The sequence below is a fragment of the Etheostoma spectabile genome, chromosome 12 (assembly GCF_008692095.1).
Source record: "Etheostoma spectabile isolate EspeVRDwgs_2016 chromosome 12, UIUC_Espe_1.0, whole genome shotgun sequence".
NCBI lineage: Eukaryota > Metazoa > Chordata > Actinopteri > Perciformes > Percidae > Etheostoma > Etheostoma spectabile.
In genome coordinates, this window is record NC_045744.1 from 24,446,360 (window position 1) to 24,518,448 (window position 72,089).

At 44.3% G+C, this 72,089-nt stretch overlaps 2 protein-coding genes across 2 annotated transcripts in view; both read right to left on the reverse strand.

The window, feature by feature from the left end:
- Positions 1-25,740: 25,740 nt before the first annotated feature.
- Positions 25,741-39,302, reverse strand: hhla1 (HHLA1 neighbor of OC90). Its single transcript, XM_032531885.1, has 6 exons — positions 39,258-39,302; positions 36,287-36,395; positions 32,533-32,580; positions 28,407-28,487; positions 26,632-26,715; positions 25,741-25,856 (listed from the first exon to the last, which is right to left on the reverse strand). The coding sequence occupies exons 1-6, from the start codon at positions 39,300-39,302 to the stop codon at positions 25,741-25,743; spliced, it is 483 nt and encodes a 160-aa protein (XP_032387776.1).
- Positions 39,303-48,105: 8,803 nt separating this feature from the next.
- The window catches only part of kcnq3 (potassium voltage-gated channel, KQT-like subfamily, member 3), a 104,771-nt gene continuing 80,787 nt past the window's right edge, over positions 48,106-72,089 (reverse strand). The window contains 9 exon segments of the mRNA XM_032532271.1: positions 48,106-52,631; positions 52,633-52,700; positions 52,703-53,027; positions 55,031-55,134; positions 57,284-57,372; positions 57,489-57,581; positions 59,848-59,953; positions 60,746-60,945; positions 71,056-71,082. Coding sequence (XP_032388162.1) covers positions 52,329-52,631; positions 52,633-52,700; positions 52,703-53,027; positions 55,031-55,134; positions 57,284-57,372; positions 57,489-57,581; positions 59,848-59,953; positions 60,746-60,945; positions 71,056-71,082 — 1,315 coding nt within the window. The 3' untranslated portion in view covers positions 48,106-52,328.

The window sequence follows — 72,089 nt, forward strand, 5'->3', positions numbered from 1 at the left end:
GTCAGCCGGTCAGCTTGAAGCAACATTCATGTTTAGGGGTGTGGGGCGAAACAGACCAAAAGCAGAAAATTCATGTTATGTTCTCTTACAAATGAAATAAATGTCAGACTGACTGACATTGGGGGGGGGGGGGGGGGAATCAACAGACGCCCCCCCGAGGAGGGGGGCTGGTCTCCTCAGGAGGGGGGCTGGCGTCTCCCTTAGAGATCGGGTGAGAAGCTCAGTCCTCCGAGAGGAGCTCGGAGTAGAGCCGCTGCTACTTCACGTCGAAGGAGCCAGTTGAGGCGGTTCGGGATCTGGTAAGGATGCCTCCTGGGGGGGGGGGTCCTAGGGAGGTGGTCCAGGCACGTCCAGCTGGCAGGAGGCCTCGGGGAAGACCCAGGACTAGTTGGAGGGACGTCCAGCTGGGAGGAGGCCTCGGGGAAGACCCAGGACTAGGTGGGGAGATTATATCTCCAACCTGGCCTGGGAACGCCTCAGGACCCCCCAGTCAGAGCTGGTTAATGTGGCTCGGGAAAGGGAAGTTTGGGGTCCCCTGCTGGAGCTGCTGCCCCCGAGACCTGATACTGGATAAGCGGATGAAGATGGATGAAGATGGATGGATGGATGGATGAAGATGGATGAAAATGGATGAAGATGGATGGATGAAGATGGATGGATAGATGGATAGATAGATGGATGAAGATGGACGGATGGATGGAGGGATGGATGGATGGATATTATCTCAGATGACTGAGCTTCTCACCCTATCTCTAAGGGAAACGCCAGTCCCCCCCCCCCCCCCCCCCCCTTGTGAGGAAACCCATTTCGGCCGCCTGTACCCTGGATCTCAATCTTTCGGTCATGACACAATGAAAAATATAGACAGTAAAATCGGAAAAGGTTGCATAAAAACAGGAGGAAGAAAGGGAAAATGTCCCAGCACAACTACGTAGTAAAAAGCCGTTTTGAGTTTGGATTTCCAAAAAGACCTTTTGCTATAACAGGGTAAATGTCAGGGGGTCACATGACTTAAAGTCTTCCATCCGAGATCCTCCTTCATGACTTTGCCTGCTCTGCCAAAACAAATCCAAAAAATGAAGACGTTAATTAGAAAGATAAAAGATGATCACACAGCAAAGAGTGTGCACATAAAATGATAAGTAAAGCATTATAATTCACCTCTGAGGTGATTTAGAGATTTGATGTGCGGAATGAATCATCCTCAGTCACACCCATCCTTCAAATTATCTCATTGTATTAATTTTGCATAATGTCGCTTTAAATTCCCATTACAGGAATGACTGATGCCGAAGCATTTTAATCCTAATTAATGCATTGCAGGTACACAGGCTCCTAATCACCATGCAAATAGACATTCAAATGTGAATTATAAGGATATTCTCCCCCACATTCTGCAGCTATTTACAATCTGTACCGTGGTGATATCCCGAGCAGGGACATTTTATATGCATCACGCTCATACAAAAAGATAATTAATGCTGGAAATGTACAAAGTCGGAATTTATCCTCAACGCCTGCGGGTTTTTTTTTTTTGTCTTTCCGGAAGTTATTAGTGTCGGTTCAACTTGCGTTGTGAGTCATTGATGCGTGTAAAGTTGTAAATGTTTTTACAAATTCAAATGTCTGGAAATGTAATTAAATGTCCATGTTTCATTTGTCCCTGACATGAGAGCACGAGTGAAAACTCTCAGGTGTTGGAGTTAAATGTTAAGCCAATAGGAAGACTTGGAATTGATGGTGATGGTCAATATTCATGAAAAAAGGACAAATTTGTAAACAGGCAACATTGATTTTGATAAAAACAACAACACACGTCACACGCTGGGCCTTTAAACTTGGCTAATTCATGGCTCTAAACACTAAAATCCAAAGGGAATAACATGTTAAAGTGAGAACTCTACACTGTTTCCAAAAAGATGATCCAGACGAAGACAAACCCACTACGACATTACATCAATAAAATCCTTCTACAGGGCAAATTAACCCAAAAATATAAATGTCCAGATTGTATTTTTGAAATTGTAAGGTTTTCTTCCATTTTTATTGAACACCTCTCAAACACCTCATATTGTGTTTCATTAGGTGCGATAGGGTGAGGTGTGTGTGGTGTGTGTGTGTGTGTGTGTGTGTGTGTGTGTGTGTGTGTCGGGGGTTGGGGGGGGGGGGGGTGGATCTATACAACATAGTACTGCAGTATTTCCTGTGGCAGTACTGTGTAAATACACAGACACCGAGTATGTGTCGGTCAGTTTGTCCCATTTTGCTACAATCCAATTAAAGTGAGATGAAGAAATGTTTCATTTTAGATGAAACAGGTGGTGATAAGTTTCCTTTTGACGACGTCATTTGAAATTGGGAAAAATTAGAAGCTCTAAAAAAGGTAATATACTGCACAATATCACAATACTACCTCATGAAGCTCACTGAAAGAACACCAAGGGTTTTCAGTGCAATCAAAAAAAGCAAAGGAATCTAAAATATTAGACCTATTTAAGAGTTATTTCACACTTTTTTTGTTAAGTACATAATTCCACGTGTGTTCATTCATAGTTTTGATGCCTTCAGTGAGAATCTACATTGTAAATCGTCCTGAAAACAAAGAAAAACTCATTGAATGAGAAGCTGGTTCCAAACCTTTGGCCTGTACTGTGTGTGTGTGATGTTTGGGAGTTGCATCCATGGGCGTGTAATAAAACCCGGATCCAGCGTTGATAGAGAATTCATTTTGATAAAGTCTTTTAGTCCTTATTTCTTAAAGTGGTTTCTTAAGTAGTGTGACTTTCATGCATATTATGTGTACATTTTAACAACTGTCTTGTCCAGTTTCTGCTGGACACCCAAAGTACACGTTGCACAAACTGTCTCCATCCTGAAAGCTGACACTCATAATATAGATAACCACAGCCCAATCTCGGTATTCCTATCCTTGTGTGTGTGTGTGTGTGTGTGTGTGTGTGTGTGTGTGTGTGTGTGTGTGTGTGTGTGTGTTAATAAAAAGTCTGAGCTGCAAAGAGGATTTCGAAGTTCGTTAGGAGCAGCGCTGGTGGAAGGTTGCTCTCAAGTTTCTTCCCTTTTGCGGCAAAAAGTCATAAAAAAGCCCCTACGTTGAGACGGTTTGTTTGCTTTGACCTTTAAAAAAAAAAATTTAATTAATTATTATTTTAAGGGGCCGAACCCGAAGCTGTGGAGGAAAAAAGCTTTTGGGATTTTTGACCTTGACAACAGCTAAGGGGGCGCTTGTATAATTGTTGATTTCCTGTTTATAACATTTTTAGTTTTGGTTTTTATTTTTCTTGTTTACTTTGCAAACCTTTCATAACCTGTTTTGATCCAAACATACTCAGCTTGATCCGCTTTTTCGAGCTCATGTTTTGAGAGAAAGGGCTCCGTTTGGAAAGTGGTTCGAGGCAGGTGGCCGGACCCCCACCAAGGACGGGCTGGGAGCGAGGGTTGCCCCCCCCCCAACATCCTTGGTTTGGTAAGAGAATAAAAAGAGGAGAAAAAACCTCGGTCAACAGAGCCTGCTGCGAGTCGCGTACGGAGTCCAGCTACGTTGACGCGGGGGGCCCCGCCGGACTGGGCCTCCAGTCCCCGGCGAGGGAAGAGCTTGAAGTAGGTTTTTCTATGAAAAAGTTGGAGGGGTGTCTGGCATGCTGTTTGTTTGCGTGTTTTGGGGGATAAAAAAAATTATTCCGCGGTCGGCCTCTGAGTGTTTGTCGTAAAGGGGGTCTTCGCGTTTTTGATTAGCAGTTGGGGGGTTGTTTTCACATCACGGGATCCCGGGTTGATAAAAGGAAATATCTTAGCGGAAAACAGGTTTTTTAGTGTTTTTGTGCAGCCCGGGCCCCTCGCATTTGTCTAAAAAATTTACAAAAAACAAGGTGAGGTTGAGCCCCCTTAATTTTGTTTAAGCCCGTTTGATGTCCGATTGCCAGCCCGGCCGATGTTTTGAAAAGTCTTTGTCCTTTCTGTGTATTGGTTTTTTCAGTTTTCGAAATTTATTTTATTTTAGTGTATTTAAAGCCGTCCTGACGAGTGGGGGCCCAGGTTTTTTTGTTTCTGCAGAAAGGAAGGTGAAAACCAGTTTTAAATCGAGTCAGGCCCCTTTAACATGTAAGGAATGTTACTTTTTTTTTTTTTTTTTTTTCTTCCCGGATAAAAAATTTTGAAATGTATGATTCATGGGTCGCTAGGGGGAAGAAGGGAAAAAAAAGTTTAAAAAGGCCGCAGGTTCGGCACACCGGGACACTTCCCCTTTTCTTTTTTTATTTAAATGGAGTTTTTAGCCCAAAAGTGATCTCCGTGCACCGGAAGGTTTTTTTTCTCCAGTGAAAAATATCCCCGTTTTAACCCAAAGGCCCCAAACCAAAAATTCCCCATCATTTGGTGTAGGGCATCAATGGAGGGAGGGGTGGCGCCCCTGTGCGGAGCTGCCACGGTAAGTAGTAGCTAGCCAGAGAAAGAGACGTCGTGAACATAAGACAATAGGAGGAGACACGTCGGCGTCGGTTGAGACCGAAAAAAAACCTCGCAAAAAAACCGAAAGGGTCAGAAAATGTTTTTTAAGGCGGGGGAAGAGAGGGGAAACGCAGAGCAGAGGGGGGGAAGGGGGGAACGTCAGAGCGGGGGGAACGGGAGGGGGGAACACCAGAGAGGAGGGGGGAGGGGGGGAAACACCAGAGAAAAAGGGGAATGAAGGGGGAAAAAACCCAGAGCAGGAAGAATGAGAGGGGAAACACCAAAAGCAGGAAAAATGAGAGGGGGAAAAAACCAGGCAGGGGGAAAAGAAAGAGGGTAACACCGAAAGGGGGGGGAAAAAGAGGGGGGTAAAACCCGAGCAAGGGGGAATGAGGGGGGGGAAAAACCAGAGCAAGGGGAATGAAAGGGGTAACACCAGAACAGGGGGAATGAGGGGGGAAATGCCAGAGCAGAGGGAATGAGATGGGTAACGTCAGAGCAGGGGGAACGAGAGGGGAAACACCAGAGCAGGGGGGAATGAGAGGGGGTAACCCAGAGCAGGGGGGGATAAGGGGGGGTAACACCAGAGCAGGGGGAATGAGAGGGGGAAACGCCAGAGCAGGGGGAATGACAGGGGGAAATGCCAGAGCAGGGGAGAATGAGATGGGTAACGTCAGAGCAGGGGGAACGAGAGGGGGAAACACCAGAGCAGGGGGGAATGAGATGGGGAAATGCCAGAGCAGGGGGAACTGAGAGTGGAACACCAGGCAGGAGGAGGGAGAGGGGGAAACACCAGAGCAGGGGGAATGAAGGGGGAAACACCAGAGCAGGGGGAAGGGAGAGGGGTAACACCAGAACAGGGGGAAGAGAGGGCGTAACCCCAGAGAGAGGAGGAGAGGGGGAAACACCAGAGCAGGGGGAATGAGAGGGGGAAACACCAGAGCAGGGGGAATGAGGGGGGGAAACACCAGAGCAAGGGGGATGAGGAGGGGGGAAACACCAGAGCAGGAGGGGGGAGAGGGGGTAAACACCAGAGCAAGGGGAATGAGAGGGGGAAACACCAGAGCGGGGGAATGAGAGGGGGTAACACCAGAGCAAGGGGGAATGAATGAATTTGGTAATGTAAATGTTGCCTGAATGATTAAATTGTGAGAATCTTCTAGACTTTCCAGATGTTATTAGACTGAATTCTGATTTTGTGATTTTGCAGAGAGCAAAGGGTACTTTTAGGCCAGAGGGAATCACACGGCAGACACAGAATTGGTTATTCCCCTTTTTGGCCGAAATTGGGGATCAAGAGATCCCCAACGTACGGAGGATACTTCCTCTGAGGATTTCATGTCAATCGATCCAGTAGAAGTGGAGATATTTGAGTCTGGAAGGGAGAAATAAACCAAGTGACTGACAGACTTTTTCACTGAACTTGCCATATATTGTCAAGAAGTCACCTTGAAAACCTGCTGTGTGTGTGCGTGTGTGTGTGTGTGTGGTGTGTGTGTGGTGTGTGTGTGTGTGTGTGTGTGTGTGTAGTGCAGCTAGGTCAAAATATTTTACTGCACACTAATAACACGGTGACTAACTGCACAGGATGGTCCGGCCTTCTGTCTGTTGCTATGCAGAACTCAGCGGGGTGTGTGTGTGTGTGTGTGTGTGTGTGTGTGTGTGTGTGTGTGTGTGCGTGTGCGTGGGGAGCAGCTGCCGTCTCTGCAGCGATATGCTACTGCCATCTAGTGGCTCTGCTGGGAAATGCTGGCTCATATGTAACTTACTTACTGGTGACTGGTTCAATGTGAGTTCCTCTATTATTTAAATTTAAATGCATTACTTGTGTCTTAAAGGGAATAAAATACAAACTGTATTAAAATTGGTTGTGATTTAGCTAATTTCACATAAGTTATCAACAAAAGGGCTCTCTGTTGTGCAAGGTGACGGATTATTAAAGATTGTTTGCTTGTTGTTGTTGTGCTAGTATCATTTAATGAGACTAGATATATACCGTATGTGACGTGACGACAACCTAACGACACATATTCAAGGAAAACATCAGCTCCACCGCCCACCTGGCTCCTGAATTAAAATGCAATACAGTGTATTATTTTATGAATAAAAGGTTAAACAGAAGTGATGTATCCAAAAACAGGACCACTAAAGCAATCAATGAAAATGGAAACAAAAACTTAGGTCCAATTACGTCAAAAACACAATCTGGACATTTATATTTTTGGGTTAATTTGCCCTGTAGAAGGATTTTATTGATGTAATGTCGTAGTGGGTTTGTCTTCGTCTGGATCATCTTTTTGGAAACAGTGTAGAGTTCTCACTTTAGCATGTTATTCCCTTTGGATTTTAGTGTTTAGAGCCATGAATTAGCCAAGTTTAAAGGCCCAGCGTGTGACGTGTGTTGTTGTTTTTATCAAAATCAACGATGCCTGTTTACAAATTTGTCCTTTTTTCATGAATATTGACCATCACCATCAATTCCAAGTCTTCCTATTGGCTTAAAATTTAACTCCAACACCTGAGAGTTTTCACTCGTGCTCTCATGTCAGGGACAAATGAAACATGGACATTTAATTACATTCCAGACATTTGAATTTGTAAAAACTTTTACAACTTTACACGCATCAATGACTCACAACGCAAGTTGAACCGACACTAATAACTTCCGGAAAGACAAAAAAAAAAACCCTGGAGGCGTTGAGGATAAATTCCGACTTTTTACATTTCCATTCATATGAACTGGGGTAGACGCTCCATATTCAGGCGCCATCTTGAAATACGTTAGCCGGGTGAGGGACATACCGGACAACACGTATTCAAAATCCTAATTTCAGGAACAGGAGTCTTCTTCTTCTTTGCCCAGAAGAAGAAGAAGAAGAAGGAGATTGAAAAGAGAGAGTGATTGTGATATATGATCAAGGCTAGACGGGAGAAATCCCTACACACTGGCCCTTTAAATCAGAAGGTATTTAACCATGATATAAGGATAAGGTCTTGAATACAAGGGGGCTCTGTGTGTGTATTACTACTGTGTGTGTGTTGACTTTGACGGGAAGCAACATAAATTCACCCAAAATTGTATACATCATTTTGTGTCCTTGAAGAAAAAAACAATGTAAATTAATTAATAAAATGTGACCTTTTAACTCAATTGGACTTCATTTTTTTATTCATCATTACTAAATATCCCATTGATGTTTCTAATTTCATTTGGCGTATACTACTGTTACATAACTTAAATAATTCTTTTTTTTGATGGTGTATTGTGTTTTTTTTTTTTTTATGCCTTAGTTCCTTTTCACTGATGAATATTCAGCCTTAATTTGCTTTTAACCTTTGCATCTTTAAACCATTGAAGCTTTCACATAAAGGGGGCTGTGCAGAAGAGGTTGTTAAGCTTTTTTAAAAAAGGACCTCTGTTTATGTTTTCCTGATGTAGCAAAAAGGCACTAAGAAAAACACAATTTTGTCATTAAGGTCACATTGCAGTCTTTTACCGCCCCATGCAGGACTCCAATCAGGGTCTCCAAGAAGGCAGAATACCTTCAGCTGATATTCGGTGTCATGGGACATAAAAACCTCTCCACCTCGACAAGGTGATGGTGCCTAGCTGCGGTATGATCCTGAGGGTAAGGGTTAAAGGACAGAGAACTATTTACCTGGTTTTTCTGTTTCCACGGACTTGCTAGGTGTGGTGGTTCTCCTGCTCAGAGACCCTGTAGTCCTTCTAACCTCCGTAGGTCCTGCTGTGGGACTCCCAGAACTCATGCGCTGGGTCTTTGTCGTTGGCTGGTGTGTAGCTTTGGTTAGCCGGGTCAGACTAGTAACTGGTGAGGACGTGGTGGGGTTTGTTGACGCTGATTTTAGTGGGGTTGTACTCAACGGAGTATTTAACGGCGCAGTTACTGTGATTGACGGAGTTCTTTTAGTGGTCAGTGGAACTGTTTCTGTGGTTGAAGGAGATGTTTTTACGGTTGAAGGAACTCTTTTTGTGGTTAAAGGAGCTCTTTCTGTGGTTGGTGGAGCTGTTTCTGTGGTTGGTGGAGCTGTTTCTGTGGTACGTGGAGCTGTTTCTGTGGTTGGTGGAGCTGTTTCTGTGGTACGTGGGGCTGTTTCTGTGGTTGGTGGAGCTGTTTCTGTGGTACGTGGAGTTGTTTCTGTGGTTGGTGGAGCTGTTTCTGTGGTGGTGGAGTTGTTTCTGTGGTTGGTGGAGCTGTTTCTGTTGGTTGGTGGAGTGTTTTGTGTACTGAGTTGTTTCTGTGGTTGGTGGAGCTGTTTCTGTGGTTGGTGGAGTTTTTTCTAGTTTGGGGGAGTGTTCTGTGGTTTTGGAGCTGTTTTTGTGGTTTGGGGGAAGTTTTGTGTTGGTGGAGCGTCTTGGTTGGTGGATTTGTTCTGTGGGTGTGTTTCTGTGGACGTGGAGCTGTTTCTGTGGCGGGAGCGTTTCTGTAGTTGGTGGAGTTGTTTCTGTAGTTGGTGGAGTTGTTTCTGTGGTTGATCGAACAGTCTTTGTGATTGATGGAGCAGTTTCTGTGGTTGATGGAGCCGTTTCTGTAGTTGGTGGAGCTGTTTCTGTAGTAGGTTGAGTTGTTTCTGTGGTAGGTGGAGCTGTTTCTGTAGTAGGTTGAGTTGTTTCTGTGGTAGGTGGAGCTGTTTCTGTAGTAGGTTGAGTTGTTTCTGTGGTAGGTGGAGTTGTTTCTGTGGTAGTTTGAGTTGTTACTGTAGTAGGTGGAGTTGTTTCTGTGGTTGATCGAACAGTCTTTGTGGTTGATGGAGCTGTTTCTGTGGTTGATGGAGCTGTTTCTGTAGTTGGTGGAGCTGTTTCTGTGGTTGATGGAGTTGTTTCTGTAGTTGGTGGAGCTGTTTCTGTGGTTGGTGGAGCTGTTTCTGTGGTTGATGGAGCTGTTTCTGTAGTTGGTGGAGCTGTTTCTGTGGTTGATGGAGCTGTTTCTGCTGTAGGTGGAGCTGTTTCTGTGGTTGGTGGAGCTGTTTCTGTGGTTGGTGGAGCCGTTTCTGTGGTTGATGGAGCCGCTTCTGTGGTTGATGGAGTTGTTTCTGTGGTTGGTGGAGCTGTTTCTGTGGTTGGTGGAGCCGTTTCTGTGGTTGTTGAAGCTGTTTCTGTGGTTGGTGGAGCCGTTTCTGTGGTTGTTGAAGCTGTTTCTGTGGTTGGTGGAGCCGTTTCTGTGGTTGTTGAAGCTGTTTCTGTGGTTGGTGGAGCCGTTTCTGTGGTTGGTGGAGCCGTTTCTGTGGTTGGTGGAGCTGTTTCTGTAGTTGATGTAGCCGTTTCTGTAGTTGATGGAGCCGTTTCTGTAGTTGGTGGAGCTGTTTCTGTGGTTGGTGGAGTTGTTTCTGTGGTTGGTGGAGCCGTTTCTGTGGTTGGTGGAGCTGTTTCTGTAGTTGATGGAGCTGTTTCTGTAGTTGGTGGAGCCGTTTCTGTAGTTGGTGGAGCTGTTTCTGTAGTTGATGGAGCTGTTTCTGTAGTTGGTGGAGCCGTTTCTGTAGTTGGTGGAGCAGTTTCTGTGGTTGATGGAGCCGTTTCTGTAGTTGATGGAGCCGTTTCTGTAGTTGATGGAGCCGTTTCTGTAGTTGATGGAGCCGTGGTGGTTGGAGCTGCAGCTGTTGTGACAGATGCATCGGGGACTTGCAGGATGCTGGTTGGTTGCGTTGAGGTAATCGGTTGTGCAACAGTTGTTTTTTCCGTAGCTGTTTTCTGTGCTGCCGTCACTCTTTGTGTTGTCACTCTTTGTGCCGTCACTCTTTGTGTTGTCACTCTTTGTGCTGTCACTCTTTGTGTTGTCACTCTTTGTGTTGTCACTCTCTGTGCTGTCGTCTCCAGTCTGTCCGCTGTACTTTGCCTTTGTGGCATCGTAGCTGCAGGTTGCTGAGATGTTGCCTGCAGCTGGGCAGAGGTGACCTCTGTTGTGGTTGCAGCAGTTTCATCCATAGCTGTTGGTGAAACTTACGAAAAACAAAGACAAGGAGAAACATCTGCTTTATCATCTGCAATAATGTAGAAGACAAATCTGCAACACTGACTGATTTAATCTGAACTTGTTTTAACCAGCTGTATAAGTCAATTATTTTGATTAACCCTCATGTTGTCCTCATGTTGTCCTATATCAGTGTTGTTTTTAATTCCCCAAAATAACATGATTGATTCCAACGCTCTTTGCCAAGTACAAATCTCTACTTTCATTAATTTTGGGTCTTATTCAATTTTATAGCATTTGACAAACAAAGTGAAGTGTTGTTGAAATAGTGTTGAGTAAAAGTTGACATATTCCAGTCTGTGATTATCATCAACATCCATTCCTTTAATTTTAGTCTCAATAATTCCTAATTTCTGCTTTTCTAACTCAAACATTAGGTATAATTTCCTATAAATGAGGTTTACTGACCATAAATTCCAAAAACCACTGTAAAAAGTTAATAAGTCAGTGTTATATAGTGTTAAATGTCAAAAAAGTGACAAACCTTTAAAAAAAAGCGTCAAAAGTGTTTAAAAATTGGGAAAAGTTCAAACAAAAAAATCAATAGAAAGCATCAACAAAAGTGTTGAATTTCAATTTTGATGGGAAGACAACACAAGGGTTAATCAATCTTTGATTGGACATTTGAAGACTTTTGACTTTTTTGTAACATTTTATGCATTAAAAAGTCTAAGTTAGGGACGTCTTTGACCCTTAGCTGTGATATAACCACAACATACCACGACCTGTCATGAGCAATTGCTTAAATAGCCTGTACTAAAAAACCTGGAGTTATTTTCTGTTATCCTGGATAATATTAGACGCCAATTCCCAGTCTGCGGGCTTCAGAGTGAACCAAATGAATCAAAGTGTACATGAATTGTGTCCTCCTGCAGAGACTCACCATGTGCGGTGGATTGGACTCTGCTGGTTAACACCGAGCTCACTCCAGATGGAGACATGTGACTCAGGTTGTTGGGCAGCTGGTGCCACTCTGGGGCATAACATAGAAGATTGGAAACAACAATTACACGGCTCTTGGAGGGTCCTCTTGAGGACAAGAGAGGGTTGAATTAGGGTGACCACCCGTCCCGCGTAGCGCGTGCGCGCACAGCGTTTGACGCCCGATTCAAGAAATCAAGCAGTTCAAGAAGCTGCGGTAAAGTCCGACGGTTTCCAGCTGATTTCAGGCGAAACAGGACGTGACAAAAACACCGTGGTGCGTTTACGATTTAATAAAATGTTATCAGACCCACGTATCAGCTGGTACACCGTCTCCAGTATTTTTCTCAACTACTACAATTATTATTATTATTATTTTCCTTTTCACCATTCCAAATCCTTAATTATGTTAATTATGTAAACGATGTATAGTAACATTTCTTTATGTAAATACCGTACGTATCCAATTCCTTGTATTTCTTTATTTCTTTGTATTTTCTACTCTATTTATAATATTTGTGCAACTGCAACACGGAGTTTCCCTTCGGGGATCAATAAAGTATTTCTGATTCTGATTCTGATTCTGAGTCTGAGTCTGATTCTGAGTCTGATTTTGAGTCTGAGTCTGATTTTGAGTCTGAGTCTGAGTCTGATTTTGAGTCTGAGTCTGAGTCTGATTTTGAGTCTGAGTCTGATTCTGAGTCTGATTCTGAGTCTGATTTTGAGTCTGAGTCTGATTTTGAGTCTGAGTCTGATTCTGAGTCTGAGTCTGAGTCTGAGTCTGATTCTGAGTCTGATTCTGAGTCTGAGTCTGAGTCTGATTTTGAGTCTGAGTCTGAGTCTGATTCTGAGTCTGATTCTGAGTCTGAGTCTGAGTCTGATTCTGAGTCTGAGTCTGATTTTGAGTCTGAGTCTGAGTCTGATTTTGAGTCTGAGTCTGATTCTGAGTCTGAGTCTGAGTCTGATTTTGAGTCTGAGTCTGAGTCTGATTTTGAGTCTGAGTCTGATTCTGATTCTTGAGTCTGAGTCTGAGTCTGAGTCTGATTCTGAGTCTGAGTCTGAGTCTGATTCTGAGTCTGATTCTGAGTCTGATTCTGATTCTGAGTCTGATTCTGAGTCTGAGTCTGAGTCTGATTCTGAGTCTGAGTCTGAGTCTGATTCTGATTCTGATTCTGAGTCTGATTCTGATTCTGAGTCTGATTCTGAGTCTGATTCTGAGTCTGATTCTGAGTCTGAGTCTGAGTCTGATTCTGAGTCTGAGTCTGATTCTGATCTGAGTCTGATTCTGATTCTGAGTCTGAGTCTGAGTCTGATTCTGAGTCTGAGTCGATTCTGAGTCTGATTCTGAGTCTGAGTCTGAGTCTGATTCTGATTCTGAGTCTGACTCTGATTCTGATTCTGAGAGTAGCTCTCAAAATGTTCTGCATGCGATCTGTTGCTGATTTTTATTTAACAGACTGGAGATGATCAGTGATCTGAACGGATTCAGTCTCTCTGACTTCTTAACGTCACTGCCACCAGAATGTCCAGAATACGACTTTAAATCAGACAAATAGTTAAAATCCCTCCGATTCGTTGTCATGACAGCGCACGCACGTGCATACCAGACACTGGGAAGGAATTTTTAGAAAACGCGCTTTCCAATTCGAAAACTGGAGAAAGAGCCCGAGTCTGAGCAGTCTGAGGCCCCCCCCCCCACCATCAGTAAGAAGACAAGGTGTGGGTACAAGGAAGACTGGCAAGACTCTTTAGTTTAAACTGTTCCTGTGTGGTTTAAACTTCAATTTCCGGGTTTGTTTAAAGTTTATATTATAATAAAAGTGAAATTAAAATTTTAAAGAAAAATAAAATTAAGGCTAAAGTAAATCGTAAGGGGGGAGGTGAATCTGTCAATTCGGGTGTTCAAATTGATGAATCTTTTTTAGGGAAAAAAAAAACACATTTCGTGGGGGCCGGGTTTATGATCTTCCCCAGCAGTTTTAAAATGTTTAGGGGGGGTAGGCGGAAAAATTACCAGTAAGGGGGGGTAGTGCTAGAAAGGGGAAACCCCGGATTTGTTTAGTCGGCCTGTGGGGGAGGGGGGGGGGGGGACAACCCCTGCGCCAGGCAGTGTTTCCCCCTTGGCCCCGAAAAAAACCCCTTTTTCCCCCTTGGGGGTTATTGGCAGGGGGTCACCCAAATTTAAAGCCCTTTTTTTAAGGGGGCTGAGTTTCTCCGACAGGAAGTCTGGGTGGGGGAGATGTTACCCAAATGGAAAAGGAAGAGGAAATGGTCAGTAAAAGGAGGAAGGGAGGGGAAGCGAAAAACCCGGGGGTAAAGATAAATTGTAGAACAAGGGGGGGGGTATGCCCAAAGGGGGGAAAAAATTTCCCCGGAATTTTTTCCATTAAAGTCTTTAAAAAACCCAGAAAAAATCCGGATATTTTTACTAAAATTTTAACCTTTAAAACAGTCGTTTAAAGGGAAACCCAAAACTTTCCCCCCCATTTTCCCCCTGGGAAAGACCCCCTCCGGTGCAGCCTTTCCGGGCAGTTTGGGGTTTTGAAACTCACAAAGTCCCAGGGTTTTAAACCCCGAGCCGAGAAATCCGCAAGGGCCCGCCTTTACCGCTTTGGGGTTAACCGCGGAACCCCGGGGGCATGGGAAAGGCCGCTGTTTTTATGGGAAGAAATCTCCAAGCGCAATACCAAAGGCATCAGCCCCCCCCAAAACAGGCCCAATTTTGGGGCAGGCCCCGGACTTTGTTCCCCTGAAGTAGCATCGCGGATTGAAACACGAAAAGGGAGGTCGTGTTGGGAGCCCGGGTTTTCTCCGAATGGCGGGCCCCTGGGGTTGAGCTGCTGTTTCCAGTGAAACGACAATAGGAAGACCAACCCCCTGTGTGGTCCTAAATATGGCGAATTTAAGAGCGGCGTGAGGGGGCCGACCTCCCCCAGCCGGGGAACCCCTTGCTGGAAAACCCAAAACCCACCAACCCCCCACACACACAGACACACCCCACACAACACCCCACACCACCCCCACACACACAAGACACACCCCAAAAAAGACACACACGACACACCCAAAAACACACACACAAAGAAAAGAAAAAACAAACACACACCCAACACACACACAGGGCACACCAAAAAAACAAAACACCCAGGAAAACCCCACAACAACCCACACAGCACCCACACACAAACAACAGACACCACAAAACCCCAACCCCCACCCACAAAACACAAAAACCCCGCCCCCCCACACACACACCCCCAAAAACACACACACACACACAACCCCCACCACAACACCACCCCCCAAAAAACACACACACAAACCCACACACACAAAAAAACCAAACCCCCCACACCCCCCCCCACAGACACACACCAACCCCCAAAACACCCCCAAAACACCCAACAAAAAACCCCCACCCCACAACACACAAAAACACACAAACCCAACACACAGGAAAAAAACACACACAGCACCAAAACACACACACACACACCCACACAAAAACCCCCCAAAAACAACACAAACCCCCAAAAAACCCCACACCCCAAAACACAAAACACACAGGGCACACAACACAACACAAAAACACACACAAAACAACACCGAACCCAAAAACCCCCACACAAACACAAAAAACAACACAACAAAACACAGACCAAAAAACACACAACCCCCACACCCAAGCACACAAACAACAAAAGACCACCAACCCCAAACACACCCCACAAAAAAAACAACCCAAACACACACAAACCACCACACACACACCCCACACCCCCCCAAAACACACCACAAAACAGACACACCACACACACAAAAACCCCACCCAAAACCCCAACACACACACCCCAAAACCCACCAAAACCCCACAGACACAAAAACACCAAACCCCCCCCAAAACCCCCACCACACACACCAAAAACCCCCACAACCACCCGCAAACCCACCACACCCAGACCACACACCCCCAAAAAAACCCCCCAACCCCCCCCCCCCACACAACCCCACCCCCCCACACACACACCCAAGGGCCCCCCACCCCCCACACACCCCAAAACCCCAACCCCCACACACAACACCAAAACACACACCCACCCAAAACACAAACAAACACACGCAAAAAACCCCCCCCCACACACACAAGAAAAAAACCCCCCAAACCCACACACAGACACACCCCCACAACACACACACACACAAACCCCCACAAAGACACAAACACACAAAACCCAAACCCAACCCCACGAAGGGGCCCCACAACACACCCCAAAAAAAAAAAACACAAAACAACACGACACAACACACAAAACCAAAAAACACACCAACACCCCAAAAACACACACCCCCACCACCCCAAACACACCAAACCACAACCAAAAAACCCCACCCACACCCACACAACACACCCGAAACAACACACACACACACACAAAAACAACCCAAACACACACCACACCCACAAAAAACACACACACACAACAACCACCCCCCACACACACCACAGGGCAAAACCCAAACACCCAAAAGGGCACACACACACCCCAAAACACAAAAAACAACCACAACCAAAACACACACACACAACACACACACCCACACAAAGGAAAACCCCACAACACCAAAAAACCACACACACCCCAAAAACCCCAAAACAAACACCAAAAACCCCACCAAAACCCAAAAAACAAAAAAACCAAAAAACAAAAAGACAACCCACACGCACACACACAAAAGCAAACAAAACACACAAAGAACCACACACACAAACACCACCCCCCCCCCACACCAACACACACCACAAACCCACCACACACACAACCAAAAAAAACCCCCCACCCACCACACACACCCACACACACACACCCACAGGACCCCACACCACACAAACCCAAAACCCACACACCCCACAAAAACACAACCCCCACACAAAAAAACACACACACACAACACCAAAACACAACAACACAACACAAAACAAAAACAACCACCCACACCCACACCCCACCCAAAACAACCCCAAAACCCCAGACAACACACACACAAAACCAAACCTTTGGGAAAAAACCAAAACCCCAAAAGGGGGCCCCAAAAAACAACAAACACCAACAACCCCCCAAAAACAAAAAAAACAGGGAAGGGAAAAAACCCCAAAGACCCAAACAACAGAACCCCAAACCCCAAAACCAACCCCCCAAAACCCCACCCAGGACAACACCCAGGACCCCCAAAAAAAAACCCCAAACCGGGCAACCCAGGAAAAACCCACCACGGGGCACACACCCAACACGAACCCCACCCCACACCCCAAAAAGACCACCCCCACAGAAACCAACAACAAAAAAACCAACCCTTTGGGAAAAAAGGACTTTTTAAAGGGGGGGGCTTTTGGGGTGTTTTTTTCCCAAGGAATTTTTAGTTTTTAAAAATTAAATTTTTCGTTTTTTAAAAAAATTTTTTGGGGATTTTAAAAAAAAACAAAAACGGGCAAAGACCCAACCAACAAAGGGACAAACCCAACAAACCCAACAAAAAAGCCCCCAGGGGCCCACAGACAAACACCAGGGGGCCAAAAAAAAAAACGAAGGGAAACCCAGGGAAAAACACACGGGAAAACCCACAGCGGGCGGAAAATTTAAAAGGGGGCTCAAAAACCCCACCCCCAACCACAGAGGAACCCCAACCCCCCAAAACACCTTTAACCCCTTTTGTTTTAAAAAAACTTTTTTTCCTTTTTCAAATTGGGGTGCTTTTTTGTTTTTTTTAAATTATTTTTAGATTTTAACGTGAAATTTCACGCTTATTTCAAAGGCCCCTTTTTTTTGATAAAAAAAAAAAAAGAAAACCCGGCAAATTGACCCAAAGGCAACAGAGGTACAACCTTTCAAATCGGGAACACAAATGCTCCCCCAGTGCCACATTGGGAAAATTGCTTTCTCATTTTGATGCAAAAAATTAAATCCGTTGAAATGGTTGGGTCTAGTGAAAAAAGGGTGTTTGGGGACGGTGAAACCCCCAGCGGTTCTGTTTGGAAAGGGCCTTTACCGTTACCTGCCATCCACAGATGAAAGCCGGAGTGTCCCGGCTATGAGAACCAAGCAGACAGGAAGACACACGCGACATTTGGAAAGGAAAGGGTTTTTAAGGGGGGGGGGGGTCTGGGCACCCACGATTCGATTGACCCGAGGCCAACGGTTGAGCAAAACGATCAATGCAAAATTTTTTTTGAATTTTAGCGTGATTTAAAAAAAATAACATAAAATCGAGCGGCACCAACACCCACCCACGCACAAACACAACAACACACCAACAAACAGAGACACAACAGCAAACGACAAAACACACAACACACAAAAAAACAGACAGAGAGGGAAAACACACACGACACACCCAAAACAGGGAACCCCACAAGACAGACAGACACACTTTTAAAAGAGAAAAAACACCCACACACACACACAAGAGACAACACACCCCACACACCACACAACCACACACACACAGGACACAAACCGAAACAACACAGACAAACACAAGACAAACCAAAAAAAAAAGAAGACAGAAACATACACAGAGATCAAACACACACAAAAACACACAAGAAGAGGAGAGACACCACACCCCACACACAAACCAAAAAACACAAAAAGAGGGCACCACCAAAGAGAGACAGAACCCCACCAAAACAAAAACCCGAGAGAGAGAGAGAGACCACACACACACACCACTTAAAAATGCTGATCCCTTCACTCACATATGCGTTTTTCCACACAGGCTAACCAGGTTCTGTTCTGGTTCTGGTTCTGGTGCCAGTTTGTGCTGGTTCTACTCCATTCTCTAGACCTTGTCTTCCCCAGCCTGAGAGCCAGCAGACCGTTGTCTCCTCCCAGACCACGGTGGTTCTGGTTTCCTCCCCAGACCACGGTGGTTCTGGTTTCCCCCCAGACCACGGTGTTCTGGGTTCCCCATCCATTGTCCAAAGCTGACATCAACAGCTCTCTATGGTTAACACCAGCCACCCGTGTTTCAAAATTGCCCGCCAGAAGTTTTTGTTTCGAACGTCATGATAACCCCCCCCCCCCCCCCCCCCCCCCCCCCCCCCAGGTTTATTTGTGTGGAAAAGCAAGAACCGTTCGATATCTGGCCCTGACTCCGAACCAGCACCAGAAACCGCCTCGGTGGAAAAGACACACCAGCGATCCTCCATGTCAGAGGCTGAGTCATGTGTAAAGGAGGAGAACTGGCTTCTTACAACATGAAACATGAAGGGGTCAGATGATAAAGCTCAACAGCCTCTATGTGTTCTGCCTATTTATTTTATGCATGTCTCATTAGACCAGGGGTCTTCAACGTTTTCCTGGCCAAGGACCCCCAAACTGATGGCGAGATGGAGCGGGGACCCCCTAATTATATATATTGTATAACATTGTGTTATATCAAACTGGTCCTATAGTGCCATGTGTGCATTGATGACTGAAAGACATCTTCTGCCTCCATTTATCTGTTTACTACAGTGTGTTGAATTCATGTTAATGTGGATTTAAAGACATTTCAATTAGTGGGAAAAATATATATATATATATAAAAAAAGTCTAATCAACCAAAACTTTCGCGACCCCCATGCAGTACCTCCGCGGACCCCCTAGGGGTCGCGGACCCCCTGTTGAAGACCCCTGCATTAGATCATGCGTGTATTTAGAAAACCTTTTTTCTTTTTGGCCCTTTTTGTGGTGTTTTTTCGCACTCTTGCCTACTCTGTTTTCTGATTTGTCTGGCGACCGTTAAAAAATCAAGACACTGATTTCATCATCAACAACAACAAATTCCCACCCGTATTTTCTGTTTCTGTTGCTTAGTCTTAATTCTGAATCTGCAGTAGACTAGTCTTATATATGCTTGCCCTGTTGACCCGGCTCACACCTCCAGCTGGTTTCCTCCTCGAGGACCACAGAGCTGGTTCAAACCGGTCTCCCTCTAACCTTTCTGTGGCGTCTCGCTTCTGTCGCAACCAGGCCTTTTCTGCCCGGCAACAGTAGTACATACAGTGGTGCTCGTACGTTTACATACCCGTGCTTAAATTGACTAAAAAGGAATTTAAAAAAAATCCTCTTTTGTAAATAGATCTCAATGCCTTAATTTAAAAAAAAAAAGGAAAATACACCAATTAATTTAAGGACAGCACTTTTCTTTGTGAATGAATAATGTATTGTAAATAAATAAATGTTCTTCTGATAAAGCTCACTAGGCCTTTGGAATTAAAATACAACCCCCCCCCCCATCATCACATACCCTTCACCACACATAGAGATCGGCATGGGGAACTTTTACATAAAATCATCTCTCAATGCAAATCAAACCAGCTGTGAGTCTAAATTACACCATGCCAATCTCTATGTATGGTGAAGGGTATGTGATTATATGGGGGGGGGGATGATATTTCACTTCCAAGTATTTTAAGTATTTTTTTAAGTGCTTATGCCCCCTGCATTGTGACGAAGAACATCTATTTATTTACATTATTGATTCACAAAGAAAATTGGGGTCCTTTAAAGGTTGGATTTGTCCCTCTTTTTTTTTAATTAAGGCGTTAAGATCAATTTCCACATTTTTTTTTTTATTCCTCTTTTTAGTCAACTTAAGCACGGGTGTGTAAACTCATGAGCACCACTGTATGCAACCTCTGCTCTCTAGCTCCTTTGTTCCTTCTCCCTGACCCTTCTGTGTTGTCCTGACCCTTCTTTGCGCAAAGAATAAACACTTAAAATACTCATTCATGTTGTGGTTTGGGGTTTTGGGTGTGTTTTTTTCCCTTTTGGCCTTCCTTGTGTTTGTGTTAAGTTTCCTCCCCGGTCTTGTATCGTTGTTGTCCTGTGTCCCCCTGAGTGTCTGCATGTTCTGTTCCCTGTTTTATTTTGAAGTCTGTTTTTCTTTGTCTCGTCTTGTCTTTCGTTCTACTTCCTGTGTCTTCCCGCTCTTGTGATCACCTGATGTTCCCCCCCCCCCGAGTCCCTGCCCTCTCGTCACCTGCCTCTCGTTACCTCGTTACCTCGTTACCTGGTGTATGTAATGTCTGTCCTTCCCTTGTCTCTTGTCAGATCCTTCTTTCTCGTCCTGTCAGTACCTCGTCTTGCTGCCGGTTCCCGTATGCCCTGTAAGTCTCTTCCCTGTGTACTGTCCTGTCTTTTCCGCACCCTTTTTTTCCCAATGGATCCTTGCGGCCTTTGTGTTTTGGATTTTGGAATTTTTAGTTTTTTTTAGATAGTTTTGAACTCTTTATTCCCTTGTGGATTGTTTCTGTTTTTTCCCCAATAAATGACCCTCTTCTTCTTCTTTAACGACAAAACAGAACTCATGGTGTTTGCCCCTCAGTCACTTCTCAAAAAGGTTGGTGACATCACATTGGATGTGGATGCCTGCTCCATCTCTGCATCCCCTCAAGTACGCAACCTGGGCGTCATCATGGACTCCACCCTTTCCTTCCAACAGCACATCAACAACACTACTAAAACGGCCTTCTACCATCTCAAGAACATCTCCAGACTCCGACAGTGGCTTTCCAATTCTGTAGCTGAGACCCTCTTCCACTCCTTCATCACTTCCCGTCTTGACTACTGCAACGGTATCCTTCTTGGTCTGCCTAGCAAATCCACTGACAGACTTCAGTACGTCCAGAACTCTGCGGCTAGGATGCCCACCCACACAAAACCTGGACTTCACATCACTCCCATCCTGAAGAAGCTACACTGGCTGCCAATTAAGTCCCGGATCAAATATAAAACTCTCGTACTGACATACCAATCTCTCCATGGACTTGCACCTCAGTACCTAACAGATGTGCTCCGCCCATACACTCAGTCACGGTCCCTGCGGTCCTCTGACAAGGACTTGCTTGCGTCCCTAAATCCAGGCTCCGGACATTGGTGACGAGCCTTCTGTGTCGGTGCACCATCGCTCTGGAACCAGCTTCCTCTTGCTCTTCGCTCTGCCTCCTCTATCATAACCTTTAAAACCCAGCTTAAAACTACCTCTTCACGGGGTTATAAATTTTCGTCCTGGCCCCTCTTAAACCCTTAAACCAAAACCCCCGCCGCTTTTTGTCCTCTTCCCCCTGCTACAATACAGCAGGCTGGGTAAAAAAGACGTTTTTTGTTTCCGGTTGTTTTGGGGACTTTTTTTTTGTTTTTGGACCTGACTTGCATAAAACCCATATGGAGCAGCTTCAGAAAAGGGGATAATTTATTTTAAATTCATCATTTCCCTCCACATAGGTACATCAGCTTCTTTGGCCACGCCCCGGTCAGGGTTTTTTTCTGTTAACCTTCCGGGAAAGGGAGATTTTAAAGGGGGAAAATTTCCCATTTGTTTTTAAGAAGCCCTTGCTTTTTGATTTTTAAAATACAAAAGAACAAAACTTTCCTAAGAAAAATTGAGCAGCGGTTGGTTGATTATTTAATCTGTATAGAAGGGGTAAAAAGAAAGGAAAGAAGGAAAAAAGGGAAGAAAGAACAAAAAAGTGGAAATGGGTTATGTATGGGCATCTGAGTCGAGGGGTAATAAGAAAAGCAGAAGATTTTTTTTAAAAAGAATAAAAAAGAGAAAGGGGGGTGGGACTTGAAAAGTTTTTTATGAACTTTTTCCTTTTCCTTTGTTTTCAATTTTTGGAAGTTGTGCAGAAAAGGGAATCCCCTTTTTACGTCCTTTAAATTTTGGATGAAGTTGGGGGTTTTTCCCTTGAATGTGATGTTCTCCATCGAACTTGGACAGGAAAGTCTGAAGGATTCTCTAGAGTGACGTCTTCTTTTTGGACTCGGCCCGATAACTGGCTTGGACCGAAGAGGGGGACTGACTACGTCCTGATTTCATTCAGATCTCACCAAAACATGTAAAGAAATCTTTTTGTCACCACCGAAAAATGGGGAGTTTTTAAAGAGTCATGCGGGAACTGGGTTTAGTTCCCATCACATAAAAGGTGGCCCTAAAGTCTGGGAAAAAGATATTAAATAAAAATATATATATATATAACATAACGCAAAGGTTGGGCTAAGAAAGTCCTACCACCCTTTAGCAGAAACCCGTGATTTTTAGGGGGCCGGTCTTTAAGCAAAATCTAAAATCCCCTCCGCAACCCTTCCCCAAGTCCCAAAGGCCCTTTTTTGTTCCATCTGAATAATTTTAAAAACATAATTAATTGGAAAAATGTTGCCCCGGTTAAAAAACAAAACAATAAGAAATGATTCCGCTGGTGGTTTTGTCTTAAGGAGTGCAATGGAACTTTTAAAGGGCCCCCACTTTGACCAGTGATATATTTTTTTTTTTTTCCTTTAACAAATAACATTTTACACTTGCCCCTAAAGTTGTATGTACAAAAAAGAAAAACAAAACGAAGGAAAAGGTTTGCGGCAAAAAAATTTGGGTAATGAACATAATGTCCTTTTTTTTTAAAAAAAGCCATTGATTCTGTGAATTCTGACAAAAATGATGTGTATCACGTTGAAGCAGCGACGGCCAAATGAAGCTTTTTGAACCAGTGTCTGTATTTTCGGAGCCCACAAGATGGCGCTCTTGGAGAAGAAGAAGAGAAAGGCCTGAGGCGTTGCAATTCAGTAAGCTCGTTGGAGATGAGCTGCGCCTCCTCGCCTGTGTGCTGCTGATTTTAATTAACAACAGACTGGAGATGATCACTGATCTGATCAGATTTAGTCTCTCTGGCTTTTGACAACGTGTGTTCTGGAGAGAATAAGACTTTAAATCAGACACATAGCAGTTAAAATCCCTCCGATTCAAAAACAATAAAAAGTTTATATAAAGCGTCATCATGTTGAGTGGATTGTGAACCAATCAGCTGTTAAATCAGCTGAGAGGACAGCGTTTCCCAGCATGCCCTGGGTCCGCCTGGGTCTTACAGTCGGTGAAAAGCAACTGCGCTGCCTGGTCTCAGACCTGCGGCCCCTGGTCCCAGACCTGCGGCCGCCCTGCTCTCGTGAGATCATCGTTGCCCACGTGTGCACGACGTCAGAGCGAGTCGGGATCAAGTCGGACACAAATCTACCCAGCATGCAACGGGCGCCGAACGCCGGTGATCGATTCTGCGCAGACCTGGCTCATCTCCAACGAGCCTGATGTCTTCTCAACCCTGTGTTGAACAGAGAGCGCCATCTAGTGGGCTCACAAAATAAAGACACTGGTTCATGGAACTTCCTTTGTTGAATTAATCTACAAGTGTTGTGTGTTCAGGTGCATTCTGGGCGTGCTGGTCTTACAGGGAGGTGTGTTCAGGTGCATTCTGGGCATGCTGGTCTTACAGGGAGGTGTGTTCAGGTGCATTCTGGGCGTACTGGTTCTTACAGGAGGTGTGTTCAGGTGCATTCTGGGCATGCTGGTCTTACAGGGAGGTGTGTTCAGGTGCATTCTGGGCGTACTGGTCTTACAGGGAGGTGTGTTCAGGTGCATTCTGGGCGTGCTGTCTTACAGGAGGTGTGTTCAGGTGCATTCTGGCGTGCTGGTCTTACAGGGAGGTGTGTTCAGGTGCATTCTGGGCATGCTGGTCTTACAGGGAGGTGTGTTCAGGTGTCATTCTGGGGTGCTGGTCTTACAGGGAGGTGTGTTCAGGTGCATTCTGGGTGGCTGGTCTTACAGGGGTGTGTTCAGGTGCATTCTGGGCACTGGTCTTACAGGGAGGTGTGTTCAGGTGCATTCTGGGCGTGCTGGTCTTACAGGGAGGTGTGTTCAGGTGCATTCTGGGCATGCTGGTCTTACAGGGAGGGGTGTTCAGGTGCATTCTGGGCGTGCTGGTCTTACAGGGAGGTGTGTTCAGGTGCATTCTGGGCAGGCTGGTCTTACAGGGAGGTGTGTTCAGGTGCATTCTGGGCGACTGGTCTTACAGGAGGTGTGTTCAGTGCATTCGGGCGTATGGTCTTACAGGGAGGTGTGTTCAGGTGCATTCTGGGCGTGCTGGTCTTACAGGGAGGTGTGTTCAGGTGCATTCTGGGCATGCTGGTCTTACAGGGAGGTGTGTTCAGGTGCATTCTGGGTGTGCTGGTCTTACAGGAGGGTGTTCAGGGGCATTCTGGGCATGCTGGTCTTACAGGAGGTGTGTTCAGGTGCATTCTGGGCGTACTGGTCTTACAGGGAGGTGTGTTCAGGTGCATTCTGGGCGTGCTGGTCTTACAGGGAGGTGTGTTCAGGTGCATTCTGGGCATGCTGGTCTTACAGGGAGGTGTGTTCAAGTGCATTCTGGGCGTGATGGTCTTACAGGGAGGTGTGTTCAGGTGCATTCTGGGCGTGCTGGTGTTACAGGGAGGTGTGTTCAGGGGCATTCTGGGCGTGATGGTCTTACAGGGAGGTGTGTTCAGGTGCATTCTGGGCGTGCTGGTCTTACAGGGAGGTGTGTTCAGGTGCATTCAGGGCGTGCTGGTCTTACAGGGAGGTGTGTTCAGGGGCATTCTGGGCGTGCTGGTCTTACAGGGAGGTGTGTTCAGGTGCATTCTGGGCGTGCTGGTGTTACAGGGAGGTGTGTTCAGGGGCATTCTGGGCGTGATGGTCTTACAGGGAGGTGTGTTCAGGTGCATTCTGGGCGTGCTGGTCTTACAGGGAGGTGTGTTGTTCAGGTTGCAGGATGTCTGGCATGGGGGTGGTCTTACAGGGAGGTGTTTCGGTGTTTCATGTGGCTTCATGGTTCGTGCATAGGCCCTTACATTGAGGTGTGTTTTCAGGTGCATTCTGGGCGTGCTGGCCTTACATTGAGGTGTGTTCAGTGCATTCTGGGCGTGCTGGTGTTACAGGGAGGTGTGTTCAGGTGTCATTCTGGGCATGCTGGTCTTACAGGGAGGTGTGTTCAGGTGCATTCTGGACGTGCTGGCCTTACAGGGAGGTGTGTCAGGTGCATTCTGGGCGTGCTGGCCTTACATTGAGGTGTGTTCAGGTGGACATTGTGTGGTGCATTTGCTGGGGGTTACAGGGAGGTGTGTTCAGGGCATTCTGGGCGTGCTGGCCTTATATTGAGGTGTGTTCAGGTGCATTCTGGGCGTGCTGGTGTTACAGGGAGGTGTGTTCAGGTGCATTCTGGGCGTGCTGGTGTTACAGGGAGGTGTGTTCAGGTGCATTCTGGGCGTGCTGGTCTTACATGAGGGTGTGTTCAGGTGCATTCTGGGCGTGCTGGTCTTACAGGGAGGTGTGTTCAGGTGCATTCTGGACGTGCTGGCCTTACATTGAGGTGTGTTCAGGTGCATCCTGGGCGTGCTGGTCCCAGAACACACCTCTGATTAATAAAGACACTAAGTCCAACCCTTTGGGACCATGCACCCGGCCCACCAACCCTTTTTTCTGCCGTCAAACTACCTAAAGTGGATTTGGACCCACTTAGACCGTTGGATCAGGGCCCTGAATCGATTTCAATGTGCTCACCCGTTAGATCGTTGGTCTCGTTCGTGACGCAGTAGCAGAATCTTCTCCTGAACCTGCTGCTTTCTAAGCTTTTAATGCTGGAAACTGCAAAACAGCAAAACTGCGTATTACATTTTATTTCATTCAGCAATAATAAAGTCCAAACGTGTGGCGCTATAATACAAAAAAGTGTCCACATTTTACACTCGTGTTGTCTTTCCGTCAACATTGAAAATCAACACTTATGTTGACGCTTTTCATCGACTTTTTCTTACTTTTTTGTCCCATTTTTCAACACTTTTGACGCTTTTTTTGACATTCTCAACACTTTAGTTTTAGTTATTTTTTTGGAATTTATGGTCAACAAACCTCATTTATAGGAAATGATACCTAATGTTTGAGTTATAAAAGCAGAAATTAGGAATTATTGAGACTAAAATTAAAGGAACGGATGTTGATGATAACCACAGACTGGAATATGTCAACTTTTACTCAACACTATTTCAACAACACTTCCATTTGTTTCTCAAATGTTGTAAAATTGAATAAGACCCAAAATTAATGAAAGTAGAGATTTGTACTTGCCAAAGAGCGTTGGGTGGAATCAATCATGTTATTTTGGGGAAATAAAAGAACATTGATATATAGACAATAGGGCAATTTGACCCGAGGACAACATGAGGGTTTAAAGGCAGTTACATATCCATCCACTAGATGGCAGTACTGGCAAGGTTATATTTATTATAGAAATGGACACAGTAAAGCGGACTTTTCTCTACAAATTGAGGTCCAATATGAAGTCTAACTGTTTAACTCTTTAATATCTGGTGACCGAGCAGCTTTGGGAGGAAGGAGAACTTTGTAAAGAGTTGATATTTACTGTTGTAGACGAGCAGGGTGAGTTTGTGGAGAGCCAGAGAGCTGTAGGACGTCACGCTGAGGAGGGAGAAGAGCTGCCGGGAGCCTGCAGGACAGCAAGAGACACGGGAGGACTTCTATTAAGATGCATCGGCATACAAGGTTTCAGTCAAGTTGTTTTGGTTCAAACCAGGGAAACGTATCAAACCAAGTTTTTAACCCTCGGGATGTCTCCACCTTCGGGACCCTCTCGTGTCCTCGGGTCAAACGGACCCGGGACTTATTTGGGGTTTTAAAAACAATTCTGAAAAATAAAATTTTACTTCATATTCTATTAAAAAGACCTGCTCTGGTTTATCGGCATTTCTTTAAACCAATCACAATCGTCTTGAGCGGGCCTAAGCGTCGGACGGAGCCACGGTGCCGCTGCTAAATAGTCTCAGAAGTAGTCTTAGTCGTCAACTGAAACTCAGATTGGACAGATAGTCTAGCTAGCTGTCTGGATTTACCCTGCAGAGACCTGAGGACCAGGTAACCATAGTCCTCAGATTGGACAGATAGTCTAGCTAGCTGTCTGGATTTACCCTGCAGAGACCTGGGGACCAACCATAGTCCTCAGATTGGACAGATAGTCTAGCTAGCTGTCTGGATTTACCCTGCAGAGACCTGAGGACCAGGTAACCATAGTCCTCCGATTGGACAGATAGTCTAGCTAGCTGTCTGGATTTACCCTGCAGAGACCTGAGGACCAGGTAACCATAGTCCTCAGATTGGACAGATAGTCTAGCTAGCTGTCTGGATTTACCCTGCAGAGACCTGAGGACCAGGTAACCATAGTCCTCAGATTGGACAGATAGTCTAGCTAGCGGTCTGGATTTAACCTGCAGAGATCTGAGGACCAGGTAACCAGAGTCCTCATGAATCAGCCGCAGGTTAGAGCGCCGACACAGAGACAGAGGACGGGGACGGACATCCGAAAAAGTGACGAAAGGTGGCTAAAAGTCGACAAAAAGTTTCTACCAATGTTATGTAACCCTGGTCGTCAGGCGACAAAAAGGCAATGAAAAGGCGACAAAAAGGCGACAAAAAGGCGACAAAGAGGCGACAAAAAGGCGATGAAAAGGCGACAAAAAGGCGACAAAAAGGCGACAAAAAGGCGACAAAAAGGCAACGAAAAGGCGACACAGAGTCGACAAAAAGGCAACAAAAAGGTGACAAAAAGGCGGCGAAAGGGCAACAAAAAGGCAACGAAAAGGCGACAAAAAGGCAACAAAAAGGCGATGAAAAGGCGACGAAAAGGCGACAAAAAGGCGACAAAAAGGCGACAAAAAGGCGACAAAAAGGCAACAAAAAGGCAATGAAAAGGCGATGAAAAGGCGGCGAAAGGGCAACACAAAGGCAACAAAAAGGCAACAAAAAGGCAACACAAAGGCAACAAAAAGGCGGCAAAAAGGACCAGGTAACCATAGTCCTCAGGAATCAGGCGCAGGTTAGAGCGCCGACATAAAGAAAGCGGAAGGGGACGGACTTCCGACCTAAATGAGTGAAATCCGGCGGAATTTCCGTCGGCAACGAAGCAATCCTGGAAGTGGTACGTCGTGGATGTAGACCGGCACGGACAGAGACCACAACAAGCAAGGGAGAAAGTGTTTTGTGTCATTTGAGTGAACTGTTCCTTTAAAGCTCTGCAGTTTGACCTCTGCAGGGAAAGAAAAACTGTAATGTAATCACAACAGACATTAAAAAGAGTTACAGCTCAGCATTGATCTGCATATGACAGATATTATGACAACGCACCCGATTGGCTGGTGTTGATTAAGGTATTGACCAGGGGCGTGAGGTCGATGGCAGCCGGGTCGATGTGCTCCGCCGGGATCTCTGGGAAATAACAGCAGATATCATAGTCAGGTTTTAATCTCTATTATGGAATTAGCAGCATCAGCGAAACGTGGCTGTTTTATTGCATGAATGTACTAAAATGACAAAAACAGTGACAGTTCTCCAGAGGAATTAGTCCCCGGTGGGGTAGTTATCGGAATAACACCAGGTCAGGGAGGGGATGGGTCTCATTTACTGAGTCAATGGAGTCTTTTTATTGACTATAATATACATATTTTATCAGTTGGATCTGGAGGATGTTCAGTTTTCAGTCGCATTTGTTCTTCTGATGTTGATTTATAAGTAGATAGTTATTATAGAATTAGATAATTAGACTATTAAATCAAGAATGTTTTGAAAGGATTTATTAACATTTCTTCTTGTTAAAAGGGATAATTTGGGCACCCGGAGAGCTTAGTTGGTGCTCCTCGTCACAGCGGGCCCTGGTTGGATTCTCCGACCTGCGACCCCTTTGCTGGGTGTCATCCCCCCCCCCCTCTCTCTCCTTCATGTCTTCATCTTTCCTGTCAAATAAAGGCCTAAAAATGCCCAAAAATAAATCTTAAAAAAGGGGGATAGGTCAGATTCCTTGTCAATCAAATCACAATTTCCAATTTCAATTACCTAAGGAGAGTGGCCCGGTTGGCTCAGTTGGTGGAGCAGGCGCACATATACGTAGAGGTCCAGGGTTCGAGTCCGACCTGTGACCTGCAGGTCTTCTCCCTTTCTCACCTAGATTCACGCTCTACCGATTCATAGCATTCCAAAAAACAATCCATATTTTACATTTTTTCGTTTTGTAATGGCGTGTATATTATCACACAGGGCTGTAGTCAAGACCACCTTGGTCGAGTCCAAGACCAGGACTAATCAAGTCCAAGTCAAGACCAAGTCCAAAGAGGTTTGAGTCCAAGTCAAGACCGAGTCCAAAGAGGTTCTAGTCCGAGACAAGACTGAGACCGGGACAGAATAAAGGTCTTATGCATGACAGTATCAAGACCATCACTTTGGGTTTCCCTTTCCCTCCAATATTATTATTATCAACATAATAAAGACACCTGGACTCGGTCCAGACCAGAAGCCCAAAAGCCAGATCTGGCAAGACCAGTGGCCGAGACCGAGACAAGTCCGAGTCCAAATACTAGCGAGTCCGAGACAAGTCAGAGTCCAAATACTAGCGAGTCCGAGACAAGTCAGAGTCCAAATACTAGCGAGTCCGAGACTAGCGAGGGTAGTACTCGACTCTGGTCTTGGACTCTAGTACTACAGCCCTGCTCGAGTCCAGTCTTGGGCGTCATGAAGTCATGAGTCACTCGGTCAAGACCAAAAGCCATATTGGGCAAGACCAGTGGCCGAGACCAAGACAAGTCCGAGTCCGAATACCAGCGAGTCCGAAACCATAGAAAAAAACGGTCTTGAGTCCGGACTCGAGTCCAAGACCGGACTCGAGTACTTCAGCCCGGCTATCACATGGGAGAGTAACTACATGTGGCCGGGTTGGCTCAGCGGGTGGCGCAGGCGCACATGTGCTTTGAGGTTTGTGCCTCGACGCAGACGTCCGCGGTTCGAGTCCGACGAGGGGCGACTTCCCCCCCTTTCTCACCTAGCTGTGCTGTCGTGGGTTAAAGGCGGAAAAGCCCCAAAAAATAATAATTAAAAAAAAATGTAACTACATTGTTTTTTTTAACCGTTTTTGAATCGTATCATGAGCCTAAAAATCGATATTGAATTGAATCGGGCACCCCTACTGAACTTGCACTTCCCCAATCTGTTGTATGTCTGTGGTCCAAGGCGTGTATAGTATATATATATATATATATATAATGATATATATATATATATGTATATATATACAACACGTATAACTCAAACGCTGAGTGACCTTTTCACAGCAGACATTTTGTTTGACTTGTCGTGGTAGGAGAAGCTCAGCTGAACCTGATCACTTTAACGATGGCTCAATGTGAGTCCGCATGCACGACACCGGGGTCTCTCCTAAGTGGAATGCGGCCATCATTAATGGTTTGGAACACACCTGTGCTTTTACTACTATGACCTGTCCACAACTGCAAGTTGGAATTACATCCGGACTAGTGAATCCGATGAGTGAGTCCGATCAGGAGTGGAATCGAAAAATTGAGATTTAAAAAAAAAAAAAGAAGCTAAACCCAGATTCCATTGGGCTCATAAACGCTGACTTGAAGGACATTTGAAAACATGAACATGACTAAGTTCCCAACCGAGCCGCCCCGCTGTGACAGTTCAGTAATCATCTTAAAAGTACATTTTAAATAATTCCCAAAGCCTGAAGGCCGTCCACACCGAGAACCAGAACTATAAATCAGTTTTAAACGTCTTTTCTACCTCCAGTGGACGGTGGAGTCCACACCACGACGACAGTGGAGAACGATACCGGTGGGATCACTTTCAGAGCCATGTGGTGAACGATAGAGACACTGACAGCCAATCAGAATCCTTCTGAGTTTACAACATGACACGGCGGAGAGAGACACTGACAGCCAATCAGAATCCTTCTGAGTTTACAACATGACACGGCGGAGAGAGACACTGACAGCCAATCAGAATCCTTCTTAGTTTACAACATGACACGGGGGAGAGAGAACAGCCAATCAGAATCCTTCTGAGTTTACAACACGACACGGCGGAGAGAGACACTGACAGCCAATCCGAATCCATCTAAGTTTACAACATGACACGCCGGAGAGAGAACAGCCAATCAGAATCCATCTGAGTTTACAACATGACCACGGCGGAGAGAAAACACTGACAGCCATCAGAATCCTTCTTAGTTTAAACTGACACGGCGGAGAGAGACACGGGACAGCCAATCAGAATCCTTCTGAGTTTACAACATACACGCGGGAGAGCCCACTGACACCAATCAGAATCCTTCTTATTTACAACACGACACGGCGGAGAGACACTGACAGCCAATCCGATCCATCTAAGTTTACAACATGACACGCCAGAGAAACAGCCAATCGAACCCAAATCTTGAGTTTACAACATGACACGCGGAGAGAGACACTGACAGCCATCAGAATCCTTCTATTTTACAACATGACACGGGGAGAGGACACTGACACCCAAATCAGAATCCTTCTAAGTTTACAACATACCGGCGGAGAGAGACCTGACAGCCAATCAGAATCCTTCTATTTACAACATGACACGGCGGAGAGGACACTGACACCCAATCAAAAATCCTTCTTAGTTTACAACATGACCGGGGAGGAGAACAGCCATCAAATCCTTCGAGTTTACAACACGACACGCGAGAGAGACACCTGACAGCCAATCAAACCATCTAAGTTTACAACATGACAGGCGGAGAGAGACACTGACAGCCAATCCGAATCCATCTAAGTTTACAACATGACACGGCGGAGAGGGGGGACACGCCAGCCAATCAGAATCCTTTCTAAGTTCAACATGACACAGCGGAGAGAGACACTGACAGCCAATCAGAATCCATCTAAGTTTACAACATGACACGGCGGAGAGAGACACTGACAGCGAATCAGAATCCTTCTTAGTTTACAACATGACACGGCGGAGAGAGAACAGCCAATCAGAATCCATCTGAGTTTACAACATGACACGGCGGAGAGAGAACAGCCAATCAGAATCCTTCTTAGTTTACAACATGACACGGGGGACATTGACACGGTAGAAAGAGACACTGACAGCCAATCAGAATCCACTTGAGTTTACAACATTGCTCAGCAGAGTTATCGTTAACTTTATGGTTCTTGGTGCGGACGGCCCTTTAGGCCTGGGGGGGGGGGCGTCTTAGACCTTATGGGTGGGACACCATGCTTGAAATACACTGGGGGACACCCTGGTTTGTGGGACATTCCAACATGTATCAACACAACTTGTATTCCTTTGTCCCTGTGACACATGTGTTCAACTTGCTGCGTGGACTGAACTCACATTCCCCCTTTGACTGAGCATGTAAAGCCTGAAAATAAGCAAAGGAGAAGAAAGAGAAGAAAGAGAAATGGTGAAATGAGAAAAAGACCTGTGGACCAGGATGTCTCTCCGGTGTCTCTCGTCCTGCCGCCTGTCTCTTAAAGCGGGGGGGGGGGGGGGTGGGGGGGGGGGGGGGGGGGGGGGGGGGGAGAAATCACACAGACATCCGATGTTTTAAAAGGCAAAAGACATCATTTTCCTGCTCATTTGTTCGTTTGTAGCATGGATTTCTGCATTAATCGTCTCTCTGTGCCACTTTTATCCTCTACCCTGTAACATTTTTACTGTATTAATGTTTTTGTGAGGCAATTTGTGACATTGTTTTTGGAAAGCGGTGTTCAGGCTTTCCAGGCGGTATTCCAGGCGGATTATTCCGGTTCCAGGCGGTGTTCCAGGCGGTGTTATTTCCGGCGGTGTTCCAAAGGGGGTTTCCCAGGGGTATTTCCAGGCGGTTCCGGCGGTTGTTCCAGGCGGGTTTCCAGGCGGTATTCCAGGCGGTTGTTCCAGGCGGGTTTTCCCGGCGTTCACAGGCGGTGTTCCAGGCGGTATTCCAGGCGGGGTTTCCAAAGGGGGAATACACATATACATACCCACCATATATACACATACCTACACAATAACATACACACACATATTAACCCCATACCTACACATATACATCCCCACATATAAACCATACCTACACATAACATACACACATATATACACATACCTACAATATACATCACACATATATAGCAACATACCTACACATATACACATAATATACACATACCTACCATTACCACACACATATATATACACACATACCTACACCTAACATACACACATACTGTTATAAAACATACCTACACATAGACATACACACACAAATATACACAACCTACACATATAAAATACACCACATACCTACCAATACATACACACATTACTTTATATACACATACCTACAATAACTACACCATATATATATACACATACCTACACATATACACATAATTACACATACCTACACATTAACATACACAATATTAATATACACCATACCTACACTTACATAACAAATATATATACACATACCTACACATATACATACACACTTAATACACATACCTACACAATACATACACCCATATATATACACATACCCACACATATACAAACACATATTATACACATACCTACACATATAAACATATATATACACATACCTACACTATACATTTCACCCATATATATATACACAACCTGCACATATACATACAACCATATATAAAAACATACCTACACATATACATACACATAACATACACATCCACACAACATACACACATATATAACACACACCTACACATATACATACACCATATAAAATTACACATACCTACACTATACAGACACACATATATATACACATACCTACACAATACACTATATTACAACAAACCATCCACATATTACATACACATATACTGTAATACACATACCTACCATAACTACCAAAACATAACATCCTACACATTAAACCACATATAGAATAACAACACATATACACATATTATATACCTACCAAACATACAACAATATAATATTCAAACACAATTCACCCTACAATACTAAAAAATATAATAAAACCTACCTACACAATACATACCGCACCTTGATACACATACCTCCCAAACCCTACCACCATATAATAACACATATACACTATACCCTACCCACATTACACCCCTTTATATACACATACCCACACATATACATCCCAAAATATTATTAAAACTACCTACACATATACCCAAAAATACACTACCACTAAAAATACACCATAAACTACCACTATACATACCACATATATATACACATACCTACACAGTACAACACCATATAATACACATACCTACACATACATACACACCTATAATACACATACCTACACATATACATACACACATATAATACAAAATACCTACACATAAATCACACATATATATACACATACCTACACATATACATAAACCACATACTACACATATACACTTTTACATACACATATATATAACCCCATACCTACACATATAATACACACTATATATACACACCAAATATCACACATATAATACACATACCTACACATATACATACACACATATATTACCCATACCTACACATTCATAACCATATAAACACATACCTACACATTACATACACACATATAATACACATACCTACACATATACATACACATATATATAACCATACCCACACATATACATACACCAATATATACACACATACCTACACATATAATACCATACCTACACAATACATACCACATTAAACCCTACTACACATTACATAACACATATATACACATACCTACACTATACATACACAATAAATATAATAAACCATACCTACACATAACACACAATATATAACCCCTACCCACACAATACATCACACATATAAATATTTCACATACCTACCCATATACTAACACATATAAAAATACCCCATACCTACACATTACATAAAACCATATATATACACATACCTACACTATACATACACCATAATACACATACCTCCCTATACAAAACATATTATATACACATACCTACACATATACATCCCCACATTATATAACATAACACATAACATACACAATATATACCCCTACCTACACATATACTACACCATATACACATACCTACACAATAATTACACATCCTACACTATACATACACACCATATAATAACACATACCTACACATATACATACACACATATATATATACAAAAATACCTACACATATACATAGTATATATAAAATACCCACACAATTTCAAACCCTACCTACACATACATACCACTATATATCCAATACCTCAAAATCTACCACTTAAACACTACCACCACAATTATACACCAACCACCAATACTAAACAATATTATACCATACCCCACAATACAACCACATATGTACGGTACACTTCTTATTTCATTTTTAATTTATTTTTTAATTTTTTTTAATTTATTTTTTTTAATTTTAATTTTTAATATGGCATTTAAGTCATTTAAATTTGTTTATTTTATTTACTTTTTTTAAATTTTTTTTTTTTATTTTATTAAATTTTTTTAAAATTTATTTTCTGATTTTATTTATTTTATTTTTATTTTTAATATTTTAATTATTTTTTTTTTTTTTTTTATTTATTTTTATTTTTTTTACTGGGTTTTTTTTTTTTAAATTTTTTTTTTTTATTTTTTTATTTATTTTTTTACTTTTAAATTTTTTTTTTTTTTTTTATGTAATTTTTTTTATATTTTTTTAAATTTTTTATTTTTTTTATTTATTTTTTATTTTTTGGGTTTTTTTTTATTTTTTTTTTTATGTCATTTAATCTTAAATTTTTGGGCTTTATGTTTTTAGTTTATTAGTTTTATTAATTTTAAATTTAATTTGAAACCCAAAAAAATGGTATCCAAAAAAACCCCATTATTTTCCCATATAATAAATTATTTTTACTACTACTATCCCCCCGCAAGCTGCGCCTTGCCTAAAATGTTACCAAAATCAAATACAACAGTCCCTGTTGGGAAAAAACCCCAATTTGGGGAAATAATTTTTAGCTCTCGATTAAATTTAAACGGAAAGGGGGTTTTAAAAAAAGCTTCTCCTTTTTTATACTGTTTTTAATATACGTACATAAATACACCAGTTGACAAGTGAATAAAAGGCAGGTTCCTCCAACCGTGTGCACTGCAACATCAATACAGAGATGTGAGGACGTCCTACCTCGGCTGCAGAGGACGAGGAGCGAGACGGTGGAGACACAGACTATAAAACAGAGGCGTGGACGCCGTGTGGCTCTCCGTACGCCCGCCATGACGCCGCTGGAGCGCCGCTGTGACCACGGAAACACAAAACTGAGTTTTTCATCATGTCAACAGCATCACTATGATCTCACTTCTTCCTATCACGGCATTAACTATGGTTAAAATGCCTAATCGAATAATCCACTAACTGTATAGCTCAAAAAGAATTACACCTTATTAGACAGCGGCTTGAGAAGGTTTACCATAAGTATATACACCCCCCCTATGTTAAGAATACAGGGGCATAAGTACACACCCCTATGTTAAAATCCAGGGCATAAGTACCTCCCTATTTTAAAACTACAGGGGCATAAGTAAACCCCCCTATGTTAAACTACATGGGCATAATTAACACCCCCTATGGGTCTACAGGACATAAGTATCACCCCCCTATGTTAAAATACAGGGGGCATAAGTATACACCAACCACCCCTCATGTTAAACATACAGTGCATAGTATACACCCCCGAGGTTCAACATACCGGTGGCATAAGTATACACCCCTATGTTAAAATCCAGGGGCATAAGTATAACACCCCCCATTTTTCAACTACAGGGGCAAGTTATCCACCCCCCCTATTTAAAATACGGGCTAAGTACACAACCCCCCCTATGTGACTACAGGGGGCCTAAGTTACACCCCCCTATGTTAAAATACCGGGACTAAGTATACACCCCCTATGGTTAAAATACAGGGCATAAGTTCCCCCCCCTATGTTAAAATACAGGGACATAAAGTATACACCCCCCTATGTTAAAATACAGGGGGCATTAGTATACACCCCCTATGTTAAAATACAGGGGCATAAGTAAAAAGATCTCCAGTTTCTCTCGCAGAGGAGAGAAACTAAAACAATAGTCACATTTAACAGGCTGATATTAGAGACGTTGTCCTCGTTTTTCATAAAGAAATGACTCAAAACGAATTAATGCCGATTCATTTAATAGTTGACAACTAATCTATGAATCTTTGCCGCTCTAATTCAACTGTCCAAATTACTAAATTGATGTATCAAGTTGAGGGAGGCAAGACACGACTATTTACTTCCTGTGAGCTTACTCGTGTATTGGAGAAAGTGATCTAATCTAATTAAGAAAAATCTAAAAAATCCAAGACAGTAATCCAAGAAACTCACCCGCTGTAGTGCTCCTGTAAAGTGTGCAGCGCTGCTGATGATCCCCCGGCAGCATCAAACCCTCGGCCCGTGTATCACACGCCTGCGGTCAGATAAGCATTAGGCGAGCCCCCCCACCCCCCCGAACAGCAGAGGCTGGCAGCTTCCTGAGCTCTGTGCAAAGAAATACAAAAAAACATGGTGTCTGGCTGCAGGCTGGGCACTGTCCTAACCCGCCCCACTGCAAAAAGTATCACACTTAAAGGGACAGTTGGTGTATGAGTCACTCTTTGTAGTCAGTGTGTTAGCGCAGTAGACGCCGGTCGCACCCCCCCCCCCAAGACCCACCCCCGCCCCCCACCTCAAGACCACCCCGAAGAAGCCGGCCAGAGATAAGCATAGGAGCGCAACAGTGTGTTTCCAGAGGTAAAAGTCTGTTAATTTTCTCAAATATGCCCCTCTCATTCCCCTGCTCTGGTATTTCCCCCTCTCATTCCCCCTGCTCTGGCATTTCCCCTATTCCCCTGCTCTGGTGTTTCCCCTCTCATTCCCCTGCTTGGTGTTTCCCCCTCTCATTCCCCTGCTCTGGTGTTTCCCCCTCTCATTCCCCTGCTCTGGTGTTCCCCTCCATTCCCCTGCTCTGGCATTTCCCCCTCTCATTCCCCTGCTCTGGCGTTTACCCCTCCATTCCACTTGCTCTGGCGATACTAGCCAGTCAGAAGCAGAGCATGAGGCCCTGACAGTACCTAGGTAAGGATACTAGCCAGTCAGGAGCAGAGGTATGAGGGCCCTGACAGTACTAGGACTACTAGCCAGTCAGGAGCAGAGTATGAGGGCCCTGACCGTACCTAGGTAGGAATACTAGCCAGTCAGAAGCAGAGTATGAGGGCCCTGACAGTACCTAGGTAAGGACTACTAGCCAGTCAGAAGCAGAGCATGAGGCCCCCTGACAGTACCTAGGTAAGGACTACTAGCCAGTCAGAAGCAGAGTATGAGGGCCCTGACAGTACCTAGGTAAGGACTACTAGCCAGTCAGGAGCAGAGTATGAGGGCCCTGACAGTACCTAGGTAAGGGACTACTAGCCAGTCAGGGGGCAGAGTATGAGGGCCCTGACAGTACCTAGGTAAGGACTACTAGCTAGTCAGGAGCAGAGTATGAGGGCCCTGACAGTACCTAGGTAAGGACTACTAGCCAGTCAGGAGCAGAGTATGAGGGCCTGACAGTACCTAGGTAAGGACTACTAGCCAGTCAGAAGCAGGTGTATGTTATATATTTATATAATATATAAATTTTGTCATTTAGTGGATTTAGTGTGAATTTATTTACATTAAAAACATGAAGACTTTGGCTTGTGGTGAAAGTTAAGCGTGGTTCCTGTTACTTAGGTTTTTGTATGAATGCATGTGTATATAGTTGGGCCAGAATAGGACTTTGGTGGGGGGGGTCCCACAGTGAGGGGTCTGGATGTCCCCCCCCCCCCCCCCCCCCCACCAGGGAAATTTTGAGCACGATGGTGCACTGTTTTTTCACCAATTTACGTTTGAAATATCAATTTTAAGTGGGTGTGTGGAACCCTTGGCGCTTTCTTAGTGGGTGTAGCCTACTACGTACACCTGCGTATGACGTAGTCTTACGTAGACTTACGTAGACCTAACTGAACTAACGTGATATCCGTCAACAGAACGGACAGCTAGCTTACTTAGCTTGTTAGCTCGGCATTTTGTGTAGCAAACACGAAAAGTAGACTTTTTAAGTGGTTCTACTTCTTCTCTTACCTGGTGTAGGAACGTGTATTTGTCCTCGTGTCCACAGCGGGTCATTTTTTTAATGTAGAGCTCGTGTTCAATTTCGAAATTGTAGTTGTTTGTAATGTGTCAGTTGCTCCTGTCAGTTTGGTTCCTCGTTCCGGGAAGCCGCTGTCCAATCAGATGCTCCAGCCATCCACCGAAGGCCCGCCCACATCTCGTTTTTTTAATTTTTTATTAATTTATTTTTAAACTTTACAAACATGTTTTACAATATTCAAACAATTCAGCATCATACAAAGAAAATTTTCATTTCCATCCAGGGAACATTATTTTATTTTATTTTAATTTTATTTAAAAAAAATAAAAAATAAATCAATTACATACATAAAAAAAATAATATACGTATTTTTATATATATATATATATTTTTTATTATTATTTATTTTATTCATTTATTATATTTTTTAATTAAATAAAAAATTTAAAAATATATACATATATATATTTATTTTTTATTTTTTTATTTTATATATATAAATATATATATTTTTTATATTTAATTAAAAAATATAATAAATGAATACAATAAAAAATAATAAAAAAAAATATATATATAAAAAATAAAAAATATGTATATTATTTTTTTATGTATGTAATTGATTTATTTTTTATATATATATTTTTTTTTAAATAAAATTAAATATATATATATATATATATATATATATATATATATATATATATATATATATATATATTACAAATGTCTAATCTGTCATTTGATGCCTTTTGAAGATTTTTTCCATCTTTTCTTGGCTTCTTTATGCACATTAATACACATTTTTTACCTGGGGGGGGGGGGCACACTGTGTGTAAACTCCACTTTCTGGACATGCAACTTAAATTATTTGCTGAATGCTGTTTGTTTTCCATAATTACCCCATAAAGGGATAGTTGTGGTTATTATTTAATTGATTTATGATTTATCAGTTGGCCTGTTAGGTAGCCCTACCGACATGGTGTGGTTAGATGAACCCTGCCTTATGTCTTTATGTCTTCATGTATTATGTCTTTATGTCTTGTGGGCAGGACGCAGTGTGCTGGCTGTTCAGAGGGACACTTTTTGCAGTGGGGGGGCGGGGGTAAATGGGCTTGATAAGCCACTGGAGGGACATCCGAGCCGTGGGGACGAGACGTGAATGAGAGACGTGAATGAGAGGGCTTAATGACGCCGGGGGAGTGGGGGACACTTTGATCGCCTTGGCATTCACGTTGGGACACATGGAGACACACAGCAGTAAGACACACAGCAGGGACACACAGCAGTAAGAGACAGAGGAGGACACATGAAGACACACAGCAGTAAGAGACAGAGGAGGACACATGGAGACACACAGCAGTAAGCAACACAGCAGGGACACACAGCAGTAAGAGACAGAGGAGGACAAAATGGAGACACACAGCAGTAAGTAACACAGCAGGGACACACAGCAGTAAGAGACAGAGGAGGACACATGGAGACACACAGCAGTAAGACACACAGCAGTAAGAGACAGAGGAGGAACAGGGGACACACAGCATAAGCAACACGAGGGACACACAGCAGTAAGACAGGGGACACAGGAGAAACAGCAGTAAGCAAAACCCGCAGGACACAGCAGTAAGAGACAGAGGAGGACACATGGAGACACCCAGTAAGTAACACAGCAGTAGGCTAAGCAACACAGCAGGGACACACAGCAGTAAGAGACAGAGGAGGACACATGGAGACACACAGCAGTAAGACACACAGCAGGGACACACAGCAGTAAGACACACAGCAGTAAGAGACAGAGGTGGACACATGGAGACACACAGCAGTAAGACACACAGCAGGGACACACAGCAGTAAGACACACAGCAGTAAGAGACAGAGGAGGACACATGGAGACACGCAGCAGTAAGTAACACAGCAGGGACACACAGCAGTAAGAGACAGAGGAGGACAGATGGAGACACACAGCAGTAAGCAACACAGCAGGGACACACAGCAGTAAGAGACAGGAGGACACATGGAGACACACAGCAGTAAGTAACACAGCAGGTACACAGCAGTAAGAGACAGAGGAGGACACATGGAGACACAGCAGTAAGACACACAGCAGTAAGAGACAGAGGAGGACACATGGAGACACACAGCAGTAAGCAACACAGCAGGGACACACAGCAGTAAGAGACAGAGGAGGACACATGGAGACACACAGCAGTAAGACACACAGCAGTAAGAGACAGAGGAGGACACATGGAGACACACAGCAGTAAGTAACACAGCAGGGACACACAGCAGTAAGAGACAGAGGAGGACACATGGAGACACACAGCAGTAAGCAACACAGCAGGGACACACAGAAGTAAGAGACAGAGGAGGACACATGGAGACACACAGCAGTAAGCAACACAGCAGGGACACACAGCAGTAAGAGACAGAGGAGGACACATGGAGACACACAGCAGTAAGACACACAGCAGGGACACACAGCAGTAAGAGACAGAGGAGGACACATGGAGACACACAGCAGTAAGCAACACAGCAGGGACACACAGCAGTAAGAGACAGAGGAGGACACATGGAGACACACAGCAGTAAGACACACAGCAGTAAGAGACAGAGGAGGACACATGGAGACACACAGCAGTAAGCAACACAGCAGGGACACACAGCAGTAAGAGACAGAGGAGGACACATGGAGACACACAGCAGTAAGCAACACAGCAGGGACACACAGCAGTAAGAGACAGAGGAGGACACATGGAGACACACAGCAGTAAGTAACACAGCAGGGACACACAGCAGTAAGAGACAGAGGAGGACACATGGAGACACACAGCAGTAAGACACACAGCAGGAAGAGACAGAGGAGGACACAGGGCTGCTGTGGGCCTGGGAACGCACACACACACATACAGACACACACACACACACACACACACTGCAATGTTAGACTTTGTTGTAATTTCTACAGTTACCACGAAGTGCCCCGTAAAATACCATAATTTTCTTTTCCGGTTCTTTACTGTAATAAAAATTGCATTATGGTTATTAACATTTCATTCACAGTGATTTACTGTGTATTTTGAATTTGCAGAATATATTGTGGCTGCAACCCCTTCCCCCTGTCGGCTTTAAGTCTCATGCTCGTTAACCCTCGTGTTGTCTTCCCGAAAATCAACACTTTTTCTGTCAATGTTTGTCCCTTGTTTTTGACATTTTCAACACTAACTTTTTGCAAGTTTTACAGTTATTTTCGGGAATTATTGGTCAATAAACTTCATTTATAGGAAATTATATCTAATGTTTGAGTTAGAAAAGCAACATGAGGACAACATGAGGACAACATGAGGACGACATGAGGACAACATGAGGACAACGTGAGGACAACATGAGGGAAACATGAGGGCAACATGAGGACAACATGAGGACAACGTGAGGACGACATGAGGACAACATGAGGACAACATGAGGACAACATGAAGACATGAGTGCAACATGAGGACAACATGAGGGCAACATGAGGACAACATGAGGACGACATGAGGACAACATGAGGACAACTTGAGGACAACATGAAGACGGCATGAAGACAACATGAGGGCAACATGAGGACAACATGAGGACAACATGAGGTCAACATGGGGACAACATGAGGACAACATGAAGACAACATGAAGACAACATGAGGACAACATGAGGACGACATGAGGACAACATGAAGACAACATGAGGGCAACATGAAGACAACATGAGGGCAACATGAGGACAACGTGAGGACGACATGAGGACAACATGAAGACATGAGTGCAACATGAGGACAACATGAGGACAACATGAGGGCAACATGAGGACAACATGAGGACGACATGAGGACAACATGAGGACAACATGAGGACAACATGAAGACGGCATGAAGACAACATGAGGGCAACATGAGGACAACATGAGGACAACATGAGGTCAACATGGGGGCAACATGAGGACAACATGAGGACAACATGAGGGCAACATGAGGACAACATGAGGGCAACATGAAGACAACATGAAGACAACATGAAGACAACATGAGGACAACATGAGGACGACATGAGGACAACATGAAGACAACATGAGGACAACATGAGGACAACATGAGGGCAACATGAGGACAACGTGAGGACAACATGAGGACAACATGAGGACAACATGAAGACAACATGAGTGCAACATGAGGACAACATGAGGGCAACATGAGGGCAACATGAGGACAACATGAGGACGACATGAGGACAACATGAGGACAACATGAGGACAACATGAAGACGGCATGAAGACAACATGAGGGCAACATGAGGACAACATGAGGACAACATGAGGTCAACATGGGGACAACATGAGGACAACATGAAGACAACATGAGGACGACATGAGGACGACATGAGGACAACATGAGGGCAACATGAGGACGACATGAGGACAACATGAGGACAACATGAGGACAACATGAAGACAACATGAGGGCAACATGAGGACAACATGAAGACAACATGAGGACGACATGAGGACAACATGAGGACAACATGAGGGCAACATGAGGACAACATGAGGACAACATGAGGGCAACATGAGGACAACATGAGGACAACATGAAGACAACATGAGGACAACATGAAGACAACATGAGGACAACATGAGGACAACATGAAGACAACATGAGGACAACATGAGGACAACATGAGGGTTAATATTAACAGTCTACGGGTTTCACACATGAATCAAAGTCATACAGTTTTTAATTCAATACTTTATTAATAACTGGTGCAATTGAAAAGACAAAAAATTTAAAAATCAAGTAAGAATACATTTGCATATTATATCATCAAAACAAAATATTCTAAGTGTTCTAATAAAGAATAAAAATGGAGAGTTTTTCTTTTTTTTAAACTATAATGAGAAAATGATGCACAGCTCTGAAGGCCACTAGTGTAAAGTTGTCCAAACGTCCCTTTAAATAAAAACTAAGAACATCAAAAGGTTTGGTTTTTTTTCGGACCCCAACAAGCTGCTGTCAGTTAACTGGCACCGAGCCGTCGGTAACATCCAATCACCACGCAGTCGGTAACATCCAATCACCACGCAGTCGGTAACATCCAATCACCACGCAGTCGTTAACATCCAATCACCACGCTCGGAAAGACCTTTACTTTCCTTTCTCAAAGCGACATGGCTGCATTTACACAAGAACGGCAGACATGACCTTTAACGTCCTTCTCTTCATATTTACCCCCCCATCTCTCTGTGGAATCACCCCTGTGGTCTACAGGACGCCCCGTAGCTGGTCTAAAGGTCCTGCTGGTCTACAGGACGCCCCGTAGCTGGTCTACAGGTCCTGCTGGTCTACAGGACGCCCCGCAGCTGGTCTAAAGGTCCTGCAGGTCTACAGGACGCCCCGTAGCTGGTCTACAGGACGCCCCGTAGCTGGTCTAAAGGTTCTGCTGGTCTACAGGACACCCCGTAGCTGGTCTACAGGTCCTGCAGGTCTACAGGACGCCCCGTAGCTGGTCTACAGGACACCCCGTAGCTGGTCTACAGGATGCCTTGTAGCTGGTCTACAGGACGCCCCGTAGCTGGTCTACAGGATGCCTCGTAGCTGGTCTACAGGATGCCTCGTAGCTGGTCTACAGGACGCTCCGTAGCTGGTCTACAGGACGCCCCGTAGCTGGTCTACAGGATGCCTCGTAGCTGGTCTACAGGATGCCTCGTAGCTGGTCTACAGGACGCTCCGTAGCTGGTCTACAGGATGCCTCGTAGCTGGTCTACAGGACGCTCCGTAGCTGGTCTACAGGACGCCCCGTAGCTGGTCTACAGGATGCCTCGTAGCTGGTCTACAGGATGCCTCGTAGCTGGTCTACAGGACGCCCCGTAGCTGGTCTACAGGATGCCTCGTAGCTGGTCTACAGGACGCCCCGTAGCTGGTCTACAGGATGCCTCGTAGCTGGTCTAGAGGACGCCCCGTAGCTGGTCTACAGGACCCCCCGTAGCTGGTCTACAGGATGCCTTGTAGCTGGTCTACAGGTCATTCTCGTCTACAGGACGCCCCCGTAGCTGGTCTACAGGACGCCTCGTAGCTGGTCTACAGGACGCCTCGTAGCTGGTCTACAGGTCATTCTGGTCTACAGGACGCCTCGTGGCTGGTCTACAGGTCATTCTGGTCTACAGGACGCCCCCGTAGCTGGTCTACAGGACCCCCCGTAGCTGGTCTACAGGTCCTGCTGGTGTACACTCTAAGAAATAACTGTATGTCAATATGTGTGTATATATATTTATTTTTTTAAAGATTCTTTTTGGGCACTTTAGGCTTTTATTTTGATAGGAGAGAGGGGAAATGACATGCAGCAAAGGGCCGCAGGCCGGAGTTGAACCCGGCCCACTGCGTCGAGGAGTAACCGTATGTATACAGAATATGTGCGCCCGCTCTACCAGCTGAGCAACCTGGGCGCCCAAGATGTGTATATTTTAACAGAGACTGTCCATAGAATGAGATTCAGGCCATTGTAATTTTGTTTTTGTATAATTGGTCGGTTTCGGGAGATTGTAGACGCCCACGTTGATAGGTTGAATATTCCTTCTGCAGGTATCCAAATGTATTTTCATATCTTCCCTAAAGTATTGGACGTGAGAGGGACCTTTCTTCAGGAAACTGGAGGTTCAGAGTGTTTATGGTGACAGGCCCTATGCAAGGATCCAGATTTCGGGGTGGGGGGGGGGGTGGAGGGTCTGAGATCATAACAGGAAAGGAAGCCCTGAAATACATATATACATGTCAACTTTTACTCAATACTATTTCCAAAACACTTCCATTTGTTTTCAAATGCTGTAAAATTGAATAAGACGCCCCAAAGTTAATGAAAGTAGAGATTTGTACTTGGCAAAGAACATTTCAGATTTTAAGTCCCCCCCCCCCCCCCCCCCCCCCCCCCCCCCCCCGCTTGTGTAAATGCAGCCTTCCCCATGGATATTACAACCACTTTGTGCTGCATGGTGACAGCCATGGCAAGAAAAGCATGCCCCAAAAAATTAAAACAACACTGTAAAAAGAACCGTACGGTAGAAGGCCAAGGCACAAATAATTCATAGCAATTGAGATGTCGGTCACATGACGTGGTTATGTAGAACGTGGAGATCAGTGCATCGCTTAGTCTGCAGTACAACAATATTTAACAGAAGAAGCGCTGTTGCCGTCTGGACTACAAAGGTGACGTAAAGTGCTCCTTTTCATTCAGAATCGATGCTCGTGCAGAGAGTCGAAGGACAGAAAAGACAAGGGACACAAACATGGAGGGACACATGGAAGAGGGCACACGTGTGTTGGAAAACGCTTGTTTGAAATACATATGCATGCTCCATACAGGGCTGTGGTACTCGAGTCCAGGGCTGTGGTACTCGAGTCCAGGGCTGTGGTACTCGAGTCCAGGGCTGTGGTACTCGAGTCCAGGGCTGTGGTACTCGAGTCCAGGGCAGTAGTATTCGAGTCCAGGGCTGTGGTACTCGAGTCCAGGGCAGTAGTACTCGAGTCCAGGGCTGTAGTACTCGAGTCCAGGGCTGTGGTACTCGAGTCCAGGGCTGTGGTACTCGAGTCCAGGGCAGTAGTACTCGAGTCCAGACTTGAGACTGTTTTTCTATGGTCTTGGACTTCTCGTCTTGGACTCGCTAGTATTTGGACTCGGACTTGTCTCGGTCTCGGCTACTGGTCTTGCCCAATATGGCGAGTCCAAGTCAAGACCGAGTCCAAAGAGGTTCGAGTCCGAGTCAAGACCGAGTCCAAAGAGGTTTGAGTCCAAGACAAGACCGAGTCCAAAGAGGTTTGAGTCCGAGTCAAGACCGAGTCCAGGACAGAATAAAGGTCTTATGCATGACAGTGTCAAGACAATCATTTTGGGTTTCACTTTCCCTCCAATATTATTATCAACATGATAAAGACACCTGGACTCGGTCCAGGACAAAAGCCCAAAAGCCATAGCTGGCAAGACCAGTGGCCGAGACAAGTCCGAGTCCAAATACTAGCGAGTCCAAGACTAGCGAGTCTGGTCTTGGACTCTAGTACAACAGCTGTTTGAGTCCAGTCTTGGTTTCGAGTCCGGACTCAAGACCATTTTTCTATGGTCTCGGACTTGTCTCGGACTCCCTAGTATTTGGACTCTGACTTGTCTCGGCCTCGGCCACTGGTCTTGCCAGATCTGGCTTTTGGGCTTTAGGTCCGGACCGAGTCCAGGTGTCTTTATTATGTTGATAATAATATTGGAGGGAAAGTGAAACCCAGAATGATTGTCTTGATACTGTCATGCATGAGACCTTTATTCTGTCCTGGACTCGGTCTTGACTCAGACTCGAACCTCTTTGGACTTAGTCTTGACTTGGACTCGACTAGTCCTGGTCTTGTACTGGTCTTGGACTCAACTAAAGTGGTCTTGACTACAGCTCTGGCTCCATATGAGGACCATCCTCTGGCTTTAACCCTTGTGTTGTCTTCTCATCAGCCGTGCAACTTTTTGCTTTTCAGGGTCAAAACCGAAACCTTTTTCCAACGTTTTGGTCGTCTTTTTCCAAACCTTTGTTGCTTTTCTGTGGGCTGAATACTGCATGTGCCAACAGAAAGTTAATTTGAATCATTTATTCATTTAATGTGCTGTAACTAGGGCTGGGTATCGTCCTTTGTTTCCGATTCATAAGGTCCTGATTCGTTGACATTTCAGATCTCGACAATTAGGTCAGGGACAATTTCAGAGACGATACAAATTGATCTTGGACATAAAAGAGATTCTCAAAGAACTGTTTTTACAAGCAACCCTGGAATATGTTTTTTTAAATGCACCCAAGTTAATGTTTACATCAAAAACTGACCCCCAAAAAGTTTGTTCAAAGTACTTTTCTACTATCCATCCATGTTGAAAAGGCAGATGATGAGCTTTAAAGGGACCTGCGTGGTTTCCGCGCAATTTCCTTTTAGCCAGGTATCTGTCCTTGATCCGCTAGCTAGCTAGCTAGCTGCCTTTAAACTGTTTTCAACACTTTGGTCTTCTTTTTTTGAAACTTTTGTGGCTTTTCCCTGTGTTTTGATGTTTTAATCAGTTTTATTTTGTCACTTTTTCTGATGTTTTGGCCAATTTGTTTCTGCACCTTTTCTGACGTTTCTGTCGTCGATGTTTTTTTCAAATGCTATAAAATTGACTAAAACACCCACGTTCAATGAAAGTAGTGAGCTGAACATTTAACTCACTTCTCAAGAGCGTCGTCCGGAACCATCCATGTTATTTCTTTTGACAATTTGGTTGAAAGAAAGCCCCCTTTCTGATATAGAAACCTTATGAAAATGGGTCAAACTTGACCCGAGGACAACAGGAGAAATAATCTTGTTTTTCCCGCCAAAATGTCAGATAATTTCGCCAACTCAGTTTCCATCATTGGAAAACGTTAGTTTCAGCGGCATGAACCGAAAACAATGAGCCAGATCTTTGTCAATCAAGCAAGAAACTCCAAAGGGAATTACACAAACTGATTGGCAGATCATTTTCACATTTTGACCGAAAGGGTAGCAAAAAAAAAGACTTGATAAAAATGGAGACCCACTGTGTTGTGCCCGCACACGACGGATTAGTCCGACTGCCTTTTTCTGCCGAGTGTCGGCCGTCTGGTTGGTGCTTCGGGGGCTTTAAGCATCACGAAACTATAAAACAACATTTTATACAAAAGCAAGACTGTACCGTGTGCTAGTTATAAAAAAAAAAAGAGAAGTCCATAGAAGTCAAATCACTACAGGTGACCTTCCTAAATCCTGTGTGGTGTGTTTGGCGCGTACGGGGATGAAGTGAAACACTAAATCCAGGACGCCGATGTGGAGTCGTTCTCGGCTGCAGAGGCACGATGAATGAAAGTCTACAGGGATGTATTATTATCTTTGTGTTGGATCTACATGTGGTGACTATTCATGTTTGATCCTTTGCTCTTTATAATATAGAATTGAATGGGCTTCCGTAGCCGAAGATAAATACCTGTAATACAAGAGGATAAATAGATAATACTAATTAGAAGTGTTTGTTCATTTCATTTGACTGGCGCTGCGTCCACACCAGGCTTCGATCCGAGCTGTTTGTAGGGCTCATTTCAAGAGACCCCCCCCCCCCCCCCCCCCCCCCCGAAATACGCTCCCATTGGCCAGGTTCAGGTAACGTCTGTAGAGTCCAAGTATGCCTTATGTGCAGGTAACATCTGCACATAAGGCACTTGCACCTAAACCTTTAATGTTGTGGTAGTTATTTCCCCATCTGGTCTGATCCTGTATTTTTATCAATGTTTTATTATCAATGTTGTCGTCTTTGTTGTCATGTACTACATGTTAACTTCTTGCGGGGACAAATAAAGGTCTCGAATTTGAAGTTTTTGAACTCGTTTTTAAGCAGCAGTTACAACACCAACTCTCATTCCCACTCGCATCATGTCCAAAAGGCGACGCTGGGTCAGGTCCCTTTGGCTTTTGTTAGGGACACAAAAATTCTCCCTAAGCCTAATGGAAGAACGCCTTTGGCAGAACTGTTTGGACGGGCACTGGTCCTGTAGACTTGGTTGGAGAGAGGCTTAAGCCAGTTGAAGCCTGGTGTGGAAGCCCCTCTTTGAAAAATCCCCTGACTCTGAAGGTGCTTTAACATGCTGAAAGTAATAATCCATGTGTGCAGATATAGTTGGTTGTCAGATGTTACATTCAGTATCATTGTGGCCCTAAATCTAAAGCAGTGAACGCTGTTCAGGCCGAGTTGTGATCGTCTTTTTTGTCGCAGTAAGTGGAGCTCGGGCTCGTCTCGTTTCCACGTCTGTACAATTAGAAACGTCGACCTTCGCAACCAATCGCTCGCCAGCATTTCTACTTTCTTTTCCTTGTTCTGGGCCAAATCTGAACTCCAGGATATTTCTTTAAATGCAGATTTTATTATTTGGGTTACTTGTGTGCAAGTGCCAGGTGTTGGAGTTTGGTATATAGACCTCTGTAATAATCAGTAATATACCGTTTCCTTTAAGTTAGTTTCACATGAATCCTTAGATTCTTTTAAGGGCCGCGATTGTTGAATAATCTGTGGATTATTCCCAAATGCTTTGTCCGAAACGCAAAGATATCCAGTTTACCGTCACAGAGGGGAGAAGAAACTAGAACAATATATATATTGACATTTAACAAGCTGACAGCAGAGAAGATTAACTCGTGTCCACAAAACGACTCATCCCAATTATGACAGTAGTTGGCGATTAATTTAATTGTTGACAACTAATCGATTAATCCTTTTTGAGTCGCGATGAACTGAACTCAGCAGTCAAGATGTTCAGAAACCTTTGTAAACCAAAAACAGTCCGTATCCCTGAATTCATGTGCCGAAAAAGCAGCAGAGTGAGATTTAGTGTTTTCAAATTCTTTTGAATTCTTTTAACCCTCGTGTTGCACTTTACGTTGAAAAATCTGGAAAAAAAAAACAAGTGAAAAAATGACCAAAAAAATCGTAAAAAGTGACAAATAACATCAAAAACGTTGGAAAAAGTGACAAAGTAAAATAAAATAGGAAATAAAATTGACAAAAACGTTGAGAAAAGTGTAGAAAAAGAACAAAATGTTGAAATTTCAACCCAGAAAAACACAAAGTTGCAGGTCAACGGGAAGACAACACGAGGGTTAAAAACATCTTCTTCTTTTTTTCAACTGTAAAAGGTTGCTGTGCATAAGGGGGTGACAAACAGCTCAAGAGCACAGTGTTGTGAAAACAAAAATCAGAAAAACAAGGATCAGAAATTCTGCTTTCTGGACAGAAATGAGGCTCAATCCACGGTGTTGACAGCACAACGTGAGAAAAGCAACAAAAAAACCCGACTGTCAGCAACTAACCAATGTTTTTGTTATCCAAGTCCCTCTTTCTCTCTGTCATTCACACACACACACACACACACACACACACACACACACACACACACACACACAACACACACACACACACACACACACACACACACGTTTCACTATCTTTATGGGACCCATCACTGACACAATGCATTCCCTAGCCCTTACCCTAACTTTAACCATCATCAACTAAATTCCTAACCTTAACCCTAATCCTCACCCTAACCTTAACCTAATTCTAACCCTAATCCTAAAACCAAGTCTTAACCCTCAAACAGACCTTTAAAGTTGTAGGGTCCAGCATTTTGGCCCCAAAGAGCTGTCCGGACCCCACAGCAGTAGTAGGTCCGGCTTTTGGACCCCACAAATGTAGTTAAATGAGACAACACACACACACACACACACACACACACACACACACACACACACACACACACACACACACCACACACACACACACACACACACACACCACACACACCCACACACCACACACAGGCACACACAATAAACAGAGATGGGAGACGATTGGCTCCGTTATCGCCCTCTAACCGCTGCCCCTCGGAAGGTGCATTATCATGCGAACCATGCAAAAAAAACTTAAAAATGTATTCATATAAAAAAATAAGTGTTACAAAATGGCATAGCAAGTAAATATATATATATGTCTATATATATCCATTCAATCGCTTTTTCCGTTTCCTGATATCCTGAACTTTGCAGTGTCTACACTAGAAATCGCATGCGTCACATGCAGTGCGGTTGGCTTTGCAGCAATAAAGCTTTTGGGTGTTTATAGTACGTGTATTAATGTTCTTTTTTGTCTTTTCTTAGCTAGGTTTTTGCGAAGAGTGCGCTGTACAGAGTTCTACTTTACAAACTGTCTGTTTTTTTCTTCTCTTTTTCGCGACGCCGTGGCTGTCCGTCTGGGCGGCGGTCGGTGAATGACATCGGCGTTGGCCCTCTGACCGTCGTTGGCCCTCTGACCGTCGTCGTTGCCGACGACGTCGCCGCTTGCGAACTCGCGGCATAAAGGTGGATTAGAGCCACCGCTCCTCCTGTGGCTTTGACCCAAACCGAGTTGGGTTTAGAGGCGTGGGTTGGATTCAAGGTTCTTATCTCGGGAGTCGTGGATTTTCCGAGCGAACGCCTCTCAGGGCGGCATGTTCCACACGGCGTCGCCGAAGCCCTCCCCCGTGGAGGAGAGCGGCAGGGCCCCCCCCCCGCTGGGCGTGAACGGGTCCGTGTCCGTGTCCGTCTCCTCCTCCGCCAGGTAGCTGGGTCTGGGTCTGGAGCCGGAGCCGGCGTCCCCGGGCGCCACCCCGGCGGCCCCGCCGACCAAGAAGTCCCCGCCCTCCTCGCGCTCCACGGAGATGCTGAACCCGCTCAGCGAGCGCTCCAGCTCCTCGTGGTTCACCGACAGCAGGGAGAGCGGCGAGTCGCCCCCCCCCCCCCCCCCCCCCCGTGGTCCTGCCCGGCCCCGCCGACAAGTCCTGCAGCGAGCTGATGGGCAACACCGTGGGCGCTCCGCGTACGTGGGGACGGCGGCCGTCGGGCGGCGCTGGTGGAGCTGCGAGGTCGGCGGGGCGTGACGGTCTGAAGGTCCGCGGCCGCCGGCCAACCGGACCCCCTCGGCGCTCGGTCCTCGCCCCCCCCCGACGGGCACCTGGTACGCCATGTGCGGGAACGCCTCTGCGTAGTTGAGGAAAACGCGGCGGACCTCGCCGTTGGGCGCGGCGCCGCAGGTCTCCAGGGTCATGCGGGCGGCGCCGGCGGAGTCCACCTGCAGGTGCTCCGTGTGCTGAATGTGCATGTCCACCAGGAAGTCCAACTTCTTCTCCATGTCCTCCACCTGGGACGGAGACACATGCAGCGGAGGAATACATTTACTACTGTGCTGTAAGTCCAGATGTTGAGGTGAGGTATCAGAAATACTAAGTTCTGTGTTACAGTTGCAAGAAAACCTAAATATCAGAGTAGAGATACAGAGAGGAAAATAAGTATTTGAACACCCTGCTATTTTGCAAGTTCTCCCACTTAGAAATCACGGAGGGTCTGATATCGTCACCGTAGGTGCATGTCCACTGTGAGAGACATAATCTAAAAAAAAAATCCAGAAATCACAATGTATGATTTTTTTTACTATTTATTTGTATGATACAGCTGCAAATGAGTATTTAAACACCTGTCTATCAGCTACAATTCTGACCCTCAAAGACTTGTTAGTCTGCCTTCAAAATGTCTGAAAAAAAAACTTAAAAATGACAATTTCAGACCCCCCTATGAACTTGCAAAATGGCAGGGTGTTCAAACACTTTTCTTCCTCACTGTATAAATAAAGAAATATGAAAAGTGTGGATATGCACGGTATTTACATAGTTAAAGGATTTTTTCATGATACAGTATTTACATAATTAAGGAGTTGTAACGGTGAACAGTAATAATGAATATATAGTAGCAGCAAAGTATTGCAATAATGTTGTGTAGTTTCAGACTCTCTGTCGGTACACGATCTGTTCCACAGTAGCGGTCTGCTGTTAGCCTCCACCTGGAAGCTAACGCTAGTTTAGCTAACAGCTAATTTGGCTAACAGGCTGGCAGCTTGATTCGGCCTAAAGTAACGTTACTCAAACTAAACGGCGGGAAAAGCAGCTCCAGCTAAACTAAGACTTTACAGTAATAATAAAGACAAGTAGTGAGTGATTGTGTTTTAAATGAGCACAAGTAAAGTAGAGCTGACGTAACAGCTGTTATACATTCAAACGGTTATTTTAAGTTTTAAGGGTCTTTTACACGCTGTCTCAGCTAGCGAATAAGCTGTATGCTAAGCTAACGTTAGCTTTCCGGTGGAGGCGACCAGACTTTCTTTAACTGTCTACGGGAACAGGTCGTGCAGTGTCATAAATCCGCCTTCATCATGACATCATCATGACATCTTCATGACATCATCATGACATCTTCATGACATCATCATGACATCATCATGACATCTTCATGACATCTTCATGACATCATCATGACATCATCATGACATCATCATGACATCATCATGACATCTTCATGACATCATCATGACATCTTCATGACATCATCATGACATCATCATGACATCTTCATGACATCTTCATGACATCATCATGACATCATCATGACATCTTCATGACATCTTCATGACATCTTCATGACATCATCATGACATCATCATGACATCATCATGACATCTTCATGACATCTTCATGACATCATCATGGCATCATCATGATATCATCTGCACATGTGCGAACATCTTGCACATGGGCAGAACGGATCGTGCAGGAGGGACGGATCGTGTACCGACACTCACTAAGTGTGTGTTGTGTGTGTGTGTGTGTGTGTGTGTCTGTGTGTCAGACACTTAGAGGGAGGAGTCACAAAGTCGACGTCCACAGGCTGGAAGGACTTCCTGTGGCGCTCTGTGGTGCATTGTGGGAGAATGAGTCTTGCACTGACAGTGCTCCTGTGTACTTATACACTTTACTTGAGTGTTTAATTTTCCCGCTACCTTCCACTTAGTTCCACTACTTTACAAAAACAATGTTTTATTATAAATCAAACTACACAAAATTGCATTGCAGATGACTTTATTGAATACAATGCTGCTATATATAAATAAATGCTGGTGTGACCAAGTTCTACGGCCGGTCTTCGGCTTTAAAAAGTAAGATTTGAAGCAGCAACATGTGCAACCCAATGCTGCAGATTTGGATCCGCATTTGACAACGTTGCGACAAACATGCCATCGTGTGTCTATTTGGATCGGATTCAAATCACCTGAAACGTTGGATTATTGATGTTTTTGGCAGTTCTGATCCTCACCTGTCTCTCCACCCGGACAAATCTACCCATCATGCTTTGGTCTTCGGTGTCGGGCATGGAGGCAGCTTTGGCTAGGTAGGTCTCACTCCTGCAACACAGGGACACTGAGTGGACATGGACTGCAGAGACATTTGCTCGGGGGGACATAAATCACAGATTCACCCGCTTTAGATACACTGCTTTAGAAATAAAAAGTTCCTGGACCCTGTTTTCCGTGTTTTTCTATTTTTGGTTAAAAAACATGTAGCCTATGAATTATCACTCAATTCTATGTTACATCTTCTTAGCCAACTTTATAACTTTTTACCACTAGTTTTAGACTTATTTTTGGAATTTTATGGCCAAGAAAACCTCATTTACATGAAATGATTGGGTGAAATAAGCAGAAATTATTAACTGTTTTGACAAATAGTCAGGATCAGATGGATGACGTAGACCATGAACGTTCATCGGTAAGCATTTGGAACCGTCCATGTTATTTTTTTGGGAAAGTTAGTTGACAACATTTTTTTTTTTACTTATACAGAAACTTTGAAAATGGGTCAAATTTGACCTGAGGACATCAGTCTTTGAAACTGGTCCATGTATAAGTATGTAGAGCTGCAACAATTAATCGATTAATCAATTAGTTGTCAACTCTTAACCCTTGTGTTGTTCATTTCCCGTCAACCAGACAAAAACAAAACAGTTTGGTCACTTTTTTTCAACATCGTTGTTACTTTTTCTGACCTTTTGGTTACTTTTTCTGACCTTTTGGTTACTTTTTCTGACATTTTGGTCACTTTTTCTGACATTTTGGTCAATTTTTCTGACATTTTGGTCAATTTTTCTGACATTTTTGTTACTTTTTCTGACCTTTTTGTCACTTTTTCTGACATTTTTGTTACTTTTTCTGACATTTTTGTTACTTTTTCTGACATTTTGGTCACTTTTTCTGACATTTGTGTTACTTTTTCTGACATTTTTGTTACTTTTTCTGACATTTTGGTCAATTTTTCTGACATTTTTGTTACTTTTTCTGACCTTTTGTCACTTTTTCTGACATTTTTGTTACTTTTTCTGACCTTTTGTTACTTTTTCTGACATTTTGTCACTTTTTCTGACATTTTGGTATTTTTCTGACATTTTTATTTTCTGACATTTTGTGTTCACTTTTTCTGACATTTTTGTTACTTTTTCTGACATTTTTGTCACTTTTTCTGACATTTTGTTACTTTTTCTGACATTTTGTATTTTTCTGACATTTTGTTATTTTCTGACATTTTGGTCACTTTTTCTGACATTTTGTTACTTGTTTTTCTGACATTTTGTTACTTTTTCTGACATTTTGTACATTTTTCTGACATTTTTGTTACTTTTTTCTGACATTTTGGTCAATTTTTCTGACATTTTTGTTACTTTTTCTGACCTTTTTGTCACTTTTTCTGACATTTTTGTTACTTTTTCTGACATTTTGTCACTTTTTCTGACATTTTTGTTACTTTTTCTGACCTTTTTGTCACTTTTTCTGACATTTTTGTACTTTTTCTGACATTTTTGTTACTTTTTCTGACATTTTTGTTACTTTTTCTGACATTTTTGTTACTTTTTCTGACATTTTTGTTACTTTTTCTGACATTTTTGTTACTTTTTCTGACATTTTTGTTACTTTTTCTGACATTTTTGTTACTTTTTCTGACATTTTGGTCACTTTTTCTGACATTTTTGCCACTTTTTCTGACATTTTTGTTACTTTTTCTGACATTTTGGTCAATTTTTCTGACATTTTTCTCTCTTTTTCTGACATTTTTGTTACTTTTTCTGACCTTTTTGTCACTTTTTCTGACATTTTTGTTACTTTTTCTGACATTTTTGTTACTTTTTCTGACATTTTTGTTACTTTTTCTGACATTTTTGTCACTTTTTCTGACATTTTTCTCTCTTTTTCTGACATTTTTCTCTCTTTTCTGACATTTTTGTCACTTTCTCAATGTTGTGGATGCTTTTTCAATGTTTTTTCCAAAGTTTTAAAATATTTTTTAATGTTGACTTTTTCTGACGTCTCTTTTGTGTGAAAAAAATAACAATAATAATTAACTGAAAACGAAAACCAATTTCAAGAATTTTTGATTTCATTAGTCACTCTCACCCAGATGGGACTAAAAAGTCAGGTTGGAAAAATACCAAAACCGTTGAGATGACTTTTCAGTCTAAAATGCAATTACATCTTACACATGTCCATTCATTGTTTCTCTGTGAAGAGATAGCAGGTACTGGGCACTGACTGGGCGGTAGTAAAAGCTTTCATGCGTTTCTTCTGTTTGGGGGTGAGGGGGGGTCCAGGGGCCAGAATCATGTCGATCCTTAAAGGAAGAGAAACAGATGACTCGAAAAAGAGGAGACATTGCGTTCATCTACAGATATAGACAATCTGTGGTAGTCTGCACTGGTCTGAGTATTTGTTCTACAGAGCATGCACATGGTCCGGCAGAGTACTGTCGTCCGATCTTTGACATCGTAAGGCCTCAGAGTTTCCTTAAACCGCTTCTTGTTCAGGAGGAATTGCATGATCCTGTGAGACAAAGACAAGAGTTTCAGACATGAAGGCGACAGAATCCATTTGATCAAACCTGGTGAACTACGGCATCGTCTTTGTGATAACTCATTTCAATTTTTCACATATTTCGAATTGAGGCCATAGTCAAAATCTCCATGCATCCATTTCTTTATTTATTAATTTATTAACTCAGGACAATGCACATTGACGAGCAAGCACAACAGAACACGTAAATGTGCCAGATTGTAGCCCAGGAGCTAATATTCATCTGCACAGGACAATTCATTGGTAGAAATTAAAATGGAAACACAAGTTAGCTGTGATTACATGTTTGGTTAGCTTTACCTGGCTCTTAAAGGAGGCCAAAGTGGGACGCTTGGGGGAAGTGTGTCCCATAATGCACTACCTTTAATAGATAGGGTTAGGGTAAGGGTTAGGGTTAGGGGTTTATATTAGTCTGTGTCTCCCAAGACGTTCCCAGGCAACATGGGTTATGTAGTATGTTCTGGGTCAGTTGGACATTTGTCTCGCGTAGTTTTTGTCTAGTCCATGCAACTTCCCGGGATGGGAGAACAACGTGCTCTGGTTTATTGGCATTTCTTTAAACCAATCACAATTGTTTTGGGTTAAGCACCAGACGGAGCAACGGTGCCTTGAATCCACTTTTACTGACATTACAGAAGTCTCTCGTTAGCATCTTGTATGCTACTTGTCACAAAGGGACGCATGCGCGACTCAAATCTGGGCTCTCTTCACATTGGGCAGTGACGGCATTTACGCTCTTTGCAGCGACGTTTTGGGACAGATTGGTGGGATCGATGTGGACGAGGTCTACACGGAGATGCCCTGTCCCACAGAACTCCCACTGTGAGCCGACTTTAACCCGACCTCTTCCCAGAGTCAGCGCCTGCTGCACGAGCTTCAGTGTTTGACAGACAAGTCTTGGGCCCTGAAACTGAAACCAGACGGGTCTGAGCATCCCATTCAGACCCATTCAAACCCAAAATAATGGGGTGGAAGGAAGCAGCGCTTTCACAGGGTTAATCACTCATCTAACAGGCCCTCACACTAGATTGAGTTCCTGCATTATGTCAGCTGGGTGGCCTATAGATGTTCTCCTGCTTAGACTCTCTGGTTTCCCATGCTCAGCTCTGAGGCTGCAGCAAACATCCAGAGCACCAGTCTTACTGTGTCTGGAGTATTTTAAACTGCAACGTACTACATCTCTGCAGCAAGAAAAGAGAACCAGAGGATCAGCGAAAACAAGATTTTTAGCTGCTGTTAAGAAGTTTCTGAGTGCTTTCTGGTTCTCTACTCCATTTTACAAGAACTAATCCCAATTAAAGACCAGTTCCTATAAGCCCCGTACCCATGATCTTATCCCATCACATCACAGGACCGTTTTCTCCTCCCCATTACATTTTTAAACAAATGGGGGGGGGGGGGGGGGGGGGGCAGCACAAGGTATTAACTCTGCAGGGGGCCCAAACTTTTGCAGACGCCATTTTTTTTGTTTTCTGTTATTTTGAAAGTGTAGATGATGGAAGTAAAATCTAACTTTTTGTGACATATTATACGAATGTCTAATCTGTCATTTGATGCCTTTTGGAGATTTTTCCATCTTTTCTTGGCTTATTTATGCACATTAATACACGTTTTTAACCTGGGGGGCCAAAACTTTCGAACCCCACTGTATATTGTATACTAGTATTTCGTTATATTTATATTCTGTGCTGTGTGACTGATATTGCTGCTGTAACACTATAATTTCCCATTTTTTGGGATCTATCTATCTATCTATCTATCTATCTATCTATCTATCTATCTATCTATCTATCTATCTATCTATCTATCTATCTATCTATCATCCTATCTATCTACTCATCTATCATCATCATCTATCCATCCATCCATCCATCCATCCATCATCCATCCATCCATCCATCCATCCATCGAATGACAAGGCTTTTTTTCGATACTAAGGAGGCAATTTGCCCATTCCTAAAAAGATACCCAGCCCCAGGGGCGTCAGACTGGGGGGGGGGGGGGGGGAGATACCCAGGGCCCTCATGTGATGAGGAGGCCCCAAATTTATGCTACAATGAACAGCTGAGGATGCGGGGAGGGGCCCGTAGACAATGCCTTTCTACCGGGCCCCGTATTTTGTGCCACGCCCCCGCCCAGCCCTACACATGATCATCACGAAAAAGTAGGAAGTCACATGTAAATTGGGAAAGTCACAAGACAGATCTTAATGAAATGTGGATTTAAAGCGCCTGACCTGACTGCCCTGATGACCAGCTTCAGTGTGGGGATCATCTCCTCCAGGAGGATGTCTGCAGGGAAGCCCCGGTCCTCTAAGGCTGGTTCTCCCAGGGCTCCAGAATCTGGCAAAATGAAACAAGTATTTACAAGAATGAGGGGTGACCCCGAAAAGTCGAATATTCTATACTTCGATGGAAGGAGCCTGATTCGACCGCCAGTCTCAAGGCACTGACACCCCCAGACCCCCCACCCCACAGACTCGAGTCTGTTCGCTGTGTCCCGTGCCGTCGGCGTCCATTTTGGCCGATTTTGACTCGTATTTTCTTCCGTTCAGCGAGGAACGACAACAACAATCCTTCTTGTGTCAAGTTGGGGGGGGGTCTACACCTGCTCTTTATGGAAAGACCCGGAAGATAAATAACATCCCAGACTCAGCACCAACTTAGCGCTGGTCTAGAGATAAGACCCGGTTACGTCTGGTGCTGGGGGGGCGGGGTTATCATGACGTTCGGAAAAAAAACTTTCGGCCCGGTCAGCTGTTAACCATAGAGAGCTGTTAGTGTTAGCTTTAAACATGGATGGGAAACCAGAACCACCGTGGTCTGGGGAGGAAACCAGAACCACCGTGGTCTGGGGAGGAAACCAGAACCACCGTGGTCTGAGGAGGAAACCAGAACCACCGTGGTCTGGGGAGGGAACCAACAGTCTGCTGGCTCTCAGGCTGGGGAAGATCCAGCTGGTTCTTAGAGAACTGGAGTAGAACCAGCACCAAACTGGCACCCGAACCAGAACCAGAACCTGGTTAGCCTTGGTGGAAAAGACATATCAGTGACAATTAGCAAAGCCCACACAGGTGACATGGTGATGGCCGCGTGGTCCGTGCCCACACCCCCCACGCGGTTTTACTTCCATACCTTCAGAGCTCTGGCGGAGCGTGTAGGCCTTCATGCGGAAGGCCGTGCGGAAGCGTTCCCGGTTGCTGAACCCGGCAGGTTTGGGCTCCTTGGAGGGACTTTCCTCGATGGAGTCGGCGTGACCCGTGAGCCTCCGGCCCGTCCCGACCGACGGCCGCGCGTTCTGCAGCCGAACACGCTCCAGTAAACTCAGTTTTTGGCTAGAATGCAAGATAAAAATGGAGAAAAGAGATACAGTGTGGAGGACGAGGTTGTGATGATATGACTGAATGTTCAAAGTCATACGACACAGTTCTTCTAATGACCAACTTCTCTATTAAAAATTAAAAAAAATTGTGAACTTTTTTGGCCCCAATCCCTTTTTTGGGGTTATTTTTTGACGTTTTTGTTGCTTCCATACCGTTTTAGACTCCCTTTGCGAAACTTTTGGTGTTTTTGTCAATGCTTTTGGAGCTTTTTTTTTTTAACATTTTTGATGCTTTTTTGATGTTTTTTCCCCTTCTACTGATATTTTGTCACTTTTTTCTATGGTGGCTAAGGAACTTTTGTGGGGCTTTACGAAGCCCAAACTGTATTTATTAGATTAGATTAATTAGATTAGATTAGATTTTACTTTATTCATCCCACAACGGGGACATTTTGGGGGGGGGGGGGGGGGGGGGGGGGGGGGGTTATCAGTCTGCTGCTGAAGGAGCTTCTCAGGGACGTGAGAAGTGAGAAAGCATTCGAGACGTGTAATAATACAGTCAGAATATCTGACTTTTTCTCTTGAATAAAGCATGTGAGTAACTCTCCGTGTCCGGTCCTGGATGTGATCTGGCCCCTAGTGAACCCCCCTGCTCTATACTCTCTTTGTAGGGACACGTATGCGTTATCCTCCACACCTGTCAGACCACACTGGGTTCCGAAACCTTGGTGAAGTTGATTCCAAATTCAGATTTGATAAAGGTTATATTACAGACGCTGCATCCATGTTTTATTAAAGTGTGCAGGCGAGGGGTGCAGACATGAAGGATTGCATCCATGAGGCGGACAGTTCTGCATCAATAAAGTGACAGACCACCATCCATCACAGCCCATGTTGATGGATTTTCCCATTGCTGCTATTTTTGGTTCTTGTCCGCTCTTAAATAAGAGAAAGGGAGTGTGTAAGTAAAAACTGTATATATATGTGTATATATATATATATATATACACATAATATATATGTATATATATTCCCTTTTTAACATATCAAGGGGTTTATCCTACATTTTTAATAAAAGACATCTAGGTGAAAACTGGACTCAATGGGTTTACGTCGTCTTTTAGGCTTCAAAGCTTTTGAACTATTCAGGGACTCGATTTCAGTATCTTAGGACTTGCAATAGAGTCCCAAGACGTTAAAACCCAAAACACAGCAATGTTAACGTAGCCTTAGGGGAAATTGTTGGGTCTCTCTTAATTGAAAAGCGTGGTCTACACCTAGTCTATTTCAATATCTCAGGGCTTGAAATAGAGTCCCAAGACGTTAAAACCCAAAACGCCGCAATGTTAACGTAGCCTTATGGGAAAATGTTGGGTCTCTCTAAATTTAAAAGTATGCTCTAAACCTACTCTATCTAGAAAGTGTCCTAAAATTAAGTATTTTTTTGATTTGACGCCATAATTAAAATAGAAATCCTGCTGAAACCATGTAGACGTCCCAGAAAAACTTTTCTTTCTACCCGACTTAAGCCCTTTGACCTGCAGATTCGCACCAGGGGGGTTGTGCGTCCTCCTAAAAATTTCAAAGGGGGATTCTGAGGCCGAACCAGCATCTTCTACAGGAGACGCCGGTCTAGTCTCAGCGACAACCTCTCCTTGGATCTGACTTCACGGTCCGCTGCCTCGCCAGAACAACGCCGCTCTCCTGGCAGGAGGAAGCCTCACAGAGCCGCGAGAGGATCGCTCTCCTTCATTGTCCAATGGCCGACAATATTCGGCAGCACAAAGACAAAGAGCTCCCGGGGTAAAATAAGACTCCTGTGTGCCTTGCAAGAGGCAGAGGGAGGCGGGGTAACCGGAGCCGCCGCCAGCCCGAACAGGGCCTCTGAAACGTGGAGCGCTCTCTGCGACTCAGCTCCCACAGCAGACACACAATATGAGCCTCTATGTGGCCTCGGTGCAGAATGGGGACGGCAGATTACGGCGCTGAGAGGCTGCAGAATGGGAAGCTTTAAAAGGACGAGGGAACCTCTTTCTAACTGCTTCTCCGGCGCATAAAGAGCCGAAAATTGCACGTGATTATCCCGTGGATCTCTGTAAATGAGGAAAATAATGCTCCTTATCTCCCACAGCTCTGCCGTCCCAAGACACATATTGGTTTACTACGGCCAAACAAACCTGCAGCGTTGCAACATTAAAGGGTTAACCAATTTTATTTGAACTTTTCAGAGTGGTTTATGATCGTTTCAAGCTGTTATGAGGAAAAAGAAATCTTCTCACCAGGTGAAATGCTACGATTTGGCAACATGAGACAATCAGATATGAGCTTCTACAGATGATCTACACAAGTGAATTTGGAGCTGAAAGGGAGTTCCTCTTCCAAAAACAGTTTGTCTGACTGATCGTCTGACTGTTTAGTCATCATGTTTTTTAGTTGTAAGTTGTAAGTAAAGTAAATGTTATTAGTATTAATAGAGATTAGAAAACGACGTTAGAAAAGGCCGTAGTCTTAATCTTGACTCCTACATAAATGGACAACTCTTAAAGGGGCGCTATGCAATTTTGTCCATTTCTTTGCTTTTTTCTGGCAGGTTTCTCTATAAACCCCCCCTACAGGTTTCTCTATAGACCCCCCCCCCCCCCTACAGGTTTCTCTATAAACCCCCCCTACAGGTTTCTCTATAGAACCCCCCCCCCCCTACAGGTTTCTCTATAGACCCCCCCCCTACAGGTTTCTCTATAGACCCCCCCCCTACAGGTTTCTCTATAGACCCCCCCTACAGGTTTCTCTATAGACCCCCCCCTACAGATAGAGCCCCCCTACAGGTTTCTCTATAGACCCCCCCTACAGATAGAGCTCCCTACAGATTTCTCATGTCATCCTCATGTTGCCCCCATGTTGTCTTCATGTTGCCCTCATGTTGTCTTCATGTTGCCCCCATGTTGTCTTCATGTTGCCCTCATGTTGTCTTCATGTTGCCCTCATGTTGCCCTCATGTTGTCTTCATGTTGCCCCCATGTTGTCTTCATGTTGCCCTCATGTTGTCTTCATGTTGCCCTCATGTTGTCCTCATGTTGCCCCCATGTTGTCTTCATGTTGCCCTCATGTTGTCCCCATGTTGTCCTCGTGTTGCCCCCATGTTGTCTTCCTGTTGCCCTCATGTTGTCCTCATGTTGTCTTCATGTTGCCACCATGTTGTCCCCATGTTGTATTCCTGTTGCCCTCATGTTGTCCTCATGTTGTCCCCATGTTGACCCCAGGTTGTCTTCATGTTGTCCTCATGTTGTCCCCATGTTGTCCCCATGTTGTCTTCATGTTGCCCCCATGTTGTCCCCATGTTTTCTTCCTGTTGCCCTCATGTTGTCCTCATGTTGTCTTCATGTTGCCCCCATGTTGTCCGCATGTTGTCCTCATGTTGTCTTCATGTTGTCTTCATCTTGCCCCCATGTTGTCCGCATGTTGTCCTCATGTTGTCCTCATGTTGTCTTCATGTTGTCCTCATGTTGTCCTCATGTTGTCTTCATGTTGCCCTCATGTTGTCCTCATGTTGTCTTCATGTTGTCCTCATGTTGTCCTCATGTTGTCCTCATGTTGTCTTCATGTTGTCTTCATGTTGCCCTCATGTTGTCCTCATGTTGTCCTCATGTTGTCCTCATGTTGTCCCCATGTTGTCCTCATGTTGTCCTATATCAATGTTCTTTTTAATTCCCCAAAATAACATGATTGATTCCAACGCTCTTTGCCAAGTACAAATCTCTACTTTCATTAATTTTGGGTCTTATTATATTTTATAGCATTGTAAAACTAATGGAAGTGTTGTTGAAATAGTATTGAGTAAAAGTTGACATATTCCAGTCTGTGATTATCATCAACATCCATTCCTTTAATTTTAGTCTCAATAATTCCTAATTTCTGCTTTTCTAACTCAAACATTAGGGATAATTTCCTATAAATGAGGTTTAGTGACCATAAATTACAAAAATAACTGTAAAACTAAAGTTAATAAGTTAGTGTTGCGTAGTGTTAAACATCAAAAAAAGTGACAAACACTGAAAAAAATGTGTCACAAGTGTTGAAAAAAGGGACAAAAACGTAAGAAAAAGTTAGAAACATAAAAAACCAGACATTAGGATCTTAATTCAGATTATTATGGGTTGCATTACAGCAGATGATGTGTTCCTATTTTTGTGGCATGTTCTTCAAAAAAGATCGTAAACTAACTCGTGGAGGAAGATCGGGCCGACATAACTGACCTATTCTTGCAAAACGCTGTCCTCACTCAACACACACACACACACACACACACACACACACACACACACACACACACACACACACACACACACACACTAAATTGAATCTTAGATGGGTTATAATTTTCTGTCAGTGCTGTGTTGATTAGACTACACAATACTACAGATAAAAGGTCTAATGTAACATCACCCAGTGCACATGCACACACACACACATGCACACACACACGCACACACACACACTCGCACACACACAACTGACTCTTAGATGGGTTGTAATTTTCTCTGTGTGTTGAATAGACTACACAATACAACAGATAAAAGGTCTAATGTAACATCGCTCAGTGCACACACACACACCACACACACACACACACACACACACACACATGCGCACGCACACACACACACACACACACACACACACACACACACACACACACACACACCTGGCAGCTGTGCTGTAGTTTCTGGCTGTCGGCCACCTCTTCGCTCAGAGCAACAAGATAATGTCAGACTCATTTCCCCTCCGCTGATCCTACAAGCCCGTTAAACTCTCTCTCTCTCTACCTGTCAGTTATGTTCTGTTTCTCCCTCTCTCCATCCTCCAGTGTTTCTACGTATTGACCTTTCCTTTGTTCCCCCCCCCACCTCTACGTCTTCATCTATCTGCCTTTTTGTGTCTTTGCTTCTTCCATTCCCTCCATCTTAAATGTCCTCTTCATGACGTGTCCAAACTGTTGAACAAGATGCTTTACAGCCAGCAGTTATAGAGATAGATAGATAGATAGATAGATAGATGGATATGGATAGATGTGGATAGATGGATAGATGGATAGATGGATAGATGGATAGAAAGATGGATAGATGGATAGATAGATAGATAGATATATAGATAGATAGATAGATAGATAGATAGATAGATAGATAGATGGATAGAAAGATAGATGGATGGATAGATAGATGGATAGATAGATAGATCTATAGATAGATAGATGCTGGGCCTAAAAAAGTTAAATTCAGTCCCTCATTGAGATCTTTTTTTAGGCTATTTGGGTGAACTAGCCCTTTAATTTCACCTACAACACAAACACTACTGCCTAAGTGTCTGAGTGAACTGCCCCCCCCACCCCCGACCCCCCATCGCCCCCCCCCCCCCCTCTATGAGCCTGTATCAGGGCTCCTGTTGTTGCTTTTAGCAGCTGTAACTTGATCCATCTTGTTAAACATGGCGGCTCGGCCGAGGCCAAGAGGCGTCGGTGCAGAACCGCTCCGATGTAATGAGTCCATGTCCAACAGCCCGACACAGGGGGGGGGGGGACAGAGAGAGGCTGGGTTTAAAGTTCCTCTGGAAAAAAAACAATTGCTTACTACGTGAAATACGTCTGGAGTATAGTGAAGTGAGGGGGACAGACTGGTCAGGAGGACTTTTATTGAGTTAACCATCCGGCTGAAATGAAGGACATCTGGGTGAAGTGAGGGACATCCAGCTCAAATGAGGGACATCCCGCAAAAATAAGGGACATCTGGCTGAAATGAGGGACATACTGTTAGGGTTTGTTCAGCCCTTGTTTTTCCCCTCCCTGCTGTTCTCTGTCTTCCCTGTGTGTTGTGTGGGTGTGTCTTCCCCTGGATCATCATCACCACCTGCTGTTCGTCACACCTGTGTCTCATCACCACCTGCATCACACCTGTCATTCATCACTCATCACCCTGGCTGTTATAAACCCTGGATCAACTCTCACTCATTGCCAGTTCGCCAGTTTACCACACCTGGTATTATGCTCCGGCCTTTTCATAGTTTGTCAAGTACTTTTTGTGGTGTTGCTAACGATCCGTTCACATTCTGCCATAGTATCATCCCTATGCCACGCATTGCCTACCTGACTGCCTGCCTGCCTACCTGCCTACCTGCCTACCTGCCTACCTGCCTACCTGCCTGTCTGCCTGCCTGTCTTCCCTGACCGCTCCTCGACACACCATCACCTGAGCTCCGTCAAGCCTGGATTTCTTCAACCCGTTGGCTCTTCCTGTTTTATCGTTAAATCCTGCCTGATCTCCCTACTCCGATGTCCGCTCCTGAATCCTTCCTGTGTACCATAACACATCTGGCTGAAATGAGGGACATCTGGCTGAAATGAGGGACATCTGGCTGAAATGAGGGACATCTGGCTGAAATGAGGGACATCTGGCTGAAATGAGGGACATCCGGCTCAAATGAGGGACATCCGGCTCAAATGAGGGACATCCGGCTCAAATGAGGGACATCCGGCTCAAATGAGGGACATCCGGCTGAAATGAGGAAATCCACCAGCTCCCATCTGTGCACCCACGGGCGTGCTGGTCTTACAGGGAGGTGTGTTCAGGTGCATTCTGGGTGTGCTGGTCTTACAGGGAGGTGTGTTCAGGTGCATTCTGGGTGTGCTGGTCTTACAGGGAGGTGTGTTCAGGTGCCTTCTGGGCGTGCTGGTCTTACAGGGAGGTGTGTTCAGGTGCATTCTGGGCGTGCTGGTCTTACAGGGAGGTGTGTTCAGGTGCATTCTGGTCGTGCCGGTCTTACAGGGAGGTGTGTTCAGGTGCATTCTGGGCGTGCTTGGTCTTACAGGGAGGTGTGTTCAGGTGCATTCTGGGCGTGCTGGTCTTACAGGGAGGTGTGTTCAGGTGCATTCTGGGCGTGCTGGTCTTACAGGGAGGTGTGTTCAGGTGCATTCTGGGCGTGCTGGTCTTACAGGGAGGTGTGTTCAGGTGCATTCTGGGCGTGCTGGTCTTACAGGGAGGTGTGTTCAGGTGCATTCTGGGCGTGCTGGTCTTACAGGGAGGTGTGTTCAGGTGCATTCTGGGCGTGCTGGTCTTACAGGGAGGTGTGTTCAGGTGCATTCTGGGCGTGCTGGTCTTACAGGGAGGGTGTGTCAGGTGCATTCTGGGCGTGCTGGTCTTACAGGGAGGTATGTTCAGGTGCATTCTGGGCGTGCTGGTCTTACAGGGAGGTGTGTTCAGGTGCATTCTGGGCGTGCTGGTCTTACAGGGAGGTGTGTTCAGGTGCATTCTGGGCGTGCTGGTCTTACAGGGAGGTGTGTTCAGGTGCATTCTGGTCGTGCTGGTCTTACAGGGAGGTGTGTTCAGGTGCATTCTGGGCGTGCTGGTCTTACAGGGAGGTGTGTTCAGGTGCATTCTGGGCGTGCTGGTCTTACAGGGAGGTGTGTTCAGGTGCATTCTGGGCGTGCTGGTCTTACAGGGAGGTGTGTTCAGGTGCATTCTGGTCGTGCTGGTCTTACAGGGAGGTGTGTTCAGGTGCATTCTGGGCGTGCTGGTCTTACAGGGAGGTATGTTCAGGTGCATTCTGGGCGTGCTGGTCTTACAGGGAGGTATGTTCAGGTGCATTCTGGTGTGTTCAGGTGCATTCTGGGCATATTGCTCTCTTGAGGCAGTGGGAAGTGGTTATTAAAATACGACCCCTTTACTGTATTACAACATTACAGTACCTTGAAATGCAGGGTCACAAAAGTAATTGCAAAGTAAATAAAATCATTAAAATTGAATAAAAGCGACACAGATTACATACACAAAAGTATTAAAAAAACACAGATTTAAAAAAACAACAAAATTTCGATGACCAGTAGAGGCGTTACATGTACGTAGGAAAAGATAAGCCCTGTTATTTTACTTCCTTATTGCAAATTCAAGACTTTTTTTAAGGCCTAAAATTTAGATTTTTTTTAAATTTTAAAGTTTTTTTTTAAGACTCTACGGACGTCCGGTGTATATAGTCCCACAGATGTCTGTGGTCACCAGAAATAACTGTGTATTGATGACTGCGAAGCTCTTACGACATTTCAGCAGCTAATGAAGACAAAGTCAAATCAGTGAAATATTCAGGACGTGCTGCAGAGACGTGTTAATATCCCTCCGCGCGATGGAGACACTCAGACCCAGAGACCCCGTCTCGGGCCCTAATCACCCGATCAAAACGGTCATTCATAATTGAAACATAACTGACGGACTCACTAATGGGTTTCTAAAAAAAAATTAAAAAAAATAACCTTTCCTCCTAAATGTCGTCAAAGTAGCTCATGTGGAAGGCAGCGCTGGGAGGAGCCGGGGTTTATGTCACCATTCACCGATTTATTAGACACATTAATATACAAAGCTATTTTCAAAGCAGATTGGGGCGGGGGGGGCGGGGTTCTAGATTAGATTATACTTTATTCATCCCACAATGTGGAAATTTCCGTATTACAGCAGCAGCATTTTCTTCAATAACAACAAAAGAACAAAAACACACAAACAAGTAAACACACAAGAAATGCAGGCCAACAATAGACAATGATGATATGGTGGACTGTAAGGAAGCATGGCGTCAAATAAATAAAGGGATTTTAAAGTGCGGTTGCCATTAAACAAGAAACAATATTGCTGTGTAAGTGACGTTAAAATTAAATTGAAAGTGTAATTAGAGAAATGAAGCAAGAGTCGGTAGCATAGTATAAATTATGTTAACCTGTGACCTTAAATTTTGAAAAGTAAGTACCAATAGTAAATAATAAAGAAAATAATATAAATACAGATAATAAAGATAAACAGTGGGCGTTTCTCAATACCAAGTAAGCAAAGAACGGACTTGTGTTCTTGGGGAGACCGTACTTGCTGGCTGTACCTGGAAGACTGAACTCGCAAGTTCAGAAGAACACAAAACGCTGTTGACAGTTTTGAGACGAAGCGTTCTTCCTGTTATTGCGCAACACCCCCAGCAAAGAGGGCGCTTGCCACTTTATAGTCAGCTTTGATGTGTGTATTCATAATAAAGCAAGGACGGTCACCCTTCACACCGCCTTGTTGTTCTGTTGTTCAGTCTTCCAGGTTTTCATTTAAAGTGCTATTAAGTATCACGGGCCAATAACTATATAAATACCGACACAACGGCGGGGAAAAAATCGTGGTAACATTGTTCGGGATTCAATTTTAATTGAAAGCAGAAAAGAAACGTTAAAATAGGCATTAAAATTATAGATGGACTGGGTAAAGTTAGTCACTGCCGTCTGTATACGTTACCGAGAGGCAGAAGAGGAGCCCGAGAGGGAGGAGAGCCAGGATGAGGAGGACAGATATATATATGACAGCGGAAAAAATTGTTTAAAATATCTTACAATTGTGGACCTGGCTTTGCTGCAGTGGTCTGTCTAAATGTGGGGCCAGAGGGGTCTGTCTAGACGTGGGGCCAGAGGGGTCTGTGAGCTGACTGACTGACCGGCTCGCGAGAGTTTGCGGGGTTTGCGGAGCTTTCCAACTCCGAAGGCTTTTTTAATTCACCATCAATTTTCGTTGAACTGCCTATATTCAAAATCCACATCGCTGATTTCTCGCCTTAAAACATCTTAAAAATTAATTATTGATTTAATAATAGACGTAAATTGTGAAAATATGTGTACCGGAAACCATAAGCGCTTTACACCCGAATTGAATGCTGGGATACCGGCCCGGCCAAGTTCACACAAGTTACCATCCGATGTATCCTCGGTAAAATGGGCGTGTCGAGATCACATCCGGGGATTTTAACTGTTCTTGGCGAAATGTTAACTTGTGTATTGGGTCAGTGCTTTGGCCACCAAACATGACGTTTCACAAGGACACAAGGACACAAGTCCATAGAAGAACACATATTGAGAAACGCCCAAAGTGTGAGGAGTAGATGGGAGAAAACAGGAAGAGAAACTAGAACATTATCAGGTGTTGCAGAGTCTGACAGAAACCTTCATTAGTCTTTTACCTGGCTAATTGAAGCGGCATCACACCGACTCTGGGCAGCAGCTCTGTGTGATGTGCAGCCCCCCCAACCCCCCCCCCCCCCCGGTGATCAAACAGCAGTGACCTACCTCGCCATGGCCTCCAACTGCTCCTTCCTACGGATGAAGAGAAGCAAAGTTAACAAGTGAACTCGACAGTCTCTATAAGTCAGGAGACACATTTCAACTCTTCAATGTGCGGGAACGAGACCTTTTATGTCTCTCAGGTTCAAAAAGCTCCGTGATCCATTCAGTACTTTATTCTTATGGCATGAAAATGTCCCTTTGTGACGTTTTATTAAACATCAATGAGTTCCCCAGTCTGACTTTGGCCCCCCAGTGGCTAGAAATGGTGATAGATGTAAACCGAGCCCTGGGTATCCCAGGGCTGTAGTACTCGAGTCCGGTCTTGGACTCGAGTCCGGACTCAAGACCGTTTTTTCTATGGTCTCGGACTCGCTAATATTTGGACTCAGACTTGTCTTGGTCTCGGCCGCTGGTCTTGCCCAACATGGCTTCTGGTCTGGACCGGGTCCAGGTGTCTTTATCATGTTGATGATAATATTGGAGGGAAAGGGAAACCCAAAATGATCGTCTTGATACTGTCATGAATAAGACCTTTATTCTGTCCTGGACTCGGTTTTGACTCAGACTCAAACCTTTTTTGGACTCGGCCTTGTCTTGGACTCGACCAAGGTGGTCTTGACTACAGCCCTGGGTATCCTGCTCTGCCTTTGAGAAAATGAAAGCTCAAATGGGCCGAGCTGGAATCTTGCTCCTTATGAGGTCATAAGGGGCAAGATTACCTCCCCTTTTACTGCTTTGCCCACCCAGAAAATTCCCCCCCCCCCCCCCCCCCCCCCATGAGAGAGAGACATCACGGCTTTCAAACGAGCAAAGTGGAAGTTGGTCGAGGCCAGAATGACTTTGAGGCTCATTTAATTTTACGAGCCGACTGCATCACAAACTCTGCATCTTTCTTCCGTGAGTTTTAAACATAGATGCATGGAGCAGGTGTTAAAGTGCTCCCTTCTCTTCATTGACGTCTCTATGGTTACAGGCGTGTGGTGATGCTCAAGGTGTCAAAATAAAAATCTATGTTTGGTACTGCGAATTTGCTTTGT

Bases quoted from the DNA above. Each gene is read 5' to 3' on its own strand.
- hhla1 (XM_032531885.1), bottom strand. From the start codon at position 39,302: ATGACCCGCTGTGGACACGAGGACAAATACACGTTCCTACACCAG. The intron at 32,581-36,286 runs GTAGGACGTCCT...CCCCGCTTTAAG, and splicing joins CCTCGTCCTCTGCAGCCGAG to AGACAGGCGGCAGGACGAGA. The intron at 28,488-32,532 runs GTCTTTTTCTCA...GTTATTTCCCAG, and splicing joins AGAGACATCCTGGTCCACAG to AGATCCCGGCGGAGCACATC.